Source organism: Rhinoraja longicauda, chromosome 4, assembly GCF_053455715.1.
Source record: "Rhinoraja longicauda isolate Sanriku21f chromosome 4, sRhiLon1.1, whole genome shotgun sequence".
NCBI classification, from domain to species: domain Eukaryota; kingdom Metazoa; phylum Chordata; class Chondrichthyes; order Rajiformes; family Arhynchobatidae; genus Rhinoraja; species Rhinoraja longicauda.
Window position 1 is genome coordinate 82,856,454 of NC_135956.1, and position 72,089 is coordinate 82,928,542.

General features: G+C 41.7%; 1 protein-coding gene across 1 annotated transcript; it reads left to right on the plus strand.

Moving 5' to 3' along the window:
- Window positions 1–5,632: 5,632 nt before the first annotated feature.
- On the plus strand, window positions 5,633–44,829 carry stmn2b (stathmin 2b). The gene is made up of 5 exons (XM_078398196.1): window positions 5,633–6,042; window positions 26,855–26,950; window positions 28,611–28,789; window positions 34,678–34,869; window positions 43,991–44,829. Exons 1-5 carry the CDS (start codon window positions 6,024–6,026, stop codon window positions 44,048–44,050), a joined length of 546 nt encoding a protein of 181 aa, XP_078254322.1. The 5' UTR covers window positions 5,633–6,023; the 3' UTR covers window positions 44,051–44,829.
- The last annotated feature ends 27,260 nt before the right edge of the window (window positions 44,830–72,089 follow it).

Consider the following 72,089-nt stretch of genomic DNA (forward strand, 5'->3'; position numbering starts at 1 on the left):
CCCTGAATCCTGGAACTCGCTAACTAACCAGAATCTATCCTCACCAAAATGTTTGGCCCAATTCAAGAAGAGAGCTCACCGTCACTTTGACAAGGTCAACTTGGTGGCGCATCTGTAAGGTTGCTGCCTTACAGCGCCAGAGACTCGGGTTCGATCCTGACTACGGGTGCTGTCTGTATGGAGTTTGTACGTTCTCCCCGTGACCGCGAGGGTTTTCCCTGGGTGCTCCAGTTCCCTCCCACACTCCAAAGACACACAGGTTTGGAGGTTCATTTGGTTTTGGTAAAAATTATGAATTGTCTCTAGTGTGTAGGATAGTGCTAGTGTACGGGATCACTGGTCAGCACAGACTCAGTGGGCCGAAGGGCCTATTTCCACACTGTATCTCTAAACTAAACTAGTGAGGCAATATATTCTGGACTTGCCAAATAGATCCTTATTTGCAAAAGGAAACGAGTGGTAGGAAATCCATCAAGTTAATCCATCCTGACCTTTCTAAAAAATAACAGGAAAAAATAAGAAATATGGGCCTTCCAAAGATGGTGGAAGAGTGAACATGGATGTATACATTCCATCAAATCACGCTCATAGATCTTCCTACCAACTGCACAGGAATAGGGTTGGCTGCAGTCTGACAATATGTTGATAAGTTCTCCACTTTTAAAATCCAGAAAGTATGATTCAGGAGTGTCATAAAGTGGGAGCAATCAGGGGGGAAATAGAATAACTTACTCCAAACAAAGGTAAATAGCAAATTAAAATTAAGTGCTGATGCAATACATTTTCCCTCATTGGAATCTGTATATGGAGTCAGTTTATCTACCTATTAATTTCCAGATTTTGCTCCGCCCCCACCTCTTTTCTATCGTTCTCCCTCCTTCTACAATCAGCCTGACTCGAAATGTCACCTATCCATTCCTTGCGCTAATGCTGCCTGACCTGCTGAGTTACTCCAGCAATTTGTGTTTTACGCAAAAATTCCAACATCTTATGTCTCCGTATTTTGTTGAGCGTGGTCAAAATGAGATTTTTTTGCAATGCACAGAAATAATTCCCAGCCAATTTCATAGCTCTACCTCTGAGTAACATAAGCAAAGTAAATATTGCCCAGGAATTAATCACATTAAAAATAGAGCACAACCCAGCCGAGAGTAATAGGTAGGAAATCTGACAGCACAAAGGGAGTGTACGATAGATGCTAATGTGCAGTGTAAGAAAACTAATGTAATCCATGTGATAATGGAAGGACTTTGGCAAAAGGAGATTTTTTTTCTGAAGATGACGAAATCAATTCCAATGGATAAGTGCTCTTTACAAATGAGCAATCACTTATCAGACCAGGCATATGGTTTTGAATACACAGCAATTTGTAGCTTTATTGTCATCTCACAGACAAAGAATCATTGCTTTAATTTAATGGAAATGATTAATTGTGGAAAAATACTGAAATATGAAGCTGCATGATTTGGTACAATTCAATCAAATTCAAATGGGTTAAACTAAATAACAGAAGCTACCTAAACTCCAGCATTTTGTGAATAAACATACAATGGTTTGTATACATGTTTGTCATGTCGTTATTGTGTTCTGCATTCACAGGCTATGTGGTTTATTATTTATTAACAATCAATAGAGATTTTTTTTAAAACAAGCACCTGTTTCAAATGGCAATGCAGAATGTACTTTTGTCGCAAGGAAGAGGGAGCAGTAAATATAGATATCCACAAATTAATCCATGGAGTTTGATCATTGTAATGTGGGAAAAGATGGGAGCCTGGGCCATCTAATAACACCAGATATTCACTGAGATGCTACAGGTAATTGGCCCTTTGGCCGACTGTTTCCATAATGACCAACATGTACCTATCTATACTAATCTCATCTTCCAGAACTTGGTCTGTAGCCTGCGATGACTTGGAGATTAAATTGCTCATCCAGATGCTTCTTATTATGGTGCGAGTATCTGCCTCCATCACCTTCTCAGTGCATTCCTGATTATAATCACGCTCTGGATGAAAATAATCTTCCTTGGATCTCCTCTACACCTCTTACTGCTCACGTCTGTGTCTCTCATTATTTCCCCCTATTGATAGTGATATTTCAGGAATCACTAGAGTCAGGAGTCATCCCAGCAGAGCTGGTCCTCACCTTTAACAAATTCTCCTTTGACTCCTCTCACTTGCTCCAAGTCCAAGGAGCAGCTATGGGCACCTGCATGGGCCCTAGCTATGCCTGCCTCTTTATTGGGTATGTTGAACAATTCCTATTCCAGGTGTACACTGGCCCTATCCCTGAACTTACATTGACAATTGCATTGGTGCTACCTCCTGCACCCATGCAGAACTCATGGGCTTCCTCAACTTCACCACCAATTTCCAACCTGCACTGAAGGAGTCTGAAGGAGGGTCTCGACCCGAAACGTCACCCATTCCTTCTCTCCAGAGATGCTGCCTGTCCCGCTGAGTTACTCCAGCATTTTGTGTCAACCTCCTCGTAAATCTTCTTGCTCTTCATGTGAACTTCCCACCAGTTTCATTCAGCGTCTTATCACTAAATGCAACCAATGTTATTTAACAATGAAATTACCTCAGGTACTGCACACTTAGATAATTTTTTTGTTCAATTTAAAGACATTTTTAAAATGATATTGTTTGTATCTGAAATGAATTGTCCATCAGTACAGATAAAATGTAACACACAAGAATCAATCTGTGAACAAGTTTGTCAAAAGAAAGTAAAACGATCATATGTGTTCAAGTCATGTAACAAACTTGTTCACCAATACCTTAATGTTGCAGTTTTCATTATCATGGAATACATTCAAGGTGTCACCTCTCTGCATCTGTAACCTCTCCAAACCTTTACATCTTCAGAAAACCCAAGTCCCTTCACTTCTGGCCTGTTCTGAATCCTTGACTTGGTTCTCCCTTTATTGGTAGCTTCGGTTGGCCTTGAGTTTTACAAATCCCTCATTAAACCAGCTCCACACCTTCCTTTAACACTATTCAAAAACCACCTCAAGGTTTCATTCACTGCTCCTACCATATTTAACTCGGTTAATGTTTATCTATCTGTACCACTTTGAATTCCTCTGGGATGTAACTCTGTATTTGATGAGATACAGAAATACAGTTGTTGCTGGTGACATCCACCATTTTTGCAGGACAGAATTTTACAGCATTCCTTTCTGTTGATTGGTGGCCCTAATTGCCATTATTTGCCAAATCATTAGAATTTGTTGTGAGCAGCCATCGATAATATTTGTGTATTAATTCTATTTGTACACTTAAAATGGGATGTAATTTATTTAAGGTCCAGTTATACATAAAAATGAGAGTGCATCTTGACTTGAATCAAACCAGCCATGCATAATGCATGTGATGGAATGGAATGGAATCAATACCTCACACAGCAAATATTGAGAATACATGTTGTTACCATGCTTTATATCGGAGATTTAATATCAGAACACTTCACAATCAAGTTAACAGTTCTACAGTTGTCCATTTAGGATGAAAAACTCTAGTGAAATCTGTATCAAACATTTTCCAATAGACAGCACATTCAAACATGAATGGTGCCCTTTCATGTCTTGGTGTTTGACATTTTGCTTAAAATGTAAAAACAATGCATACATTTCCTGCTAGATCAAAAGCTAATTCCACATAATGTTTTCTTTCCACAAAGTAGGTAGCAGATTTGGCAAGTAAAGTGCACCAAGATATAATTATTTTGGTGGTGGCAATTCATAGGTTTAACCTATTTAGATAAATCACAAATATTTGATCAACTAATCATATGAATCACATTAACAACCACGTGAAATTTGCTCCACTTGACAATTTAAGCATCATTTCAAGATTTAATTTCTTTATGTATGCCGTGAGGAAATCGTTATTCGAAAAGAATGTTAAATAAATATTGGCAATTTCAAAGTTTATGGATTCAATATGATGCAGATTATCTTGTGCCATGTAATGCTTCCAATAGCTCAGGGAGCTAAAATACCAGCATCCCATGATTTAATACCATTGTGTGCACTTAATGTATTATTCCCACATAGGGGTTTTTTCCGCTGTTGTATGATGCACTTTTACAGATTAGTTCAGCTTTTCATTTAACATTGCTCCAATTTTCATGGCCATGACTAAGCCGTAAGCCTACTTTTTGCTGTGGCAGGCAGGAAATACGTTCTTCAACCAGAACTCTTATACCGGATCATAAATCCTATTGCCCAGATTCACAGACACAACAGGGACACATACAACACTTACCACTCCCAGCTGTATAGAATCAAGACTGCAATCACACTACTCCACCCAGAAACTGCAGCAATGCAGCTTAAAAACCCAATTTTAAATCTAGCATTTCATACTGTATATACTAGAGTTGTGGTTCATTCCTTAGATTTGTTGGGGTTTTTTGTGTGAAACATATGTTACTTATCAATAAATAGTGGTCACTTAATATTTAATACCAATATACCAACCCATAAAAAAAACCATATTTTAGTACATCAGCAAGCTGGAATAAACTAACAATTCCACCTTTAGTACAGATAGCACTAAGGCATCAAATGCTGCAAAGATGAAAATACCAGGTTTATTTTCTTCTTTAAATTAAGGGAGGTCGATAAAGAAATAAATGCACCCCAACATGAAAATCCTTTGGGATAGCGTGGATTTCAGAAAATACTGATGGAATTTCTACAAACCCAGTTCAGTTTCATGCAGACTGGACTGGAAGGATGACATTAACTGTTTTTACCCTGTGTCAGCTGCAATGGAGGAGACTCTGTGGGCACGGAATAATCATGTCCACTGTGGAAATAAAAGGCAGCTTTTACGACGACAGCAGAACAAATGGCTGATGACGATAATAGTGGTGATGGTGAGAGTGGCTACCCAGAGAACACACTCTGAAACCCAGGGTCAAATAAATACATTATGCGCGCTGCTTATAATTCGGTTCGGTTTTGATCAAATGGAAGGAGATGATTGTTTTATTGCAATTAGTCTGTTTAAAAAAAAAGCTCAAATGAAAAACTCGGTCGAGCTTTTTCGCCCTCTTTGCTCCATTAATTGAAGTAGGGTGGATTCTGTGAAACAAGCGAACTGAAACTAAGAAAACTCTCTCCAGACACAGATACCAATCACTAGAGGATATCGGAGCTCAGAATTTGCCAGGAATGTCTATTTGCCACCTGCCAACACCCACATGAGACTTCCCTGCTCGTTTCTCTGCGCCTCCAGTCTGCTGACACCACAAATGATTAAAAAAAAGTAAATTAGCTGAACGAACGCCTTGTTTAGAGAGCATTTGCCAACACCTTTCAATTAACCTGCGAAAGGAGCGTGTCTTTGGTGTAAATAAGTAGCACGTAGCAACTGTCGCTCTGTTCACAGTGTATTATTGAAATCCAAAATGGTTCTTTTGAGTTGAATTTAAGGCTGCATTTAATACTTGCGAGGGCGTGTCTGCAACACCCTTCCCCTGTCGTGCAAGAATAAGAATGTCGCAGCAAAGGTATTGAACGTGTCCCGACTACTTGCCCGCAACCGCACTTCAGCACCGCGGACAGCACTTTACAAATTACACTGGGCGAGGGCGTGGTGCGAATTTTCAGATATTATGAAATCCGCTGCTTCCAAAATATTCATTGTTGATGTCAAATATTGAGCATCTTGGCACGGGAATGTGCCACTGGCAAAATAGGGAGGGGGGGTGAGCCAATATCGATTTGGATTTCAAACAGCCTACTTGCACTTTGTACTTTAGCTTCATTGGCGGATCAATATTTAATGCCTGGAGATCCAGCGAATGCACCAGTCATTTCAAGGGAGCTTTTCAGCCAATCTGCTTCGCTTGGCAGGTGATTATTATTCATAGAAGGCTGCCTGCATTCTTTCCCTTCCTGAGATCCCACTGCTGACTCAGTGCCTTATTCAGTCGTCTCTCTCTCCCCGTCGCCGTTGCAGGACCTTTTTCTCTTGCAGCCTCTCTGAGTATTTGCATCCTACACCATGTCTAAAACAGCAATCGGTAAGAAATCCTTACTTTTGTACTGACTGTACCGTGATTTTACTCACCAGAAAATGTAGTGTATTCAAAGATAATGTAGTGTATTCAAAGATAATGATTTGGCTTTTGTTTTACATATGGGTGTGCGATTTGTGTGTTGTACATAATATTTATTTTTTTCCATAATGCTGGGCTTTTTCTTTAAAGGTATATAATTTAATAGATCGACTAATGATTAACTGTAACGTGTAAAAGCAAGGGTTTTTTCTCTCTAAAATTTGCGGTCCAATGTTGGAAATCGTTCAAAATTACCCAGCCCAGAAATGGGAGTAGCACTTTGAAAATTATTGAAATTAGTTGTATTCTCTGCGATCAGTAATAGTCCGTGTAGGCGTGAATGAAATAATCTTTGTCGCACAAAATATAATGCGTTTTAAAAACGCGATCGGATGAGAGACAGTGGTTTTGACAAAAGAGGGTAACCTTGTACAGTCTTTCTTTTATGTAATTGTCTTCTTTCTTTAAAGAGCAGTGTTAGTCCGACAATCTTTACAGAATAAAAGTGCATTTGCAGTGGTGTGCTTGTTACGTTTTCTTTGACTGGGACACTGCACAATGCAGGCAGACCCCACCCATGTAGCATGCACCCATTTCAGCATGCACGCACACTCAGAAATCCAACAGCTTTTGTGTTACCTGGCGGAAATTGCCGGCAAAACAAAAAGGAAAATGATAGTTTTGTAATAGACATCTACCGTAGAAGATAGGAAATTCTACCAACCTCGAGAACTGCCTTTTAAGTGTAAAGTTAACCGTAAATGAACGTGTTCGCAGAATTACAGCAGCCCAGCATTTAATGAATGGGACACTATTAAGACAATGGTCAAACAAATAATTGCATTGCCAAAACCTCTTATTTATAAATGAGCCAATTCCAGGAACGAACAGGGAGAAAGCTGAAGCGAGACACTATGTTAGGAATCAACCAGCTGCTAATTATAATTCTACAATGTCCCCATTATTTAAGGCGACCATCTGGGATTTTCAATGATAGGAGCACATCTTTGCTATTAGTCCTTTCTTTGGGCGCAGATGTCGCCATCAGTGCATGTTCAGTCAATGTGGACCAAAGAATAGAGGAAATCTGTGTGTAAATGAAGTAGACAGAGAGCAGCGCAGAACAAGGTGGGAAGGGTGTGGTGCTCATTCGAAGCTGCATGCACATGTACACTGAGACTAAACTCTGGGAGAGCAGCCAGCCCTGCAGTGCTTACAACAGTGATCCCTCCCCACTGCACCAATCTGGTAATCAGTATTGATAATTTGTAGTTGGTGAGAGGCTGATCGCCCCAGACAGCCCCATTAAAAAATGCTGTTACCATGGAAAGGTCTTTGATTGATTGAAGTGGCAAACGGCAGATTCAGTTCAGGATGGATATGCTGGGATTAGTAGTTCAAAAGGGCCACTGATGGGGAATCAAAGTTCAAATCAGCAGATACCACAGAATGAATGGCCAAAGCACGCTCCAGTTGGTGTCTGGGAGGGGAAAAAAGGGACATAATTATAGAACCACTTTGTATATTTACATCATTAATATTGTGTATTAATTATATCATTACTACAAACACATTTTCACTGGAACTAAAGCTTCCCCCCACATCCCTGGATGCAATATCATTGTCTCAGTTGGCATTCAATTGCTTCAATTTTTTTCAACAAATATTTTACTGACTCTTTTATTAATGATGCTTTTATTTGCATTCTGAGGAACTATAGAAATCAGTTAATTCTTCATGTTGTATTAACATATTTTGTAACATGCCATTCTGCAGTTTATCCTCACAATAAATGTATAAATCCAGAATGTACAATGTTACACTCCCATCAGATTCATAAATTCATCTCTCGAACGAATTAATTCTCGAAGTGGATCAGAAATGTATGTCTTGTTAATTAACTATACACTGAGTGCAATTGTTGCACAAAAGCTCAAATGGATGATTTACAGCCACGGCTTCCCTTCCCCAATCCCCTGCATGTCATCGATTATCTGGAGACCAAAGTGGTCTGGGTCATTGACTCCTCAAGAACCACTGCCCCTGTTATTCCATGACCAGCCACATTCAAGTCGGCACACCCTACGTCTACCTAGTGCTCGTTCTTTTGTATTGGCTGGGGGGAGGGGGTAACAACATTTCTCCTGCTCTTTGAAAAAAAAAAATCCAAATAGATTACAGGGTTTGTTTTACTGAAATGCATTTTATTCCCGGTTGGACATTAGTCATTGGACTGATTGTAAATCAAATTGTTTTAGGAGAAAAAAATTCTCATTGATTATTTTACATTTGGTCATTTCTTTTCAAATCAGTGTTACTTGAGAAGAAGTCATTGCATGCAAGTATATGATTTCAATCGGTTCTCAGTTCATAGTTCAATCCTTATCTCCCATATTCCTTTCTCCAGTTCCACTACTTAAGATACCATGAAAATTGGAATCAATGTTAAGATAATTAATTTAAATAGTCACATGTTATCAATATTGAGGATGCGTCTGATTCTATCTTTTTGGCCTTCGATTCAAATACAATATTGGATGATTTATTATGATTCAATAAATGAAAGAGAAATTGCCTGGGCTCCAGTTCAGAATATTATCCGATCAATGCCTTTCAGTACTGCAACGTTAACATACAGTAGAATATGACTGAATGCACTTTTGTAGTGAGGTTTCAGTATATTATATCTATATCTATATATTATATGCACATTAGCTGTCTTTAATCTTAAGATTTCAGGGCCATACAGCTTCTACAGTTGTATTATTTATGCTATTTTGTCCTATCGTGTTAGTATGTTTCAAAACATGGGTGTATATATGTACATGTGTGCATAAGCTGCTAATTGTGTTCATGCCAACATACCTCCATTGAGATCAACTCTTAACTGCCTTTTGACCTGCAAGGCAAAGAATTGCTTAAAAATGCCATCAGCGATTCAAGGAAAAAGCCTTGTCACTGTATTCCAGGACGGATAAAACATTAAGCACTGAAGTGATGTCCTTTGCTAATGGTTCAGGGAATCGATTAAAGGACGTGCATGCTCTGCTTTTATTCAGCAGACCTTCGCAGGCAATTGTTTGTGACTAATCCCATAATTGCTCAAGTGACCTTGCCTCTGTTGTTATTCTTTTTGCCACAAACTCCAGTGCTACAGCATCCATGAAAGTGATATTTCGAATTGTCCTCCAGTGACATGCATTTTTAAGATGAAATGCAGAGTGATATTTGGTATCACACAACATTGGATATTGAAGAATATTCCGTTCCCAAGTGAAATTTAATGTCCTTTCAGATAATAACTCTATCACTAATTTTACTAAAAACAAAATTAAAATGGTAACGGTAGCGAAAATTGTGAGAGACAGGAAAACAATGATAAAATGTTTCATTCTAATAAAAATAAAGTAGTAATTATATTTAATTAAAAAAATAACCATAATGCAATTGCTGGAAATACTCAACAAGTCAGGTAGCGTCTGTGGATGGTAAAACAAATCTGCTTAATGAACTTTCAAGGGATCTGGAGCCTTTAGTTCATCAGAATGTTGCAATGTTCACCATAGTTGCCCTCACACAGGAACATTGTGGTAATAAGGTGGATAGGGTGTCTGAAGCAGTAGGTAGATTCTACCGTGTTATGAGAGCAGAGAGAATAGCTGTAAGAGATTTGCAAATAAGGACAAGGGGAAAGAAAAGAGACCTGGGTCACTTGTCCAAAATATTGAGTGCAGCAGTGGCTGTGAGTTGATTCATTTATTCCACATTTAGTTTAATTAGCTGCGGCATATTTCATTTTAAGACGTTATGTAGCAATAATCAATTTGATACTAACTTGGGTTATATTTGCATCATATTACCAAGAGGTTCAACTGCCCAATGTGCCATTTGGAATGTTTATCCATTAAAGTGATGGCGGTTCAATGCATTCCTGTCAGCATGGTGGGCAAGTGTATGACACATATTGGTACAATTTCATGGTGACCAGCAAAATTTAACCTTGTCTGCGATGTAATGACGCATCTGAGCATTAAAATTCAATCTCCTGCAGAATGTTTCCATCAAGTTTGGAAATAAATGACCAGGGCATTTGTTTTTTTTTTAAATTTTGTTTATAAATAGAGGGCAGTCACTGACCAAAAGTCAAGGATTGTGCAAGGGCCACAGAGGTTTTTGCCCTCCAGTTGACATGGGAAGACAGGGACACAAGATATTTGGATGCGTTGAAACCTTCACAGGCTGTGTCTGGTCAGAGTTGGCAACATTGTTAAGTTCACCAATTGGAAAATATATGTTTGAGTGCAATAGGACAGATGTGGGCCTGAGTTGAGTTCCTTTCACTGCTTCACACTGTCTGACCTTACATTGTCACTTAAGATGCTAACCGATCTCGGACATGAAATCTGGATCTTGGTTATAATTTGAATTCGCTGTCTTCAGATGGCTAGGATAGCATTGCAGATAAGACTAGGAAGAGAATAACTAAGAATTTTTAATTTTTTTAAATTATAGATTTTGCCATACTCTCGCTATTTTTTTTAATTTGCCTGCTCGTAATGAAACAAAACAATGCGCGTAAGATTGTGGAGCACTATGATACCTCCCAGTGTTGATAAATCATGGTGCTGAGCCCCAGCTTTCCAGGACTTGGTCTTGCACCTGAGGTTTCCAATATTCACTAATCACAGTTCGTATGGGTTTCCCAGGAGTCGGATCAACTGGACTTTCCTGAGTCAGCAGATTCAGAGTGGTGCAGCGAGTGCTAAACACAGCACATTTCTCCCCTCACTCTCCACTTCAAATTAACATTGCAAAACACACAACATGGAAGATTACTTCATCGACAAGATTTTCCAAAGTCTTTTGTCAGTTCAAAATCTGTTCTTGATATGTAAAGCTAGGGTTCTAAATCCTCAACATTTCAAACTTCAAAATGGGGAAATTCGAGGAACAGAGGATGCAGTACAAAGTTTCTCTGAATGCTGTTAATATCAACAGTTTCTATATGCAAGTTGTATTGTGGAATTCATTGTGAAGTAATAGTTAGTTAATGTAGTATTTTCCTACAAAGAAGAGAGTATGAAATTATGCATTCAGTCTTTGGCTCATAGTTGTATTTTGTTCTCGTCGTCCAGTGGTTTAATGAGGGTGGGAATGAAGGAATCTATCAATGGCAAAGGTTATTGAAGAACCCATCAATTAACGTTTTCCAAATAATATGTGCTGCAAAGGGGAAGCATAATTATAATGCAGGTTCTGTTGGTTGTCCAATCCAAGGATGTCATCCAGGGATGTTTTCTGAAGCTGCCATTGTCCAGCTTCATACTGGGCAAGCAATTGCTCTCCACCCAGCAGTTGGTAAGCCTCTCCATCCTGGAGTGTCAGCGTTCTCCATCGTGCTCCTGCTATCTCCTTCCATTATGAAACTGCCATCTTTCTCTGGCACAGGGATGCCACCATTCTCCATCCTAAAGATGCCAACTCTTTCCATCAGAGGTTGTCATCGTTCTCCTCTCTGAGGATGGCATTTTGAAGGGGGGCCATACATTTCCATCCTCGACATGCTCTCTCCCTCCATCTTGTGATTCCGTCCCCCTCACATCGTCATTAGATCATGGCAGATCTATCTCTCCCTCCTAACCCCATTTTCCTGCCTTCTCCCCATAACCCCCGATTCCCCGATTCCCCATAACCTCTCCATTCTAAGGGTGCAAACACTTTCCCTTCAGATGTTGAGATGTCTCGACATTCTCAGTGTACCATCACTAACACACAAAGTGTAAAGAAAGCATATCAGCAGATAATCGCATTGAGGATCCAATGATTTTAATACCAATGATAACATACCCATAATAACATTTACATTGAAATGCTCAAAAGAAAGGTTTTTTTTTTTCACTGCTTTGTACTTAAATAATAAGTGGTTTATCATTATTTTCTAAATGAATCATCAGTTTTACTTAGGTAATTGTGGCTAACATGTTCTATTCATAAATATCATCAATAGCAAATGTTTGTTTTTATCATACTTGTTAAGGGAGTGATGTATGGCAGGACACAGGGCCTGTTTATTGAGTGCTGTCGCGTTTCCAATATTTCACCATTAGAGGCAGATTAGGAATTAGTTTGGCATTTTGTTTGAAGGGCAACATCTATGACAATGCACTTTCCAATTGAAGTGTACTCTAGATTAGATTATCAGGACCTGGACTAAAGTATTGAACCCGTGACGTGGTGGATAGCAGGAACGTAGATGTTGTTCATCAATTACAGCTTGATGTTCAGCACCTTCACCTCTTCCAACTCATTGTCAAATTTGGGGAGCTGGGTCTCGGCTACTCCACATGCAACTAGAACCTTGATTTCGTCATTGGCAGATCTCAGTCTGTATGGATTGATGCCTCCCCCCTCTCCGACCATCAGCACAGGGCACCTCAGGGCTCTGTGCTCAATCATCTGTTCTATTCGCTCCATAATCTTGACCATGTAGCCAGGCACAGTTCCAATGTCATCTTTAAATTTGCAGTAATATCACTGTTGGAAGAATAACGGGTAACAATGACTCGGAGCACAGGAGGGAGATCAAGAATCTGGTTGAGTGGTGCCAGAATAACGATCTTGTTTTCAAGGCTCACAAGTCAAGCAGCTGATTGTTGAATTCATGAAGGGAAAGCTGAGCAACCATGCGCTTGTCTTCATTGGTGGGTGCCGTGGAGAGAGTCAACAGCTTCAAGTTCCTGGGCATAAACGTCTCTGATTGATGATAAGTCCTAGGCCCAACACATCAATGCCTCCCCTCCCTCAGAAGCTTGAAAAAATTCAATGTGATGCCAAATATTCTATCAAACTTCTACAAGTGTAAGGTAGTACTGATTGTATCACAGCCAGGTTTAGACATTCGAACACTCAAGAACAAAGGAAGCTGCAGAAAGCAGCAGGCGTTGCCTGGTCCATGATCGATACTGACCTCCCCACTATTGATGAAATTGAAGGCCTCAAGGCAGCTAATATCATTAAAAACCCATACCACCCTGGCCACACTTTCATCTGGCTGCTACCCTTGGGAGGAAGATACAAGAGCCTGATAACCATCACCTCCAGGTGCAAGAAGAGCTTCTTCCGATCAACCATCAGATACTTAACCAAACCTGCACAATGCTAACCACAACCCCACCGGAACTGCACAACCATATCGAACCATTATAGACATAGCACTACTATGGTTGCTATGTGCACTTTGATTTTTGCACTACGGTGGTCTAGATTACTTGGAACACTTGATCATTTATTGTTGGTATTACATCTAACTTGCCGGTAAAACTGCAGCTAGTAAGAATCTCATTGTTCCGGTTCATATTTGATGCAAAGGACAAGTGAACACTTTTGACAGAGTAACTTTTAAAACATAAAATGCTCTGCCTAAATAATAAACTGCAGTGTTTGACATAAAGCAACGTGAATAGGGTAAGATGGTCTTGTTTGAATAATTAATAATCACCCTTTCTGGAAATATAGCTTGTTTTATTTAGTTTAGATATACAGTGTGGAAACAGGTCCTTCGGCCCACCGATTCCGTGCCGTCCAGCGATCACCCATGCACTAGTATTATCTTACACTCTAGGGACAATTTACAGAAGCCAATTAACCTACAAACGTGCACGTCTTTAGAATGTGGGAGGAGACTGGAAAACCTGGAGAAAGCCCATGCAATCACAGGGAGAATGTACGAACTCCATGCGGACAGCACACGTAGCCAGGAGTGTGCTGTAAGGCAGCAACTCTACGGCTGAGCCCTACTGAATGCAGTTATTTTATACAACATCTACATCCTGAAAAACAGAACCAATCTTTCACTATTCAATGGCATTTCAAAATCTGATTTAATGTGAGTTCATTAGGAGAAAGAAACACCGTTGCATTCATTCTACTAAATCTAATAGAACTGCCAGACAGGATGGAGTTTAATTCAATCATCTGTAAAATTGACACGGAGCCCATCATGCAGCAGTATCCCATGCCCACTGATTGAAAAGCAGCCTGCATACCAACAATTTTACCACAGTCATGGAAAAGATTTCTGCCTCCAGCCAAAACTGAACATAATGAGGTAAGGGGAGGGATAATACCTTGCATGGCTACCACCAGGTAAAACTAACCCATGCTGCTTAATGTTAGCTTGATCATTTTTGATCAGGAGGTGTGTATGAGTGGAGAAGGTGATGGCATTTTAGATGCTGCAATGGATGACTTAGCAGTAGCGATGCAAAGTAGAAGTGTTCTGAAAACCACATGCATCTAAGCTCCTGAAAACACGTACTCGCAAGCCATCAGGAACAGATGGCTGTGCAGGTCATTATTTCGAATCATTTTCAAGGACATAGAAACATAGAAAATAGGTGCAGGAGTAGGCCATTCGGCCCTTCGAGCCTGCACCGCCATTCAATATGATCATGGCTGATCATCCAGCTCAGTATCCTGTACCTGCCTTCTCTCCATCCCCCCTGATCCCTTTAGCCACAAGGGCCACATCTAACTCCCTCTTAAATATAGCCAATGAACTGGCCTCAACTACCTTCTGTGGCAGAGAATTCCACAGATTCACCACTCTCTGCAGATGCAGTGGAGTGAGAGGGTCATTGACCTGACATAAATTGTCAACGTCAGTACAAGTATATTGACATGTTGTATTCCACCATCTGCAATGTTAGCCAATGGTCAATTCACCAAACAACACTACTCCCTTCCCAAGCAAGTCTATTAGTCAGGACTCTTACATTATATATCTAATATTCCTGCAATCCATCACACTCTCATATACTTGCCACTGTTATAGAGTTTTACGGCATGGCAATGAACTCTTTGGCCCAACTTGCCTACACCGACCAATGTGCCCCATCTGCACTACTCCCACCTACCTGCACTGCTGAAAACCTCAGACCCACATTTCAGAGTTGTTGCTACTGCCAACCGTGCAGCAGTGACAGCCCAAAGTGCATGCCAAACACTGCAACAGCTGCCTCCCTCTTTCAGGAGAGCATAGAGCACAACAAGTCGGTGTACAGTGGTCCTAACTACCAGAAGTAGTCAATGCACCCAAAGAAGGACATGACCATTTGCCAAGACTGGCGTCTGGTGGCAAGGATAGAATCGGCAACAGTTATGATGCCCATATACCAAATTTTCCTTCATGCATCACACAGATTCTGCATGCCATCATCTGTAATCTTTGGTACTTGAGCCACTGAGTTACTCCTGCAATTCTTGTCATTTTGTGTAAATTAACATCTGCAATTCCTTGCCTCCACATCGTGACCTGACTGCTGCACTCTGCAAGACTTGTGAGCTCACACTCTCGCCCAATGTATCGCCCAGCTCAAATATGAAAGCATGCCTGTGGCATTGTGAATCTCTAGGATCAGTCACAGCACAAAAAAACAACAAACGCTTAATATTGAAGCCATTTTCCTATTGAGTGTGTCAGTGTAAAATGTCGAGAATTCTTGCAGGTAGCAACTGATATATAACAAATTGAAATTCATATTATGTTTTACCTAACCTTCGATAGATGGACATGAAAAGCCCTTTGTCTTCATTTAAAAAGTGGCAGTGTCAGTTTTCTGACATTATGCTATTACTGTATATTGAATTTGCAGAAGAAAGAATGTATTATTTAGTAACGACCTCAGCCACGCCATCATTTGACAGAAGCTGAGTTGACTCATTGCTTTAATTTCATTTCATTTGAATTTTAAAGGAAATATATTCTATATTGCACATAACCTTCAACCTACCATATTGACATTTTAATCATTGAGAAATTATTTTCTAAAATTGTAGGTTGATAAATGCCCATCAACATGATGCAGTTTATAATTTATTTTTTATATCAGCATATCACAATATGGGATGCAAATCTTTAGCATCAAATGTCTTCTATTGATTGGCAAATCAAATGTTTCCTTGAAGGACTTGTACTAAATAATTTACCAAGAGTATGCTATAGTCTTATTCACTGTTAAATATCTTTCATTTTGAATGTCAAAAATTGAATATCACTTTTGCGAAACAATTCATAGATGATTGAAATGGACAGAATTTTGCACAATGTTTCCAAAATCTGTTTTTTTTTATTTGAACAGAATAAGTAACATTGCATGAAGTCATATTACAAAGTCCTTCCATTACACTCCACTCAGTCTTTAAAGAAATCTATTGTGTTAAAAGCTTTTCCTAAGAACATAAACAACTAACCTGCCTGGTATGCTCATAAAATGGTGGCATGTTTTCAGCCTAATGAAGCTTTAGGTGAAACCAAAAGCTTGACTTAGTGAATTCTTGCAGCGTTCAGATCATTCATGAAACAAATAAATTTAAGTTGTCAAAAGCTCACTGCAGAAAGATTGGAGCAGACAGCAAGAAATTACAGTTTATTCATCCCAAAAAGACCCTAACAACATTTGTATGCCACTTGGAAAATAAATTAAGTTGTGCTTTATCCAATTAATTAGTCATTTACTTTTTACTTCCAGTGAGATGATCAGAAATTATTTCAAAACACATACAGTAGTTTTCTGAAACATGACCCCTGCTGGTATTCTGGTAAACCATGTACATCCCTCATGCCAAGTTTATATGGCTTCACATGTACAAGAATTAATTGCATGGTGTCTTTAAAATGAGCTGACTTTACTGTAACTGCCGAACATAGTTCTTTTTCTGTTCACTAATCTTTATCGGGAAATGGATCAAACACTTTCTGAAATAAAATTAAATAGATTTAGAATTTCAAACTAATGAGTCAATTTTCCAGCCTATCTCTACAATTTTGATAACATTTCTTAGATCAATTATATCTATGGAATATACCATGTGCGTCTCGGAAATTGAGTAACTAAGTTAATTGCTCACGTTAAGCAGTAGACAATGTGTAAGAACCCTCTATTTCATTGACTCTTAATATCTCTGTCATTTCCTTTTCTGCTTGGTGGTTTCAGATTTTTTATTACGAGAGGCAAATCACAAGAAGCAAATATTGACTCTTTCAATTTTCCCTCCAATTGCATGGCAGCAGAAATGGTAATGGTGCTCTATTAAGTGTGCAAACACACACACACACACACATGGAACATTATCAAACTACAGCCAACATATTGAAGTACGGATTTAGATGCAATAAAAAAGACACTTTACATATCCTGAAGGGAAGCAGTCGCTGAGAGAGTTAGTGAGGGATATGTTAACTCAGCTGCATGCATAGCATCTGTGGTCACAGATCTGTGAAATGCTGTGACAATCTTCCCTTTCAGCTTTCTCTTTCTCCTTCAACTGGATTGAAGCAAGGAATTCAATCATGATGGAAGACATTTTCAAATATCCAGAAGGATTTGAAACGGAATCAGAAACAAATTGTGTGCAACATTAGAACAGATCCAAGAAAGAAAAACTAAGTCACAATTAAACTTGTTTCTTTCAATACATTTTTGGTAATGCATTTTTTTTGATGGAGTGCCGAGTTAGGTTAATGAAGATAAGTTATTACTTTTTAGATTTTTAGATTTAGAGATACAGCGCAGAAACAGGCCTTTCGGCCCACCGGGTCCGCGCCGCCCAGCGATCCCCGCACACTAACACTATCCTACACCCACTAGGGACAATTTTTACATTTGCACAGCCAATTAACCTACATACCTGTACGTCTTTGGAGTGTGGGAGGAAACCGAAGATCTCAGAGAAAACCCACGCAGGTCACGGGGAGAACGTACAAACTCCATACAGATGGCGCCCGTAGTCAGGATCGAACCTGAGTCTCCGGCGCTGCATTCGCTGTAAGGCAGCAACTCTACCGCTGCGCCACCGTGCCGCCCCTTGTGCTTGTGAGTCTGAAGTTCAATTCAGTATACATCACAGCTGAGATCTGAGGATAAGTATAGATGGCAGATTAAGTTCTTAGCCAATGGATAAAGAGATGATGGTCGGAGTTGTTTATTAACTACAACTATGATAGCCATGTTTCTGAACTCGTGTTGCTCAAGAGTGTTAATCCTACCTTCAAAGAACCTGCTCCCATACATATCCACCATCTGTAATTTCAATATTCAATTATTTAATTGTAGTCGTAAATGTCACAAGTATAGGTATGTACAAGTATAGTGAACAATAAAAATCCAAGATTGACACCAGCAGATTACAGGGATTGAATTGAATCCATTACAACTGATCATCAATCATTTATTTTGGCAAATCATCCAACTGAAAACTTTGCATTTAGCTCCTGGTACCAAATCTACCAGGGCATTCTTAAAATAAAACACTTTTCCTGAAATTCAAGATATCCAATACCCATCTCTTAACTATGAAGTTTGAATTAGTTGGACTAGTGATTTTTCTTGCACATTATTTATTTTTTCATAAAAAAATTGTCAAATTTAAGTCTTTTACAAGTTCAAATTCAATAAAAAAGAAAAGGGGGAATGGGAGTGAATTTGGAGAAATACATCAAAGGAGAAGAAAGCAAGATTGAGTGAAAAAGAAAGGAAAAGGACGACCAATAGGGGAGCAAAATCAATGACCAAAGAAGCTGCTGCAATTTGTAACTCATTACTCACAACAATTGCTGCATATTTTGCACTTATCAATAAAGATACAGGTCCACCACCGATTTTCCAGCACCGTTAGTTCCAGAGCCTTTCTGGATTATCTGTTTTGCTGGACCAACACAGGTCACGGCTTCCGAGAGGAGTCTAACAGTACCAGAATGGTCCTGCTAGGCCACCCAGGGGCCAAGATACCAGCCCATAGTCTCGGCCTTGGAGGTTGGCTATGGGAACGGATCTGCCGGCTCCGGCTGGGCCGGAGTTCCAAAGCCCTGGCCGCAAGGAGGGGAAGTTCGACCCATCGATCAGCATGGAAGTGCCCATGAGGTCGAGATTGGCCGCCTTACCCAGCCTAGGCCCCACATTTTCAGGGAGACGTCTGGGGGGGGGGGGGGGGGGGAGTGGGATTGGGATTTCAATGCATGAAATCCATTGTTATTTTCTCAAGAAATTCTGGACCTTTATCAGACAATACACAGAAAAAGCAAGTCAATTTGTAGATTGTGTAAAACAAAGTGACCACTGTGTAACATTAGTCTTAGGAGTGTTAACAACACTGCATGTGGGCTTCCTTCAATAAAGGCTGAGCTTTAGCCAAAGCACTGAATCATTTCACATGGACCTCAACTAATTAGGAAGCAGCAGATAATACATTGTAATAATTACGAGGCGATTAATCATATAATACAATATTCTAAATGTACAGGCCTTTTAGTCTATTCAGAGTTTTCAAGTCTCTGAGGTCTCTTCACAGGCGATTAAAACAGCTATCAAAAACTGTTATGAGGATTTTCTGAACTATAATGTATAAGATGTCAATGCGATATTTAAGTAACAGCTAAATTTAATTGACGTGTGTTTTAGTGGTTTGGCACCAGACTTTTCAAGAATGAAATGTATTTTTATTTCTCATTAGACTACGGATTTAAATCATGTAGATTATACTGCTGGGAGAGCCAAGCTTTGATAGGTGAATCTTTCCCTCCTGCAAATCAGCAGAAAACAGAATACTTTTAAATATTTAATTTGCAGCTCAATGACATGGCAAGAGGTGGAAACACCTGCTCAAGAATTTATTTGAAGAAATTCACTGAAAAGTGAATAACACTTTCATGAATAAAATGATCAGAAATCGCTGGACAGCTTCTTTTGGGCCGGGTTACATCTGTCAGTTTTATAATATGATTAAACTCCTTGTTAATATTGAATTTCTATATAATAATGTAGCATTTCAATGACTTGCATCCTTCTTTCCCTGCAGTGTGGTTTATTCATTTTTTGTTAATTAGCCAAAATGAAATTGCATTTCTAGACTCCATAATTGCAAATATTTTCTGCTGAACCTACCTGGCAGATCCCATGAAAATAACTCCACCACTGAACAGCAGAGCATTCCTCGTGCTTTGAAATTCCTCCAATGATTAATGATAATCATTAAAAATTATGGTTTATGTATGAAAATCCTTCACAAATTGTTGTTCTCCTGATGTTGCATTGTTGAAAAGCAAAGTTCAACTACTCAAACATTAAAGCTTGTCTGTGGTTTTAAATTTCTGAAACATGCTGACAGGCAAGCATTATCCATATATTTTGCTTGAAAGGTATCCCTCCCACTGGCTTTACATTTCGCTCTTCTCTCCTTATCTGACATCCTTTTGCCTCCTTTAGCTTTTGTCACTTACTCCACCCATCTGCCAACGAACTCCCCCTTACCTGTATCCACCTATCACTTGCCAGGCTTTGTCCTGCCCCCACCTCTTTCCCCAGCTTTCTCCCCTCTACTACAATCGGTCCGAAGAAGGATCCCAACCCAAAATGTCACCTGTGCATTCCTTCCCCAGATGCTGCCTAACCCACTAAATTACTCCAGCACCATGTCTTTTGGGCATGTTGGGTATCATGCTTACTCTATGCATTTTGAGCTTAAATAACAACCTGTCATGCAAAGCTTAATACAAGTTTTTCTATTGAATAAAGTCTGAAACTATGTTGACTGCCAATAACTTTTCCCCTTCGGCCTAATTGGATTTGAATACAAATTCTGTACATGAACAAAACCAGGTACTGTTCATTATCTTGTGAGCATTAGGATTTCAGTCCCCTCCAGATGTTCCTGCTCTTTTATCCAGAGTTGGCACAGTTGGTGACTATTAACTACGTCCTCCGAATGTAAATCAGCAGGTGAGAAGTGCCAGGTTTTGCTAGTTGCTGAATGTACACCTTTGATTTCAATGGAACAAAATGTCCAGGACGAGTGAAACTGGTGAGCAAGACTCTTACACATATTGACTACTGGCAAGCAAAATTATTTTCCTACCAAATATCATCCACTATATCATTAATTTTGTAGTTAGCAGTTATGCAGGCTAGATCCAGAGCAAGCAAGCAAGATCATGAGGGACCCCTGCCACCCCAGTAACGGACTGTTCCAGATGCTACGGTCAGGCAAACGCCTCCGCTGTCACGCTGTGAAAACGGAGAGGATGAGACGGAGCTTCTTCCCACAGGCCATCAGGACTGTCAACTTTGATAACCCCAGAGACTAAATTTTTGTCGACACTTTTGGTGCTATGTTTAGTAACTTATTAACTTTATTTATTGTAACTGTAATTATTTTTGTGCACAACCCGCAGGCATTGCCACTTTCATTTCACTGCACATCGAGTATGTGTATGTGACAAATAAATTTGACTTGACTTGACTTGACTTGATCCTTGAAGTTATCAATTTATCTGATTTGTGATTTTTTGCATTTTGCAAATGGAAATCTATGAACATTGAAGAATTTCCTATAACTTGTATTATCTTTCATCTACCAGCCTTCTACTTTATTCTTCACCTTAACAATAACCAATGAAGATTACCTCTTCATGCCCCAGATTTATCTCAGTTTATTCATCTTGCATTTTTTTTCTTTCTTGAATATACTGTCATCAAAAGTTAACCTTTAAAGTTCATACAAAATTCGCAATCCCTGTGATATTGAGACTTATTTTAGACTGCAAATGGAAGACAAAAGCATTCTATATCCTCGGGAATTTAGGTCCATGTTTGTAGACAATACATTACTGCTGTCTCAGAGACATCCACTGTTTTTCCCCAACATAGCAACAGAATAGCTTCAGAATAGGGTGTCCAAATATCAACATGTCCAATTACCTAAATGAAACTCATTCACTTTATGTAAACGTCACAATTTAAAATATAATGTTCCCAAAATTCTGCACTCGCATAAATAAATAAATGTCATGCTATTCTCACAGTCTTATAAGATCTGCATGTAACCCCAGACAATATAGCATTCTTTGTTTTGTAATAACCAACTTCAAAAGAGCCTTTCTCCAGATGGCACATACCATAAGAATGGTCTTATAAGTACTGATTAAATTGAGGAAAGCAGCAAAATAGCCAGTTGCAAGCTCTGCTCTCAACATCTTATCAGTGTGGATTAAAACCCCTTTGAGAATATAGAATTGACATGGGTGCCATAAGTTAATGTACACTGTTTTTGTATTTGCTTGGTCTAGTTATATGAACAGAGATGATGATTAGAAATAAGAACAGAAAATGCTGGAAATTTTCAGTAGATTCAGCAACAACTGGATGTAACAGAAGCAAACGTAATCTTTCAGGTGGATAACATCTCATCAGATAAAGGGTGGCTCTGTGAATTTATGCAAACATATTTACTGACACTTGTAGTTGTTCTATGTCTGTATAAAACCTGAGAGCCTTCAAGGTACAACAGATTCCCCGTTGTGGGACGAATAAAGGATTATTATTATTATTATCACTCACCCTCCTGCCCCATCGATTCTATCTCCGCTTCATACTGCTTCAAGCCAATATAATCAAGTGGCCCGCTCATTCCCTCTTCTCTCCTTCTCCATCAGACAGATGGCACAAAAGTTTGAAAGCATGTACCACCAAAATCGGGAAACAGCTTCTTCCCGGCTGTGTCAGACTAATCGATGGTCCTTCCATAAGCTCAGGTTGAAATCCCGGTCCCTCAACCTACCCCATCCAGCCCTTGATAGACACAAAGTGCTGGAGCATCTCAGTGGGTCAGGCAGTATCTCTGGAGAAACAAGATGGATGACATTTTGGGTCGGTATAAACCAGCATCTGCAGTTCCTTTCCCCTCACCCAGCCCATTAATTTTTCTTTTATCTGTACTTTCCCTGCAGCTGTAATGCTATAACTTTGTAACACTATATTCTGTACACTGGTATTTTTCTTTTTGCGCTACCTGTTGGACTTGTGTATGGCTTGATGGTACTTATTTATGGAATCATTTGACTGGATAGCATGCAAGCAACAATTTTACACTGTTTCTCAGCACATGTCACAAATAGTAAAACAAGACCAATACCAATAAAAGAGGGTCCTACCTTCACCTGACCTCCTAAGATATGGCAACCAGGCTCCACAGTCCTCCTGCCACTCATTCAGAACCCATAGTTCCTTATGGACTCATGGAGAGGAAAATCAGGTCGACAAATGGTTCATTATCAAGAATGTCACCTGCATCAGCATTTCAACTAAGTGCTCCAACCTCTCACTTCTGTAGTCTGAGGGTCCCACCTGCTTCAAAGGGGTGTCTATGCAACCACTGCCCAAGAAGTGCATGGTAACCTGCCTCCGAGACAGGTATACAATATATGTACATTGAGTAACACGTACATTCACTGTAATGAGGTGCTTTGAGAGGTTGATTATGGCATAAGTCAGCTCCTGCTTCAGATTCACCTCAAATAACCTATTGCCACAACAGATCAACAGCAAATGCTATCTCACTGGCTGTCTGCTCCAAACCATCTGGATAACAGGAGAACTTGCATCGAGCTACTGTTCATCAACTTCAGATCAGTGTTCGAGATCATCACCCCCTCCAAACTCATCAACAAGAGAGTAGTGCGTTCGGCAGAACGCACCATGGGAACTACACTCGTCCCCCTGCAGGACCTATACATCAGGAGGTGCAGATCCAGAGCAAGCAAGATCATGAGGGACCCCTGCCACCCCAGTAACGGACTGTTCCAGATGCTACGATCAGGCAAACGCCTCCGCTGTCACGCTGTGAAAACGGAGAGGATGAGACGGAGCTTCTTCCCACAGGCCATCAGGACTGTCAACTTTTATAACCCCAGAGACTAAATTTTTGTCGACACTTTTTGTGCTATGTTTAGTAACTTATTAACTTTATTTATATGCTGTAACTGTAATTCTTTTTGTGCACAACCCGCAGGCATTGCCACTTTCATTTCACTGCACATCGAGTATGTGTATGTGACAAATAAATTTGACTTGACTTGACTTGAAGACCTCACTTTTGAATACTTGACTTCCTCATCAGCAATCCTCAATCAATGCGGGTAGGTAACGATATCTCCTCCTCGCTGGCCATCAACACAGGTGGACCTCAGGGCTGTGTGCTTTGACCCCCCTACTCTATTCTCTTTACACCACGACTGGGTGATTAAGGACAGATTCAATGGCCACTACAAATGTGCGGACAACACCGCCGTGGTGGGCCGATGGGTGGTGATGAGTCAAGGGTGCAGGAGAATGGTGCCATAACTACAACCTCCCGCTCAACCTCAACTGAACCATGGAACCAAACATTGACTTCAAAAAGAGGAAGACGGAAGACCACGTGCTGGTTTTCATTGGTAGGTCAGCAGTGGAGAGAGTGAACAGCTTCAACTTCCTGGCTGTTAACGTCTCGGATGACCTGTCCTCATCCCAGCACATTGATATATTCACAAAGACAGCATTGCCAGCGCCACCACAACCTCGGAGCTTAAGGAGATCTGACTTGTCACCAAATACTCCAGCAGACTTCCACAAATGCATTGTGGAAAGTATCTTTTTTTTTTTTTTTTAATTTTTTTATTAAAAGTACGGTAAATTACAATAATACAACAGATATATCTTAATACATTTTTTATACCGCTTCATTTTTTTGAGCTTTAAGAAAAAGATAGAAGTAAAGAAGTAAGGAAAGAAAGTGCGCAAGAGTCGTGAAGTGCAAGAGAGTGTTGGGAAAAGAAAGCCCCTTGGAAAAGAAGTTAGAGAAGGAAGTAAAGTAAGAAAGTAGACCCTAGAAAAGAAAGAAAGAAAAAAAGAAAAAAAAAAAAAAAAAAAAGGGGTAGAAACAATCGCTCTATTATAACATTAAACTCCGCAGGAAGGGGACTACCAACCAAGTCTGTTTTGTTGTTTTACCTCCCGTTACCAGGTCCTGATACCATTTATTTATTTATTTCTTTGTAAAATTACTATTGCACCTCATGCTTGTAATAGGTCCAAAAACGTAGACCACGTCTTTTGGAATTGGTCTGCTTTACCTGCTAAGAGGAATCTCATCTCTTCCAAATGTAGTAAGGAGATCTGACTTGTCACCAAATACTCCAGCAGACTTCCACAAATGCATTGTGGAAAGTATCTTGACCGGTTGTATCATGTCCTAGTGTGGCACTTCCAGTGCACAGGAATGTGAAAGGCTGCACACAATGATGGACTCAGCACCGTTCATCACAAGCACAGCCTTCCTCCCCATTGAAAGCATCTACATGAGGCGTTGCCTCGAGAAGGCAGCATCTCTCATCATGGATTCCCGCCATCCATGCCAAATCATGGAATTCTCACAAATACAATCAGGTAAAAGGTACAAATACCTGAAGTCCCACACCAGCAGGATCAGGAACAGTTAGTTTCCAACAACTATTGAGTTCTTGAACCAACCTGTACAATACCTAATCCTAACTTGGCAACAGAACACTGTAGACGATCTCTTTCACTACCATGGTCTTGTTTTTTAATTGTACCTTGCACTAATGCCTTGTTGTTTCCCAGTTTATTTTTATTTTTATTGAATTGTAGATTTAGATAGTATGGAATATATGCATAATTCAGGATTTTTGCGTTGTCTGAATTTATGTACCTGTGATGCTGCTGCCAGCAACATTTTCATTGTCCCTGTACCTCACTGTACTCTTGCATATGACAATAAACTCGACTTGATTTAGTGATCGGACCCAGCCGGCATTGGAACTGCAGTACCAGTGTGTGGCAGCAGGCTGTGCTGTTGCCTTGAAAAGCCAGCAAGGCAAGGCCATATTAAATATGGGAAATAGTAAAGAAAGACACAAAAAAGCTGGAGTAACTCAACGGGTCAGAAATCATCTCTGGAGAAAAGGAATAGGTGACGTTTCGGGTCGAGACCCTTCTTCAGACTAGGAATAAATAGTAAACTGATTTGAAGGAAGGATGGTATCACATACTTCCTGATGGCAGTGCTCTTTCTTGATATTACCTCGTGCATTCATATCATATCATATCATATATATACAGCCGGAAACAGGCCTTTTCGGCCCTCCATGTCCGTGCCGCCCAGTGATCCCCGCACATTAACACATTATTTTGAAGTTTTATTTTGGTGTAAACTTGAAGCTTTGGGCGTATTGAACTATTTTGCCAAAACAAAATTAAATAAATATAAGCATGAAATCTAAACTCTTTTGCTAAACACAGCAAATACCCACTTTGAAATCTATATACTAAAGCTCTCGTTTGTTTGTTTGTTCCTGAACTACAGCTAAAACGGTACATGATAGCGCGACAATTTTAGGCCCACCTTCCGCACCATTGACCCTTTGGTGCTAATGGAAGAAGTTTAATTGAAATTGGTGTTATGTTTTTAAAGTTATTCACATTTTAAAGTTTAAATCTATCTCTTAGGGAGGGAGGGGGAGGGATGGAGGAGGGACGATAAGGGGGATTTGAGGGGGGTGGAGTGGGAGGAGGGGAGGGCAAAGGGGGGAGGGGGGAGGGTGGAGGAAGGGAGGGTGGGGGAGGGAGGAGAGGGGGGAGGAGGAGGGGGGAGGGGGAAGGGGAGGAGGGGGAAGAGGGAGGGGGGAGGGGAGGAGTGGGTGCTGCACCAATGCAGGAGAGGTTTGGGCCCAACGGGTCCACTTGGTCTAGTAATATATAAATTCCAGGCTGTTCCTTTTGCAATGTCCAATTCTACTTTATGTAAATCTGATTAACAATTTTGCTTTGGCCTGCTGTTTCTCACTGAGACACATCTGTAATTCTTGAATAGCAATCCATATAACATTCTGTAATTTATCTGAAAGCTAATTGCAATAAGCTATTGACTGTGTTTTATTTTATTTCAGCCTACAAGGAGAAAATGAAGGAGCTCTCAATGCTCTCTCTGATATGTTCCTGCTTTTACTCTGAACCACATGCTGCGGCATTCTATAACTATGATGGTGAGTCAATCATTTGCATTTGCAATCATTGCATCTTGACCACAGTAAAGATTTAATGTACAAGCTTCACACAACAATTCTATAAAGATGACACATCCCAGAACACTTCATTGTAGCGGCATTTCAAATGGAGCCATTCTGGATTCATTTAAGAATTTACACTTCAAGTAATTCACTCCCAAGCAAGCAACTGTGTAATCTCTCACTTAATTGGAGGGTGAAATCAACCAAATTGTGTTTTGTGGGATTCCGGCAAACATTAAATTAAATCAAAACTGTTTATTCTTAGAGTTATTAAGTTCCCGTTTTCTTATTCTATGAAATACACATCTTTTGAGATGAATATATTTGGGATTGGGTTTCAAGCCACACCTCTATGTGAATGCCATTGCTGTGTAAGAGCCAAGATTTTATTTTAAACGACAAATTAAGGCCTGCAAATGCATTAGGAACACTGATTTGCACCAGAGAATGTCAGCCCAGAAGAGGTGCTGTAAAGGACCATCTACACTGAATGCACATCATGGATTCTGCAAGGCTGGGAACAGAGACTAACTTCAGCATGGCAGCTCAGCCACTGTGCTGATGCCATCCTCTCGATGAATTGTCAGAGTCTTTTCAGTTGGATGATTTGAAGAGTGCATTTTAGTGAATGGGCAAGGTGGTTGAGTTGACTACGAACTGCAGAGAAATCAAAGGGAAAATCAGAACGACCACTTGTTTTATCAAAGAATCAACCGAGAAAGGCAAGAACCTTTCATCCAAAGCTATTCGAGTCTGGAATGCAGTCTTTTCAGAACTACTCTTTGAATCCATTGCTCTTTTTCAATGTACAGCTGCAGTGTCGCATAAAGGTCCAGGTTAGAGGAAGTCATAGATTTGCAACTGAAATCAATAGAATTCCACAATCACTTAAAACAAGAAAGATAAACTTTGCTTCACCCGAGTTTGCTACTCACTGACTAACACAGTGTGATGTGCATGTTGAGGCCTTAGTATTTTCTTCCCACTAGACAACACAAGAGGCCAATCCCTCTTCTCCAAGATTCACCAGATTCAGGGGTCAGTTTCTGCCCAACTGTTATCAGGCATTTGAACCATCCTACCAACAACTAGAGAGTAATCCTGAGCTACTATCTATCTCATTGGAGACCATTGGACTATCTTCAAAGGTATTTATTCACAAAATGTTGGAGTAACTTAGCAGGTAAGGTAGCATCTCAGGAGAGAAGGAATGGGTGACGTTTCGGGTCGAGACCCTTCTTCAGTCTGAAACGTCGCCCATTCCTTCTCTCCTGAGATGCTGCCTGACCTGCTGAGTTACTCCAGCAGTTTGTGAATAAATACCTTCGATTTGTACCAGCATCTGCAGTTATTTTCTTATATTGGACTATCTTCGATCAGACTTTACTGGACTTTATCTTGCACTAAATGTTATTCACGTTATTCCCTTTATCGTGTATCTATACGCTGTGGATTGCTCATTTGTAACCATGTGTTGTCTTTCCACTGACTGGCTCGCGCACAAGAACAGCTTTTCACCGTACCTTGGTACATGTGACGGTAACATAAGCTCAACCTCAAACCCAGTGCAGTGATTTGATGTAAATTGGTTCTGTGGTGAAATGCATGAACTTACCTGCGATGCGTTGTTCTCCAGACATGGAAGTGAAGCAGATCAACAAGCGTGCCTCAGGTCAGTCCTTTGAGGTGATTTTAAAGCCGCCTTCTCCGGAAACAGCTCCAGCACTGGACCGAACTTTGTCATCTCCAAAGAAGAAGGATCTCTCTCTGGGTGAGATCCAGAAGAAGCTGGAGGATGCCGAGAGCAGGAGGAAGGTAGAAAATATGTTTTGGATTATGCAGACAATAATTTGATTAGCGATAAACCAAATTAAGAGGATGGACACAAAAAACTGGAGTCACTCAGTTCTGACAGGCAGCATCTCTGGAGGGAAGGAATGGCATTCCTTCTCTCCAGAGATGCTGCCTGTCAGAACTGAGTTACTCCAGTTTTTTGTGTCGACAGTTTAAACCAGCATCTGCACAACCAAATGAAGAGGTTCTCTAGAGGTTCCCTGAGATACAGAGTCAATTAAGTTGGAAATCAGCATCTGGTTGAAGAGGAGTTACTTAGTCTTCACCAGCTGACAGTGAAAATGATCTGTGCGAGTTTAAAATATCAGCTGAGGGCAGGATGAAAGAAGGTTCTCACGGCTGTAAATTCACCAGCCCGCACAAGCCATGATCCCACGTGCAGACTATTGGGGCTGGTAGCAGGAGGGCAGAGAAACGGGCATCAGAAGTCTGCAACCATCTCCTGGCTGTCCTGCTGCCCACAGTGTAGAAAGGAGTTTGAAATACTCCTAGAAAACTCAAATTTCTGATTATATCTAATATTATGTCATTTTAAAGTTTAACTTAACAATATCAGCGACGCAGTAATCACAAAAGAAGCATGTTTCTAATATAAGACCAGCTGGGCTTTGGAAGATAAAGTAAACGCAAGGAACTACAGATGTTGACTTACAAAAGTTGAGGGGTGATCTTATAGTGATGTAAAAAGATCATCAGTGGAATAGACAAGGTGGATGCACAGTCTTTTACCCATAGGTAAATAGACAATAGACAATAGGTGCAGGAGGAGGCCATTCGGCCTTTCGAGCCAGCACCGCCATTCAATGTGATCATGGCTGATCATTCTCAATCAGTACCCCGTTCCTGCCTTCTCCCCATACCCCCTGACTCCGCTATCCTTAAGAACTCTATCCAGCTCTCTCTTGAATGCATTCAGAGAATTGGCCTCCACTGCCTTCTGAGGCAGAGAATTCCACAGATTCACAACTCTCTGACTGAAAAAGCTTTTCCTCATCTCAGTTCTAAATGGCCTACCCCTTATTCTTAAACTGTGGGCCCTTGTTCTGGACTCCCCCAACATTGGGAACATGTTTCCTGCCTCTAACGTGTCCAACCCCTTAATAATCTTATACGTTTCGATAAGATCTCCTCTCATCCTTCTAAATTCCAGTGTAAACAAGCCTAAGAATCAGGAATCAGAGGACATAGGTTTAAGGTGAGAGGAAATTGAACCCGAGGGGCAACTTTTTCACTCGGAGGGTGGTGGGTATATTGAAGAAGTGTCCCAACCCGAAACATCATCGATCCACGTTTTCCAGAGATGCTGCCTGAGTACTGTGTTACTCCAGCATTTTGTGTCTTTCCTTGGCCAGAGTTTACGACTACATGATTATTTGATTTGCGCTGCATAATTCAAAAATCTATATTCCAAGCACTTGGATAAATAATGCCCCAGCAGTACATTAATGTAATTACTTTATTAGGTTAGTTTTCCAATTAAATTAAATTTATTGTAATTGTTAAGCAGGTCTTAACAACTGCTTTCATCATGATTATCTTTCATGAATACATGCAAATGGATGCATATTAGGTATTTGGATTATTGCATTATTATGCAAATGATAATTGGTATTTCATAACTTTGCACAATGTGCCACAATTTGTCAGTCTGGTCCTTTAGGGATCAACGCTGATCGGCTGAAAGAAAGTAGCCAACACAACAACATTACTCACTTATGAAAACTTGTATTTATTGCAGCAGTGTCACTCACTGCAAAGTAAATGTAAAGCATCTGCTGCTCTAGATGTCAACTTATTTACATCGGCGAAACCAAGCGCAGGCTCGGCGATCGCTTCGCTCAACACCTACGCTCGGTCCGCATTGACCAAACTGATCTCCCGGTGGCCGAGCACTTCAACTCCCCCTCCCATTCCCAGTCTGACCTTTCTGTCATGGGCCTCCTCCAGTGCCATAGTGAGGCCCACCGGAAATTGGAGGAACAGCACCTCATATTTGGCCTGGGCAGCTTGCAGCCCAGTGGTATGAACATCGACTTCTCCAACTTTAGATAGTTCCTCTGTCCCTCTCTTCCCCTCCTCCTTCCCAGATCTCCCTCTATCTTCCTGTCTCCACCTATATCCTTCCTTTGTCCCGCCCCCCTGACATCAGTCTGAAGAAGGGTCTCGACCCGAAACGTCACCCATTCCTTTTCTCCTGAGATGCTGCCTGACCTGCTGAGTTACTCCAGCATTTTGTGAGTAAATGATTTATATCAGTTGTGTACAATATATTTTTTTGCTGAGAGGATCAAAATAATAATCCAAGACACTTCTGAGGGCTCGTCTTGTAAAATTATGTGAAGGGTGCTCACCATTGCCATATCAACCATGCTCTGATTCTGCTCTCGAGGGGACCAGTGGCAGAATATTAACTTCCTGCAGTTTTAATATTTTATATTATTGTTTTTAATAGGTTTGAAATATCTTTATCCTTGTGAGCATTTAGAGTCATGGAGTCATAAAGTCATACAGTGTGGAAACAGATCCTTCGGCTCAACTTGCCCGTACTGGCCAACATGTCCCATCTACACTGGTCCCACTTATCTGCATTTGGCTGATATCCCTCTCAACCTGTCCTATCCACGTACCTATCTAATATCTAATCTCAGAAGGCAGTGGAGGCCAATTATCTAAATGCACTCAAGAGAGAGCTAGATAGAGCTCTTGAAGATAGCGGAGTCAGGGGGTATGGAGAGAAGGCAGGAACGGGGTACTGATTGAGAATGATCAGCCATGATCACATTGAATGGTGGTGCTGGCTCAAAGGGCCGAATGGCCTACTCCTGCACCTATTGTCTATTGTCTAATTGGTTCTAAAATGTTGGGATAGTCCCTCCCTCAACCACCTCCTCCGTCAGCTTGTTCCATACACCCACCACCCTTTGTGTGAAAAAGTTACCCCTCAGATTTGTATAAAATCTTTCTCCCTTCACCTTAAATTTACATTTACAAACATTTCCAGCATCTTTTGACAGTTGGTAAGCCTGAAATGGTTTGCTATCAAATCATACCTGAAGGTGGGGCTTCCCATTTATAGCAGGTAATTGCATTGGGCCTTGCTGATCAGAGGTCATTCAGAATCCATTGGGGAATGGTATGTGCAGATTGCTCAAGGTGGACCAGACTGAAACATCATATGTACCCACAGGCCTATATTACACATCACTGGTTTTGACTGGGCATAGAGCCCCATTGGTACGTCATGAGTTGTTGGTAAGGATACAGTACAAAACATTACCACATGCGTTATTTATAAGAAAGCAATATTTCTCACCACAGTTCGCAGCAATCAATTGCCCGTGATAATGCATACTATTTCTCACTGCAACATATATGTTATTTATGGATCCCTGATTAGAAGAAATGTACAAAACAATATTACTGCAAAACTTACATCACCAACAACTAATAATGAACTGCAAGACCATATATTTGGTTTTATTATAAAATACTACATTTGCAGATACATTTTTATTTAAAGTGCTTAAGTGTTAAGCATCTATTAAACAGAAACTGTTTACCAGCTCAAGGGGTTTGCCACCAACTAACGTAAAAACTGGTTTATCATTTTCCAACATTCCTCTCGCCTTACTTGTAGGGAGCTGTCTTACTTAATCATGTTTATCCCATACATGACATACATGGCTATATTTTAGATTTTTTTTTTAGATTTAGATTTAGAGATACAGCGCAGAAACAGGCCCTTCGGCCCACCGGGTCCGCGCCGCCCAGCGATCCCCGCACACTAACACTATCCTACACACACTAGGGACAATTTTTTCTTTTTTTTTAACATATTACCCAGTCAATTAACCTACATACCTGTACGTCTTTGGAGTGTGGGAGGAAACCGAAGATCTCGGAGAAAACCCACGCAGGTCACGGGGAGAACGTACAAACTCCGTACAGACGGCGCCCGTAGTCAGGATCGAACCTGAGTCTCCGGCGCTGCATTCGCTGTAAGGCAGCAACTCTACCGCTGCGCCACCGTTAAACTCACACTCTCCAATACAAACTCCATACCACCACTATCCACTAAGACACTTCCTTCTTCTAGAGGTCCCATACTTATCTTGACGACACGTACTATACCTTTAGAGATATTCAGTCCCCTTACAAGTTATTCTCTCAGTTTTAACGATCTCCACATTTGCTGATTTTGTTTGATAAATACTCTCTCCAATTAGATTTGGTGGGCATCTGGGCCATGAACGATTTGGGCTAAATGGCCCATTTCCATGCTGTTGACTCTATGACCCTATTCATCAGCCTTTTCACAACACCACAGGCCAACCTTATTAGAATATCCTTGATCACCACTTGTTCATTTCCCCAGTTTAAATAGTTCCTATTAGTGTTACCTTAATAATTCCCTTCTATTTAATTTGGGCAACATCCTTTTTTTAAATTCCAATCTAATTTGATTTTAATCAACTCTTGAATGTTCCTTTCTTCACAGAAAGTCCAATTATGTCAAGACAATGGCTTTCTGTGATAAATTGATGCATTTTGATCTTTAAAAAATATTGTGTTCTGTTTCCTTTGTAAAATGAAGATGCAATTTCTCTGGTGTATATTTTGGTGAAAATAATGGTGGGGTTTTTCATGAATGTATGAAAAGGATGGAGCCAAAATAGAGGTGTATTTGTTCACATCACCAATTATTGTTTTTCTTTTAATCCTTTTCTTTTGTTTTCTGCATCGATGTTGATAAATGTGAACTGCACTTTTGTGACAGTCTTACCCTAACTAATAACACTTGTTTTCTTATTTATGCAATGTAATTCCTATCATCAGAAACATGATATCTAATTCAGTGACCCATATACATAGAAAATCACTTGATAATTTAAAAATAAAATAGAACTGAATATAGAATACTTTTTAGGATCATTTCCAACATAGATATGCAAGCCTTTTAGCCAGAATAGGGGAATCAAGCACCATAGGACATAGGTTTAAGGTGAGATGGGAGAGATTTAAAAGGAACCTGAGGGGTAATATTTTCACTGAGGGTGGTGGGTACATGGAACAAGCTGCCAGAGGAGATAGCTGAGGCAGGTTCTATAACAGTATTTAAAAGATACATGGACAGATACATGAATAGGAGAGGTTTAGCGAGACGTGGGCAAATTGTGGATATTATTAAGGCAGAGGTTGACAGATTCTTGATTATCATCATATCATATACATACAGCCGGAAACAGGCCTTTTTCGGCCCTCCAAGTCCGTGCCGCCCAGTGATCCCCGTACATTAACATTATCCTACACCCACTAGGGACAATTTTTACATTTACCCAGCCAATTAACCTACATACCTGTACGTCTTTGGAGTGTGGGAGGAAACCGAAGATCTCGGAGTAAACCCACGCAGGTCACGGGGAGAACGTACAAACTCCTTACAGTGCAGCACCCGTAGTCAGGATCGAACCTGAGTCTCCGGCGCTGCATTCGCTGTAAAGCAGCAACTCTACCGCTGCGCTACCGTGCCGCTACCGTGCCGATTAGTAAGGGTGTCAGGGGTTATGGGGCGAAGACAGGAGAATGGGGTTGAGAGCGAGAGATAGATCAGCCATGGTTGAATGGCGAAGTAGAATTGATGGGGCAAATGGCCTAATTCTGTTGCTAGAACTTATGAAATTTATCCAGCTCAGATGGGGTATCTTGGTCGGCATGGGCGAGTTGGGTCAAAGGGTCAATTTCCGTGCTGCATGACTCTACAACCCTCATGCACACACGCACGTGCATATGCACACACGCATTCACATATTACATATATAAATGTTGCATATCTTTCCTGTTAATTGCAGTCTCAGGAGGCCCAGATTCTGAAGCAGCTTGCAGAGAAGAGGGATCATGAGCGAGAGGTCTTGCACAAGGCCTTGGAAGAGAACAACAATTTCAGCAGGATTGCAGAGGAAAAACTGATCATCAAGATGGAGTTGAACAAGGAAAATCGCGAGGCTCACTTAGCTGCCCTTATGGAACGTCTCCGCGAGAGGGTGAGTAGAAAAGTACTTGATCATTGCCATTTGTCTTGTAATGTGTTGTCCTCAGTTCCATCGCCTCAATGGAGAGGGAACAATGGAAGGCTCCAGGTTGGTTTTTAACGTAGTGTGATCATTTGTACCGAAGATAGACACAAAGTGCTAGAGTAACTCAGCGGGACGGACAGCATCTCTGGAGAGAAGGAATGGGTGACGTTTCGGGCGGGCACCCTTCCTCGGTCTGAAGAAGGGTCTCAACCCGAAGCTCGGTCTGAAGAAGGGTTTCGACCCGAAACGTCGCTCAGTCTGAAGAAGATGTCTTGACCCGAAACATCACCCATTCCTTCTGTCCAGAGATACTGCTTGTCCCGCTGAGTTACTCCAGCATTTATATCTATCCTTGGTGTAAACCAGCATCTGCAGCTCCTTCCTACACAAGTCAAGTCAAGTCAACTTTTATTTGTCACATGCACATACACGATGTGCAGTGAAATGAAAGTGGCAATGCCTGCGGATTGTGCACAAAAAAAGAATTACAGTTACAGCATATAAATAAAGTTAATACAGAAAGACAAAATTTAGTCCCTGGAGTTATAAAAGTTAACAGTCCTGATGATCACACGTGATCATTTGAACAATTGGTCAACAATCATATTACTGCCAAGGTGGAGAAGTTGAAAATCATTGCAATCCCATTTGGGATGTACCTCCCATATCTCTGCCTTGCTGTAATCCTCTTCATATAGAAACTGAAATATTTTACAATGATTTTAAAATGCTTCCCATCCTTTGAAAATAGGTGCAATACTTTCAATAATCTAATCAGTAAAGGCCCCAATTCTGTAGCTCAATGGATTGTGGCATGCTTAAACCATTCCCAGTTTCCCACATAGATTGAATGCTGCCACATCTTCCCACTCATCATCTGGCTCACACCCCCCACGGCACATCTTTGACTATTCATTTGAAAGAACCTTGGCTAAGTAGAGTAACTCTCTGGTTCAACGTTCAGAGGTCAAGTTTAAGAAATCTTCTATATCGTCTTACTGGGCAGGATCACATGGATGGGCATGGAGTAGTCATGCCCTTCTGAACTGAGAAACCAGAAAGGAAAAAAAACACTGAGCTGTTACAAGGATTTGGTTGGAATCACGACTTCTCGCCTTGCTTGTGGAACAGTAAAGCCTGTATTCAAGGTTGCAGATATAATATTTAAAAACTGTAATTTATTGTAATCTATAGAATAGTGGTCTTAATCTATTTGAGAGGAATGGGAAAATGACTGTTTTAAAAGGAATGAAGGTTATGCCATAACTGTTCAAAGATTAAATCACAGCTGGAGATTTGCGAGCAGTTCTAGGCGACACTCCTTAGGAAAGATATGGTCTTTCTTTGATATTTGGTCTAGATGGGCATGTCGTGTAAATTTGGATTACGAGTTACGTTGCTGGGAGAGATTACATAACCAGTGTGTTGCACTGCCCAGAATTTAAAATGTTATGGGTTGATAGGATGGACTTTTTCAAGGGGAATCACTATGGTAGATAAAGAAAGACTCGCAGCAGATTTGGAAGCCCAGCATTGCAGTGCAAGCATTTCACGTACAGTAGTAATCGGATTTATTTTTGCTAATGGAAATTGGTGCTAGGCTGATCTTTACTTTAGTTTAGTTTACTTTAGAGATACAGCATGGAAACAGGCCCTTCGGCTCACCGAGTCCATGCCAACCATGATCACCCCATACACTAGTACTATCCTACACACTAGGGACACTTTACAATTTACAGAAGCCAATTACAAACCTGTACATCTCTGGAGTGCGGGAGTAAGCCAGAACACCCGGAGAAAACCCACGCAGTCACAGGGAGAACATACAAACTTCATACAGAAAACACCCGTAGTCAGGATCGAACCCGGGTCTCTGACACTGTAGGGTAGCAACTCTACAGCTGTGCCATGCGCCACCCTTTTATTTTTTAAATCGTTAATTTTAAACTTGAGAATTTATGGTATTTATGGTATTAAAGACGATGGGACAATAGGTAAATGGAGTTAGATAATAAACCAACCAAGAATGCTTAATAGCTGGCAAGGCTAACTGGTCCATTTCTGTTCCTATCACCTGATGATAATACTGTACCTATGCCATGTATATCAATAAGATCCCAACTTTCCAAAATGTTGATCCCTTTCAATATTTGCCAATATTGTAGTTAAGCAAATTTAATAAACATTCAACTAGAAGAAACAGATAAATCCAGCAAATTATTACAAGACATACTTCAACCTCATTGCTATGAATTAATGAACTGCAATGTTCATTAGTTTATAGCAATGAGGTTCAACTATGTCTTTTACTTGAACCTCATTGCTATAAACTAATGAACATTGCAGTTCATTAACTGCAAATAAGATAATTATTTCATAACGTCGTAGTTGTGTAAGCTATTCACAAAGTACACAGATGGAAGATCGTCCAAGGGGTTAGCTTTGGAATTCCATCCATAGGTGTGTTTAATTGAGGGAGTTAGTTTAAATAGCACAATAACTCGCCCCCAGTGTAGGTAAGTGGCAAGAGCACCAGGGGACTATTAATGAACACGTGCGGATAAATAGTCTGCAGGGAAATAAGACAAGGAACATAGTCACATGATTGCCTTGAAAGCTGCCATAGATTTGATGGGCCAAAAGGCCTGCTTTTATGTTGTGATTAGAATTTGAGATTTTTTTTTTTTTTAAATGAGAGGGTTTATAGACAATAGACAATAGGTGCAGGAGGAGGCCATTCGGCCCTTCGAGCCAGCACCGCCATTCAATGTGATCATGGCTGATCATTCTCAATCAGTACCCTGTTCCTGCCTTCTCCCCATACCCCCTGACTCCGCTATCCTTAAGAGCTCTATCCAGCTCTCTCTTGAATGCATTCAGAGAATTGGCCTCCACTGCCTTCTGAGGCAGAGAATTCCACAGATTCACAACTCTCTGACTGAAAAAGTTTTTCCTCATCTCAGTTCTAAATGGCCTACCCCTTATTCTTAAACTGTGGCCCCTTGTTCTGGACTCCCCCAACATTGGGAACATGTTTCCTGCCTCTAACGTGTCCAACCCCTTAATAATCTTATACGTTTCGATAAGATCTCCTCTCATCCTTCTAAATTCCGGTGTATACAAGCCTAGTCGCTCCAACCTTTCAACATATGATAGTCCCACCATTCCAGGAATTAACCTAGTCCAACAGTTTATCAAACTCTAAGGACGTGCCTAGATTTCATAAGGTCATAAGTGATTGCAGTAGAATTAGGCCATTCGGCTCATCGTCTACTCCACCATTCAATCATGGCTGATCTATCTCTCGCTCCTAACCCCATTCTCCTGCCTTCTCCCCATAACCTCTGACACCATTTCAAAAAGCAATTGGCTTTTATGGCCAGTATGTAAAGAATACCCCCGTTGTCTGTTCACCACAGACCATCAGCATCTCTGGCACGGCACTTCAGGAGGTGTCGGGAGAGGAGGGGAAAACACAACACACAAACCTTCCCAAAACCAAACCTTCTCCATGAAAGTAGAATGTGAATGTGAAGCAGCCAAAAAGAGGCCAAGCCTTTTTACGATGCCAGCTCCCTTTTCTTACTGTCCATATTAAATTGAGGAACACGTTTTTTGATTTAATGCAACAGCTTGGATCAGAGGCAGGTGATGTTGGGAACAAATTGTTGGATATCTATATGAACCATAAATGGTAATGAGGGATGGACAATAAATGGCAGCTTTGCCAACAATGCCCATGTTTAGAAAAAATGACAATTATCATAATTGATGCTTTTTTAATAATGACTCATAAAATGTTGTCAACCAAGACTGCTGACAACGGACATTGGTCTCTCGATAGCTCATTGCTCAGCCGCACGGCCGATCTTAGTCAGTTCACCACACAACCCCAGAATGACACGGGGAATGTTTGGTCCAAAATTGATTCTATTACCATTATCTACAACTTGGATCATGGAGGTTTGTCTCTTGAAATGAACTGTTTTGATCTTTTGATGAAGGTAAGATAAATGCATCGTAAAATATTTCCCTTCGATAGCTATATTCCTTCCCCTTTCACATTTTTCTGCAAAAACATTTCATGTCTGTTAGAGATTAAACCTGAACAATTCTTCAAAAGCGACTGGCAGCTGATCAGATAATCTCTCACCCCAAAGAACTTTTATTCTTCAACACATTTCTAATTTTCTCCTTTAATCCGCTTGGAGGTGGTGACCGTAATATATGATAAGTTTTAATCTGCAATTTGTGAGGGAGAAGGTTAAATCAGAAGTGTCAGTGTTGCAGTTGAACAAAGGGGACTATGAAGGCATGAGAGAGGAGCTGGCCAAGGTCAACTGGAAAAGGATTCCCAGCAGGATTGACAGTGGAACTGCAATGGCAGGAATTTCTGGGCATAATCCAGAAGATGCAGGATCATTTCATTCCAAAGAGGAAGAAAGATTCTAAGGGGAGCAAGAGGCAACCGTGGCTGACAAGGGAAGTTAGGGATGGAATAAAACTAAAAGAAAAGATGTATAACATAGCAAAGAATAGCGGGAAGCCAGAGGATTGGGAAACTTGCAAAGGACAACAGAGGGTAACAGAAAGGGCAATACGGGCTGAAAAGATGAAGTACGAGTGTAAGCTGGCCAAGAATATAAAGAAGGATACTAAAAGCTTCTTTAGGTATGTTAAGATTAAAAGATTAGTAAAGACAAATGTGGATCCCTTGAAGGCAGAAACAAGTGAAATTATTATGGGGAACAAGAAAATGGCAGAAGAGTTGAACAGGTACTTTGTTTGGTTCTGTCTTCACTAAGGAAGACACAGTCTCCCAAATGTACTAGTGGACAGAGGATCCAGGGAGACAGAGGAACTGAAAGAGATTTGCATTAGGCGAGAAATAGTATTGGGTAGATTGATGGGACTGAAGGCAGATAAATCCCCAGGGCCTGATGATCTGCATCCCAGGGTACTCAAGGAGGTGGCTTCAGAAATTGTGGACACATTGGTGATCATTTTTCAATGTTCTATAGATTCAGGATCAGTTCCTGTGAATTGGAGGGTAGCTAATGTTATCCCAATTTTCAAGAAAGGAGTGAGAGAGAACACGGGGAATTATAGACCTGACATCAGTGGTGGGGAAGATGCTGGAGTCAATTATTAAATAAGTAATAACGGCACATTTGGATAGCAGTAAAGGATTGGTCCAAGTCAGCATGGATTTATGAAGGGGAAATCCTGCTTGACTAATCTTCTGGAATTTTTTGAGGATGTGACAAGTAAAATGGATGAAAGAGAGCCAGTGAATGTAGTGTATCTGGACTTTCAGAAAGCCTTTAAGGTCCCACACAGGAGATTAGTGGGCAAAATTAGAGCACATGGTATTGGGGGTAGGGTATTGACATGGATAGAGAATTGGTTGGCAGACAGGAAACAAAGGGTAAGAATAAACGGGTCCTTTTCAGAATGGCAGGCAGTGGAGAGTGGAGTGCCGCAAGGCTCGGTGCTGGGACCGCAACTATTTACAATATATATTAATGATTTGGATGATGGAATTAAAAGTAACACGAGCAAATTTGCAGATGACACAAAGCTGGGAGCAGTGTGAACTGTGAGGAGGATGTTAGGAGGTTGCAGGGTGACTTGGACAGGTTGAGTGAGTGGGCGGATGCATGGCAGATGCAGTATAATGTAGATAAATGTGAGGTTATCCACTTTGGCGGCAAAAACAAGGAGGCAGATTATTACCTCAATGGTGTCAGATTAGGAAAAAGGGAAGTGCAACGAGACCTGGGTGTCCTTGTACACCAGTCACTGAAAGTAAATATGCGGGTACAGCAGGCAGTGAAGAAAGCTAATGGTATGTTGGCCTTCATAACAAGAGGAGTTGAGTATACGAGTAAAGAGGTCCTTCTGCAGTTGTACAGGGCCCTGGTGAGACCACATCTGGAGTATTGTGTGCAGTTTTCGTCTCCTAATTTGAGGAAGGACATCCTTGTTATTGAGGCAGTGCAGCGTAGGTTCACGAGGTTAATCCCCGGGATGGCGAGACCGTCATATGTGGAAAGATAGGAAAGACTGGGCTTGTATTCACTGGGATTTAGAAGGATGAGAGGGGATCTTATAGAAACGTATATAGGAACGGGGTACTGATTGAGAGTGATCAGCCATGATCGCATTGAATGGCGGTGCTGGTTCGAAGGGCTGAATGGCCTACTCCTGCACCTATTGTCTATTGTCTATTGTCTATTGTCTATTGTCTATTGACTGGACAAGCTAGATGCAGGAAAAATGTTCCCAATGTTGGGGGAGTCCAGAACCAGGGGCCACAGTCTAAGAATAATGGAGAGGCCCTTTAGAACAGAGATGAGGAAAAACTTTTTTAGTCAGAGAGTTGTGAATCTGTGGAATTCTCTGCCTCAGAAGGCAGTGGAGGCCAATTCTCTGAATACATTCAAGAGAGAGCTAGATAGAGCTCTTAAGGATAGCGGAGTCAGGGGGTATGGGGAGAAAGCAGGAACGGGGTACTGATTGAGAATGATCAGCCATGATCACATTGAATGGCGGTGCTGGCTCGAAGGGCCGAATGGCCTACTCCTGCACCTATTGTCTATTGTCATGTGTCCGTACACTGTAAATGGCTCGATTGTAATCGTGTGTTGTCTTTCAGCTGACTGGGTAGCACGCAACAAAAGCATTTCACTGTACCTTGGTACACGTGACAATAAACTAAACTGCAACAATGTAGCACAGTAACCAAATAGCCCATCTGTTGCCAAACCACGGGCAGCAACCGCTAAATATAATTGATGCTTGTGCTCACCCGTGCGTTTGAAGCAGGAACTCAGCTGTAAATACAGCTCAACAGGAAATACAGGGGCAAGAAATCAGCACGCTGAGATCATTGAGGGCGTGGGGTGAGGATACTGTCCCAGAGATTGAACTTCCTATGGGTCAGCTGTGGGCCAAGATATTTTGGAATTCCAGTAGAACAATCCATGTCCTTTTGGGTCCAACAGAAATAAAAATTAGATGTCTGGAATTTGGAGCCTGGGTCATCTGTAAATGGTACCAAAGACCAGAGCAGGCATAATGTGACTACCATGCTTTCGGGGTCAAAGTTAGACAGCAGGGAAACGGGCCCATTGGGCCAACTCATCCAATCTTCAAGTCGACACAAAAAGCTAGAGTAACTCAGCGGGACAGGCAGCATCTCTGGAGAGAAGGAATGAGTGACGTTTCGGGTTGAGACCCTTCTTCAGACTGACGTTTCGGGTCGAGACCCTTCTTCATTTAATCTTAAGTTTTGGCCCTAAAATCAGGCAACTGTTTTCCCAGTTAACGTGGATCTCTGAGCTGCACATTTTAGCAGTCTCTTGGAGGACAGTTCCTCACATGTTTCGTCTGAAAATGAAGATAGGTAAGACTTGTGTGTAAAATGGCTGCCTGAGATGACACAGCCTGGGTCTCCTTCTCAGCTATTTGTTTTGCTTCACTAGCAAGAATTCATGGGGATGTTATTGACTTGGAAGAGACAAAACTTGCAGGCATCTTTCCGAAGAGTAGAAATAAAGATTAGGAGAGATGAAAAACAGGCAGTGTTTCACCCTTCGTTCCTGAACATCAGGGCGTTTCTCCAATTTGTTTTCTAAGATATCACTCACTGAAAGTACAGTTTGACCTACAGTGCCATCTGGAGGCATATCAGGAATTGCAGCTAATCACAGACAAAGCAAGATTCTGCACACACTGGAAATCTGAAATAAAATGTCTGTGCAGTGAGAAGGTTTCAGATCACTGGCCTGAAATGGTAACTCTGTTTAACTCTTTCCACTCATGCTGCCTGACCTGTTGAGTATTTCCAGCAAATTCCATTTTATTTCAAGTTTCCATCACTACCAATAATTTGTTTTAAAAGTTGCAAAGTGGCAAAAGATTAAAGTGGCACAGTGAGATTAGGACGTCGCAGTTGGTAGAGCTTCTGCCTCATAGTGCCAGAAACCCAGGTTCAATTCTGATCTTGGGTGCTGTCTGTGTGGAGTTTGCACACTCTCCCTGTGACTGCTTGGGTCTCCTCCGGATGCACTGGTTTCCTCCCAAGTCCCAAAGACAAGAGGGATTGTAGGTTGATTTTCCTCTGTAAATTGCCCCAACTATGCAGGGAGTGGATGAGAGTGTAGAACTAGTGTGAATAGGTGACCGATGGTCAGCATGGGCCCGATGGGTCAAGGAACCTGTTTCCCCAGTCGTATGTTGAAAGACTGGAGCGGCTATGCTTGTATACACTGGAATTTAGAAGGATGAGAGGGGATCTTATCAAAACATATAAGATTATTAAGGGGTTGGACACGTTAGAGGCAGGAAACATGTTCCCAATGTTGGGGGAGTCCAGAACCAGGGGCCACAGTTTAAGAATAAGGGGTGGGCCATTTAGAACGGAGATGAGGAAAAACCTTTTCAGTCAGAGAGTTGTGAATCTGTGGAATTCTCTGCCTCAGAAGGCAGTGGAGGCCAATTCTCTGAATGCATTCAAGAGAGAGCTAGATAGAGCTCTTAAGGATGGCGGAGTCAGGGGGTATGGGGAGAAGGCAGGAACGGGGTACTGATTGAGAATGATCAGCCATGATCACATTGAATGGTGGTGCTGGCTCGAAGGGCTGAATGGCCTTCTCCTGCACCTATTGTCTATTGTCTATCTCTAAACTAAACTAAACTAATTTAACCAAGGGCCCCGGTTTTGACAGAGTGAAAAGGCATGCTGTGACCTACTGACTATTGTAAACCAGTAACAACATTAATCCTGCTGGCAATTAAACTGTTAACGTAAACAGATACTTCTTCAGTCTGAAGAAGGGTCTCGACCCGAAACGTCACCCATTCCTTCTCTCCCAAGATGCTGCCTGACCTGCTGAGTTACTCCAGCATTTTGTGAATAAAAACCTTCGATTTGTACCAGCATCTGCAGTTATCTTCTTATACTACTTACCCAAGGCTGAAATCGCTCATTGAAATTGTTTTATCAATTCATTCTTTGCCTCTGATGATTTTTTCTTGTTAAGCAAGTATATATTTTGTAAATGCGTCTCGTTTATCTTCACAGGAGAGGCATGCCACAGAGGTCCGCAGGAACAAGGAACTGCGGAATGAGATCTCTGGCTGAAAGCTGCAGCCCGATGCATTTCACATCCTGAATCCAGCCTTCTGCCCATATATTCATGGATAGTGATACATTAGTATGGGAGTCATGAGACATGGTTTAATGAAAAATCAGTAAATCAATTACTATAATCAAAATTCTAGTTTAAAAATCACACGCAGAAAAAAAATAAAATGTGAACCAATCAATTTGCAAAAGGATTTGTTTGATGTGGAAACACAACTTGGGTCTTGTTTTGTAATTACCCACTCTTTTTTGTTAATGATCGGAGTACGCATAATACAAGCAGTTTCATACTTTACTGCGTCCTGCCTCACATCTGTTATGTTGCCTCCTTCCACTGATTTGACATTGCTAGATTGGCTCTTTGGAAGCTCTGTGCTCATCAGTCTATGGAGAGGGAACCTGAGGAATATTCAAGGTCAGATAGTCAATGGTGCTAGTGACTTCTGCCTCAATGTCAACCCCAGAACTGTCAGTTCTCTTTTCCACAACACACACTGGCCTTGACCTTTCACTCTCAAGCAACATGGTCTGTTTTTTCTTCTCTTTGTTCAAAACCCCCTTGATCTGTGAGCGGGGCTTTGTACTGGTCTTTTCGAGGGAGGGGGGGAATTGTGCCAAGTAAGGCCACCGAGCACCCAAGACCTGCAAACTTTGTTCCAGCTGTTAAAAGTTATAACCTAGAAGGATGCTGCCTGCTTATTCTAATCTTCATTAGTGGTATTTTCATGTATGTCATTGTGAGCAAGCTGTGATAATAAAGAATGGAGTTCTGTGAACTGTAAAATGTTCAGCCTGTTCATTGCTTTATTCTCCTGCACACAGACTCTCTTCGTAAAACACTGACAGCCATTTAAATCATTTCAAAGCAATCTGCTTTGTTCAACAACTGTCAGTAAGTCACCTCTTGATAGCTTAGCTAGCAGATAAGATGGGCACCAGTAACAGGAATATGCCTTGTAAACACTAGGGCCTAGTCCATCATTCACTCAGTGCACGCGATCTTTAGTTCAGCTCTTTTTACCTGCTCTTTGATCCATATGGTAGTGCTACATGGTTCAGTGCTTTCGAGTGCATTATCCTGAGTACTGATTCTCCTCAGAAAACAGCGACAGGCACTTAATCATTTTGCAGCATTTTATACTTTGCGCATTGGCAAGGCATCCCTCGAGACCTAAGCTGCAGGATGATTTGCGTACCAGTGCTTTGGAATAGCCCACATTACTTCTAATTTTGGGCTCAAAAGTAGACAAAGAAGAAAAATGTTGAAAGCATTAAGCATTTCCATTAGCCTCTTTTTTTTTTTTAAAGAGTAAAAATCGGTAACGTTTCGGGTTTTAACACTTTATCCAGTGTTAACGAAGGCGCAGACCTGGAACTATAACAATCCACAGCTCTAACCATGGAGAGTTATACCCACTCTCCATTGCTGAGCCCGGAATAGCAATGTGCTGCCCACTGGGTTAAGGATGACTGGTGGTCTCGGAGGTTGATCAGCCTGGCAACTCAAATATGGGTTCATAGATTAGTGACTGCTTGGATGATACATGAAAAGCCAACTCCTTCAGGTTTGGAAGAGAGAAAAAATTGGAAAATTTTTGATTTATTTTTTAAAGTGTTGATATAACAAACAAAATGCAATTAGACAGAAAAAAAAATGGACTGAGGCTCCTTCATTTAGCTTCATCTCCCTGGCATTTGTGACCTGATTTTATTTTTACTTTCATCCAATATCACACAATCTACCTATTCAATGCTTCTAACCTATCTTTGATACACATGCACTTTCTGTCTGGTAATCTTCAGGTACAATTCAGCGTGGTCTTGCTGCGACTGATTCAAAATAAAACAGCTGCACATCAGAAGGTGAGATTGTGGGGAAGGGTGAAAGAGGGGCAGCCGACCTAGAAATCAAAAGGCAGTGAATTTTTTTTTTAATTTTTCCAGTAACTGTTTTTGAAAGTTAACTCTAATTATCAATTTCCTTTCAGATGAATTCCAATGTAGTTCAGAATAAACTGAGGACTTCACTCAGTTCCCCCAGTCCCAGCTCTTTCCCCTCCCAGTCCAACTATGATGAAGGTCGATGTACCATGATTATTCTGGGCTAGTTTCGCCTCCCAAACCTCCGCTATGATCCCGTGTAAATCCAGCCTGTGATTACTAGGCAGACACAAGAAATTGCAGATGCTGAAATCTTGAGCAGGATTCTGTCTCAGAAGGCAGTGGAGGCCAATTCACTGGATGTTTTCGAGAGAGCGAGAGAGTTGTATATAGATCTTAGGGCTAACGAAATCAAGGGACATGGGGAGAAAGCAGGAATGGGGTACAGATTGTGGATGATCAGCCATGATCATATTGAATGGTGGTGCTGGCTCGAAGGGCCGAATGGCCTACTCCGGCACCTATTTTCTATGTTTTGATGTTTCTAAATTCTGGAGGAACTCAGCAGAACAGGCAGCTTGTGAGGAGTGCATAGACTGAAGATATTTCGGGTCAGACTCCGAACAAGGTTCCCAAGAAGAAATGCTTCTGTCCATTTCCCCCCACAGTTGCTGCCTGGCCCTTTGAGGTCCTCTTGCACTTTGTATTTTACTCTGCATTCTGGCCTTAAAAGCCAGCTGATGCTCTGCCTGCTGGTCCCTGAAGTGGCTCTACAATAACACATTACAATCGCTCCACTCTTTTAAACCTCTACTATTCCCTTTCTCATGTATCTGTACACCCCTCTTCGGATCGTTCACCTTGTTGTGGTGAAGAGGCTTGCGTGCCCCCATGATTCCGAGAGTGATGCCGTCGGAAGCACTAGCTTCTGGTAGGGCCACCCATGGCGGTAAGGTCGAGGATGAGGGTCCAGACTAAGAACGATCCAACGTTCAAGACCTCAACGGTGGACCAGGCGGATTAAGTTATCTTGAACTCAAAGGCTGTGAAGGCGGATGAAGGCTGCAACAGATCTATCAGCTCCAATCATCTTGGTTCCCTTGCCATTGGAATTAGTTGATTGATTTGTGAAGGAGCGTGTGCTTCTTGGAGTGCAACATCAAGTACACGTTAAACAAACACGCACAGGCGTCTTTGTTCTGACATCGGAACATAGATCATCATCCTCGACCTCGGGGGATAGCCACGACGATCTGCACACCATGCATAGCTCGATTGTAATCATGTATAGGCTTTCCACTGTCTGGATAGCACGCAACTGTACCTAGGTGCATGTGACAATAAGCTAAACTAAACTAAACTAAACTTTAAAAATACAAGAATTAAATCAATTGCCTCATAGTAACAAACAATATTAAGTACACTTAAGTCTGAAGATAAACCCCAATATGAAATGTCACCAGTCCATTCCACTCCTCAGATTCTGCTCGATCCATGAGGTCCTCCAGCAATTTATTTTTGCTCAAGGTTTCAGTATCCGCCATTTTTTTGTGTCCTCGTGACATAAAAGGATGTTGTTATGAAACAATGGGTGCTGATAAATCACGGTATAAATTGTCATGAGATCCACAAGTAACACGAAAGAATCACTTGGTTACAGATTCTTCTATTGCATCTACGCCTCTGAGATTAGTTGTAGAAATTTGCCAGCGGAAGTACACATCAAATCATTTAGAAACACCTAGGTTCAAGAATAGATACCCAAACTTATCAAAATGAGGAAAGTGGCAGTTTTGCTTCTTCTCCAAAAATAACACAGGATATGCACTGAGTCTGCCATTTTCTATTAATAGGGCATTGTTGCCAGTGTGTAGTACTTTGTTCACATTGTACTGTGGCAAGTTTCTAGAGTCAGCGTTCTAGCTCAAGCACACGATTTATCAGCAAGTTCATTGTGTGCTTGCAAGTCAAGATAAATTTCCTATAACTGTCAATGAGCCAGTTTGCCTTGTAAAATCCATCACTGAATATTTCCTTCACCACCCTTCAAAAATTTCCAAAACATATTTTCCCTGAAATGTATGTCTATCCACTTTGTGATGGCCCTGGTATAAATCACTCCAGTACTCGATGTGGAGGAAGGAACGGCATCTAGATGCTGGTTTAAACCGAAGATAGACACAAAAAGCTGGAGTAACCCAATCTCTGGGGAAAAGGAATAGGCGGTGTTTTGGGTCTGAAGAAGGGTCTCGACCTGAAACGTCACCTATTCCTTTTCTCCAGAGATGCTGTATGACCCGTTGAGTTACTCCAGCTTTTTGCGTCTTACTCCAGTACTAGAGGCAGTTTGGTAATTGTGATAATAGACAATAGACAATAGGTGCAGGAGTAGGCCATTTGGCCCTTCGAGCCAGCACCGCCATTCAATGTGATCATGGCTGATCATTCTCAATCAGTACCCCGTTCCTGCTTTCTCCCCATACCCCCTGACTCTGCTATCCTTAAGAGCTCTATCTAGCTCTCTCTTGAATGTATTCAGAGAATTGGCCTCCACTGCCCTCTGAGGCAGAGAATTCCACAGATTTACAATTCTCTGACTGAAAAAGTTTTTCCTCATCTCTGTTCTAAATGGCCTACCCCTTATTCTTAAACTGTGTCCCCTGGTTCTGGACTCCCCCAACATTGGGAACATGTTTCCTGCCTCTAATGTGTCCAACCCCTTAATAATCTTATACGTTTCGATAAGATCCCCTCTCATCCTTCTAAATTCCAGTTTATACAAGCCTAGTCACTCCAGTCTTTCAACATATGACAGTCCCGCCAATCCGGGAATTAACCTAGTAAACCTACGCTGCACGCCCTGCACGCGTGATGTAAGTAAAGTAAAGGGGGAGATGTGATGTAATTAAAGTAAAGGGGGAGATGTGATGTATATGTAATATAAATGCCAGTGCCCCCTTGAGGCCAAGAGCAGAAGCGGGCCAATGGCCTTGTGCCTTGTGACTGAGGTCAGGTGACCTTCTAGGGCCAATGGGCTTGTGCCTTGTGACTGAGGTCAGGTGACCTTCTAGAAATTTCCTGGTGAAGGATCAGTAATAAAATCTTCTTACAAGATGTCGGGCGTGTATTCATTGTGCTAGCCACAACAGGGTCTTACAGAGGACATTACAGTAATCAAATGTTGGTTAAATGTTCGTTTCTCTGAAGGGAGGGCCCCAGTGCTGGGGGGTGGATCTTTCAGCACCAAGTGGCACAATGGCGTAACCAGTAGATCTGCTGCCTCACAGCGCCAGAGACCCGGGTTTGATCCTGACTTTGGGTGCTGTCTGTGTGGAGTTTGCACGTTCTCCCTGTGACCATGTTGAGTATTCCCTGGTAGTTTCTTTCCACATCCCACACATGTGCGGGTTGGCTGCAATTAGCCGCAGTAAATTGCCCCTGGGGTACAGGCAGTGGATAAGAGCCATGTGCATCACAACAATTTGCAAGGCAAGTTTGTGAAGTGGTGTTCGTGTCAATTCTTCCCAAGGAATATCGGGCTAGATGTGACCAGGCGCACCACGCTCAACATCTGGACTTGTACGCTTCAAGGTAAAAGAACATCAATTCAGCACTTTCTTGGAATCCACCACCATGGTGGTTAAAAACCTAATGGGCAACTTGGAGAGGTGAAATGCCTAAAGGGAGAAGTTGAGGTTTCCAACCCTGATACAAAACACAAAGAGAGCTTTGGGGATGACAATAAGAAAACCAGAAGGTGAGAACATCGGGTCATGCTACAACTGACCAACGTTGAGAACAAGGCAGAAAACACATCATTACTTATGATGGAGTTTGATATACAACTGTGCAAACACCTAAACCATCTGTTTATCACGGAGGAGCCGACAGTCCCATGGTTTACGGAAATGTGCAAAGGGAGATACTACAACACCTAATGTCACTTGCAGGATAATGGAATCTTGATCCATTCAATAGTCACCCACAGTATCAGTGAGTAAATTCACAGCTTGCTCACGTGTTTGTGTCTCGATTCTGAGTTTGTAAACTGATCTCTTTCAATTAGTTAACGGGAAGGAATCATTGCAATCATTCTTAAGCTCGGGCAGAGTATAGACAATAGACAATAGACAATAGACAATAGGTGCAGGAGGAGGCCAATCGGCCCTTCGAGCCAGCATCGCCATTCAATGTGATCATGGCTGATCATTCTCAATCAGCACCCCGTTCCCGCTTTCTCCCCGTACCCCCTGACTCCGCTATCCTTAAGAGCTCTATCCAGCTCTCTCTTGAATGCATTCAGAGAATTGGCCTCCACTGCCTTCTGAGGCAGAGAATTCCACAGATTCACAACTCTCTGACTGAAAAAGTTTTTCCTCATCTCAGTTCTAAATGGCCTACCCCTTATTCTTAAACTGTGGCCCCTTGTTCTGGACTCCCCCAACATTGGGAACATGTTTCCTGCCTCTAACGACATTCAACGACATTGAATGAACACATTCCACCACTAAAGAGTAAGGCAAGAGTTAAAGCTGTACCCAAACTCTACCCAAATCTTCAGTGCAAAAATCATTACAAACTTCTTCCTCTCCATCAAGTCAAGTCAAGTCAAGTCAAACTTATTTGTCACATACACATACTCGATGTGCAGTGAAATGAAAGTGGCAATGCCTGTGGGTTGTGCATCACTTACAATCTATGAATATCTTATTGTGCGATACAGATCACCCTTTGTACATTTTAAAATGACACAAATCCAAGTAGGTTTAACAGCTGACTGATTTTGTACAGGTCAGTTGTTAAATCCTACTCGACACATTGAAGCTGGTTTGTGGTAGGCATCGATCACTTGTGTACTGTTTGTCTCTTTATCTGCTGAATCTGACACTGTCCAACACACAAGTCAGATTCACGAGCTGTGCCTCATGACTGATGGTAGATCTGGCAGAAGATATCAGCCTTTTATAGTGCCAAGGAGAACAGAGGCTTCTAAGTGCAACAGAGACTTTTGGTAATCAATTATTGGTCGAAAGTAAGATGGCACCAAAAATAATTGAATACTAAAAAAAACACATTCTACAACCAGCTATTATTTATGTCAGTATTTCACAGTATTTCATCTGTGCTGATTAAATCATTGTCACAAAGACATAGAATGGAGAACGAGAATCGAGAAAGGACCATAGTGCCTCTAACACTAGAAGGAAGGTGAGTGCGGAATTCTCCATTTAGAACGGAGATGAGGAAAAAACTTCTTTCACTCAGAGAGTTGTGAAGCTGTGGAACTCTCTGCCTCAGAAGGCAGTGGAGGCCAATTCCCTGAATGCTTTCAACAGAGAGTTAGATAGAGCTCTTAATGATAGCGGAGTCAAAGGATATGGGGAGAAGGCAGGAACGGGGTGCTGATTGTGGATGATCAGCCATGATCACGGTGAATGGCGGTGCTGGCTCGAAGGGCCGAATGGCCTCCTCCTCTTGTCTATTGTCTATTGAAGGTAGCAGCTGAGAATGACCAGCATTTAGACTTCTCTGTACCAATGAGTAAAACACTGGAACCAAATTGAACGAACTTCCGAGGAAAAATGAGTTACTATCCTGCAGAGATATTGAGAGAGTGTGAATTAATCCCCAGTGGGGACGGGTGAGTTAGCTCCCAGTTCTAAATACAAATGAAATGCCCTCCTGAAATCATGAAGATTTCTTGCAACTAACTATCATGCGCTGGAGAGACATCGGAGAGTGTGGCTGGCCGTTGGGAGAGCGCGGAGGGCCGTCGGAGAGGGAGGAGGGCTCTCAGAGAGAGAGAATGGCCACAGAGAACAAAGGGGTGACCCAGCGAAGGATCACCGAGAATGAACGGTGGACCCGGCAGGGGGAGGGCTGCCATGTGCAGCGACAGGCAGTAGATAGGACTATTCAGTAAACATTCGTGACAGTCGGTGCCAAAATGTGGCAGCACTAATCTACTGCCTAGGCTGAGGTCTGCTATATAAATTTTACCGGGTTGCATGCAAAACAAAGCATTTCACTGTACTTAGGTGCATGTGACAATAAAGTATCGTTGAATCCTTGAATGTACATCAGGAGAAGTGAACCAAAGGCCATTTGCTGAGATGCTTTGCTGCACCAAGACGCATGTCACAAGAAACATTGAAACATAGAAACATAGAAAATAGGTGAAGGGGTAGGCCATTCGGCACTTCGAGCCAGCACCACCATTCAATATGATCATGGCTGATCAACCAAAATCAGTACCCCGTATTCCCATATCCCTTGATTCCGTGAGCCCTAAAAGCTATATCTAATTCTCTCTTAAAAAACATCCAGTGAATTGGCCTCCACTGTCTTCTGTGGCAGAGAATCCCACAGATTCACAACTCTCTGGGTGAAAAAGTTTTTCCTCATCTCAGTCCTAAATGGCCTATCCCTTATTCTTAAACTCTGACCCCTGGTTCTGGACTCCCCCAACATCAGGAACATTTTTCCTGCATCTAGCCTGTCCAATCGCTTAAGAATTTTATATTTTTCCATAAGATCCCTTCTCATCCTTCTAAATTCCAGTGAATTTATATATGCCCAGTCGATCCATTCTTTCATTTTATGTCAGTACTGCCATCCCTGGAATAAACCTGGTGAACCTACGCTGCACTCCCTCAATAGCAAGAATGTTATTTCTCAAATTGGGAGACCAAAATTGCACACAATACTCCAGAAGTGGTCTCACCAAAGTCCTGTACAACTGCAGAAGGATCTCTTTGCTCCTATACTCAAATCCTCTCGCTATGAAGGCCAACATGCCATTTACTTTCTTCAGGCTGTACCTGCATGCTTACTTTCAGTGACTGATGTACAAGAACACACAGGTATTTATTCACAAAATGCTGGAGTAACTCAGCAGGTCAGGCAGCATCTCAGGAGAGAAGGAATGGGTGACGTTTCGGGTCGAGACCCTTCTTCAGACTGAAGACCTCAGTCTGAAGAAGGGTCTCGACCCGAAACGCCACCCATTCCTTCTCTCCTGAGATGCTGCCTGACCTGCTGAGTTACTCCAGCATTTTGTGAATAAATACCTTCGATTTGTACAAGCATCTGCAGTTATTTTCTTATACAAGAACACCCAGGTCTCGTTGCACCTCCCCTTTTCCTAATCTGACACCATTCAGTTAATAATCTGCCTTCATGTTCGTGCCGCCAAAGTGGATAACCTCACATTTACCCTCATTGTACTGCATCTGCCATGCATCTGCCCACTCACCCAACCTATCCAAGTCACCCTGCAGCCTCACAGCATCCTCCTCGCAGCTCACCCTGCCACCCAGCTTTGTGTCGTCTGCAAACATGGAGATGTTACATTTAATTCCTTTGTCTAAATCGTTAATATATATTGTAAATAACTGGGACCCCAATACTGAGCCTTGCGGCACCCCACTAGTCACTGCAGTGATCACAAGCAGTGATCTATGCAGAAAATTGGTGGCCGATCATGTAGATTAGTTGTCCTCCTGAAGACTGAGAGCAGTTTATCACATTATTTAATAAATACAATAAATTCCATGGTATGTTATGTTTCTGTAAAGATCTCAAATTATTTGTTACGGGGCCATTCCAAATGAAACCTTCCATTCACTTTGTTTCAAACTCATATAATGACTGAATCAAATCCCAAAACTCGTTTACAAAAATAACTTGTTGTCAAATCCATAACTCAACCATTAATGAAGATTGTCGATTTTTAGAAATTTCGTCTCTTAAGGATTTGACCATAGAAAAAAATAGCAATAAGCATACAATACAATACAATACAATATATCTTTATTGTCATTGTACCCAGGGGTACAACGAGATTGGGAATGCGCCTCCCATACGATGCAATAATTTAGGTAATTTAGACAGCAGCAACCCAACGAAACGAAACAGTTGTAACAGTTTTGGACAGGGTAAAGTGCAAGTTGATCTATGCGTTGTGGCCATCCGGCTCAGCAGGACCGGTTCATAGCAGCTATGGCCCTGGGGATGAAGCTGTTCCTGAGTCTGGAGGTGCGGGCATAGAAGGCCTTGTATCGTCTGCCCGATGGAAGGAGTTCGAACAGACTGTTGCAGGGGTGTGAAGAGTCTTTGTGGATGCTGGTGGCTTTTCTGAGGCATCGTGTGTTGTAGATGCCCTCCAAGTCTGGTAGCTGTGTTCCGATGGCCCTCTGAGCTCTATGGACTACCCGCTGTAGAGCTTTCCTTTCTGCCTCCGTGCAGCTGAGGTACCACACAGGGATGCCATGCGTTAGGATGCTCTCTATGGTGCTATGATGCTCTATGATGCTCTCTATGGTGACAATGTAGCTATTGATATAGGCTGGGAAATGCATGCACTGCCAGAATTATTTAGGTTGAACAACCTGGAGTTCTGTTGTGTTGCAAGGAATGCAAAAGGCCAGGACTTCAAGTGGACAATCACCCCTTTCACTCAGTCCCTTCAAAAGAGGATGAACCCCAAAGCCTGGGGAATGTCAAAGAAAGATAGCACCAACAGCTTTGACTGGTATTTAGGCAGCATGTTGACAAAAAAGAACTGGCAATCCTGGTCCCTCCTTTGACAAAGTACAGAACAGCACAGTGGCACAGCAGTGGGGTTGCTGCCTTACAGCGCTTTCAGCTCAAAACACCCGGGTTCGATCCTGACTACGGGTGCTGTCCATATGGAGTTTGTACGCTCTCCCGCGACCAAGTGGGTTTTCTCCAAGATCTTATGTTTCCACTCCAAAGACATATAGGTAAATTGGCTTGGTATAAATGTAAATTGTACCTAGCGTGTGTAGGATACTGTTGGTGTGCGTGGATCGCTGTTTCCATGCTGTATCTCTAAACGAAACTAAAAAAAGAAGGCCTCGTTTTCAGCTCCAGTCTATGTTGGGTCTATGTTGTAAAGTGTGACTTTGCTTCTACTCGGTGAGATTCTTGATGGAACCCAATGGACCGGACATTCATAAATATATTTTTGACTCCAAATATTATCTAACTGGTTTATGCCAACAATTACATAGATGCTAACAGCCCTCTGAGTTTTGGAAAGGAGATGAGGAGGAATTTCATTATTCAGAGGGTGGTGAATCTGTGGAATTCATTGCCATGGACGGCTGTGGAGGTTAAGTCATTGGGGATTTTTAAAACAGAGATTGACAGATTCTTGATTAGTCTGGGTGTCAGGGGTTATGGGGAGAAGGCAGGAGAATGAGGTTGAGAGATAGATCAGCCATGATTGAATGACGGAGTAGACTTGATGGGTCGAATGGCCTAATTCTGCTCCTATCACTTATGACTTTACCTGCATTCAAAAAAAGCCAATTTGATTTTACTTTGTTATATTCACCACCAGTGACTTGGACGAACTTGAGATTGCTCGAGACAAAATACCTCAGGACAGCCTGGGTTATTCTTTTCATTCTGGTAATTGCACATCACCATGGTAAATGAGTTTGTGACTAATCATGGTCATGTCTCCAATAATAAGTCTATACAAAGGCTGGACTTGAAATGAGAATCCTTCGGTGATGGAAAACTCTGTAAAACTTGGTTGAAACGAGAAGATAGATGCAAAATGTCGGAGTAACTCAGCGGGACAAGCAGCATCTCTGGAGAAAACCCATTCCTTCTCTCCAGAGAGGCAGCCTGTCCCGCTGAGTTACTCCATCATTTTGTGTCTATCTTCGGTTTAAACCAGCATCTGCAGTTCCTTCCCACACATCTGGTTGAAAGTGGTCTTCCTTTGCCCCGGGGGTGATACTTGCTTCATTTTATTTCAGGTTTTAAAATTTTCGTTCTCCTCCCCATCCACCAGGGGTTGCTAGGTGGGGTTGCTAGGTGGGGATGCTAGGGGGGGTCGCTAGGTGGATTTGCTAGGGGGGGTTGCTAGGGGGGTTGCTAGTTGGGGTTGCTAGGTGGGGTTGCTAGGTGGGGTTGCTAGGTGGGGTTGCTAGGGGGAGTTGATAGGTGGGGTTGCAAGGGGGGGTTGATAGATGGGGTTGCTAGGTGGGGTTGCTAGGGGGGGTTGATAGGTGGGGTTGCTAGGGGGGGTTGATAGGTGGGGTTGCTAGGTGGGGATGCTAGGGGGGGTTGCTAGGTGGGGTTGACAGGCAGTGGATCACGTGAGTCCAGCCTGCTTGACCTGAGCTTTACCAGTGGGTGTTCTGCAGCCTCCCACATCTAATTGTCGCCCAAACCTGGCTGATGCATCCACACTGAAGGGTGGAGGGCTGTGTGACCAAGGCCTCGACCAGTGGACCCTGAGGCTTTGACCCGGATCCACTCTGATGACAATTTAAAAACAGTTCAAGTGCAATTAAATAACATTAAAATAATTTAAGAATTAAAAATGTTACGGTACATTTTGTTAAATCATCTTTAAATGCTAACATTAATTATAATCTTTAACATTAAGTAAAATGAAAAAATTAACCTTTTAATTGTTTCATTCAAAGTCGGTGACCCCTCTCGTTTGAATGGGGCTGCACGGCAGATGCCAGCCATCACTGGAAGAAAGGAGTGCATCTGACCTCTCTGCTCAGCATGTCAGGGCTCAGTACGGGAGAAAGAAGCCAGAGATGTTGGCATCTAACCTCCAGCTGGAGTGATGCAAGGAGCGAGCGTGGAAATCAGGAGCATGTTGACCGGGCGCTGCTGCATGTTCTCGATCATTGTCGGCCGGGAACGTGCAGCCAATGCATGTTTGGCATGCATTAGAACTCAGCAGGTCAGCACGATGCAGGAGTGACAACCTTTGAGTTTAGTTAAGTTTAGAGATAGAGTGCGGAAACAGGCCCTTCGGCCCACCGAGTCTGCGCTGACCAGCGGTCCCCGCACACTAACACTATCCTGCACACACTAGGGACAATTTTACATTGATATCAAGCCAATTAACCTACAAACCTGTATGTCTTTAGAGCGTGGGAGGAAACTGAAGATCTCGGAGAAAACACACGCAGGTCACGGGGAGAACGTACAAACTCCATACATACAGCGCCCGTAGTCAGAATCGAACCCGGGTCTCTGGCGCAGTAAGACTAGTTGCTCCGCCACTACGCCACCATGCCGCCCGAGTTCTTGGCATCCAAATGGAATTTGGACTGTTGACATATTTGGTAACGTAGAATTATGACTTTTGAACATCTTTGTTAAAAAGTTTTATTTATGTTAAATCCCAAATTTTGATTACATGTTCTCCCTCTCTTTTATGTTAGTATTTCTGGCATGGCTGCTTCCACAACTTCTTGAAAGCTGCAAGAATGGGTTGGGGCAGCATTTTCAGTAGCGCCTGAAAATGATAGCCTTAAGAGAAGTTTTAGTGAGATACAGCATGGAAATAGGTCTTCCAGCCTGTCCTCACTGACCATTGATCACACGTTGACAGTGATTCTATACTATCCCACTTTTACATCCACTCCCTACGCACAAAGGGCAATTTACAGAGGTCAATTAACCTATAATTCTGCATGTCTCTGGGATGTAGAAGGAAACCAGAGCACTTGAAGGAAACCCATGCAGTCACACAGAGAATGTTTTAAACTTTAGACTTTAGAGATACAGCGCGGAAACAGGCCCTTCATCTCACCGAGTTCACGCCTACCATCAATCACCCTGTACACTTGCACTATCCTACACACGAGGAACAATTTACGATTTACAGACGCCAATTAACCTACAAATCTGTACGTCTTTGGCGTGTGGGAGGACACCAAAGCACCCGGAGAAAACCCACACGGTCACAGGGGTTTCTTGTCTGTGTAATTTTTTTTTTTAGATTTAGAGATACAGCACGGAAACAGGCCCTTTGGCCCACCGGATCCGCGCCGCCCAGCGATCCCCGCACACTAACACTATCCTACACACACTAGGGACAATTTTTACATTTTACCCAGCCAAGTAACCTACAAACCTGTACGTCTTTGGAGTGTGGGAGGAAACCGAAGATCTCGGAGAAAACCCACGCAGGTCACGGGGAGAACGTACAAACTCCGTACAGACGGCGCCCGTAGTTAGGATCGAACCTGAGTCTCCGGCGCTGCATTCGCTGTAAGGCAGCAACTCTACCGCTGCGCCACCGTGCCACCCTGTAATGTGTTGTTAACGGTGAGGCTATGAGATGTACCCAGATGGAATAAACAAAAAAAGAACCAAAATGATCTGCCAGAAATGGTAAGTCGTGATACAAGCAGAAAAATAAGAATGACTTAATTTTATCTTTATCGTCCCAAGTCCTCTGGTACCACCCCTGCTGCCCATACAAACAGATGTTGTAATCAGTTAAATCAAATGTTATTCTGGTTCAGTGGTTATGTCGAAATCAACACGCACTGTGACTACTTCAATATCATTCTAAGCAAATATAGATGTAGAACAGACTGGGATGCCCAATTTGACAAAAATTGCACTTCCATGCTGTTCATGTGGCCTCTCAACCACCAATCTCATGCCAGGAACATGGGGCCGGATGTCATCTGGGCCGCGATGTGTCTCTTACAAACAAAGAGCTTGACACTGATTTCTGACACAAATGTCACCTCGTAGCTCTTGTTTCGCTGCTGAAATTCCTTCAACGTTGAAAGACAGAATTATGATTGCTTGTCCTAAAAAGGAATTTCGGTCTTGTTCTTGAGGTAACATTGCCTCTGGATCGGGGAATAGTAGTTGGTAGCGATGGATACTGTTTAGTTTAGTTTAGTTTAGTTTAGTTTAGAGATACAGCGCGGAAACAGGCCCTTTCAGCCCACCGGGTCCGCGCCGCCCAGCGATCCCCGCACACTAACACTATCCTACACCCACTAGGGACAATTTTTACATTTACCAAGCCAATTAACCTACATACCTGTAAGTCTTTGGAGTGTGGGAGGAAACCGAAGATCTTGGAGGAAACCCACACAGGTCACGGGGAGAATGTACAAACTCCATACAGACAACACCCGTAGTTGGGATCGAACCCGGATCACCAGCGCTGCATTCGCTGCAAGGCAGAAAACCTACCACTGCGCCAGTGTGTGGTGTGGTAGCAGAATTTGCAGACACTTGTAGAATCTGACAGGGACCACGACGAGAACGCTCCTGGAGTCAGATTGGAGCACTGGGACAATGCAGTCTGTGACTCTTGATCGATCTCTGACCCACAAAGCACATATCACCAAGCTTAAAGGAAAAGTCAGTTCCAGAAATGCTCTTCTTAGCAAGCTGAGTACCTCAAAATGGTGATCAAATTCTAAAACCATTCGATCAACAGCTCCGGCACTCTGCTTCTCCACTGCTGAGTTTGCCTGCGCAGTATGGGAGCGTCCAGCTCATACAAGGAAGAGTGATCCTGCACTAAACACAAGCTGTCGATGCATCAGTGGATGCATGAAACCTACCAAGACTGACAACATCTACCTACTCTCTGGCATTGCACCTCCTGGAATCAGAAGAGCTGTAGCCAGTCAAAAAGAACGCCTCAGACAATCAGAGGATGAAAGACACCCCCTACATGACCACCCTTTGCTACCTCAGCTTTTTGAAATCATGCAGAAGTTTCCTCCCTTCTGTCCATCCCCTGGACTGCAGTGCATCGTCCAGAAGGTTCAAACTCTGGAAAGAGAGACTAGAGAAATCTCCAGAAGACATTCACACGGCAATCGATCCCTCTGAGAAACTCCCACCAGGTCCCGACCAACCGTGGATAACCTGGCGCAGTCTCAACAGACTGCAGACAGGCATGGGGAGGAGCAAATGGAACATGGTGAAGTGGGGATACACTGAAGATGAGGCAGACTGTGAGTGTGGAAGGGGCCTCCAGGGCGGCACGGTAGCGCAGCGGTAGAGTTGCTGCTTTACAGCGAATGCAGCGCCGGAGACTCAGGTTCGATCCTGACTACGGGTGCTGCACTGTAAGGAGTTTGTACGTTCTCCCCGTGACCTGCGTGGGTTTTCTCCGAGATCTTCGGTTTCCTCCCACACTCCAAAGACGTACAGGTATGTAGGTTAATTGGCTGGGTAAATGTAAAAATTGTCCCTAGTGGGTGTAGGATAGTGTTAATGTGCGGGGATCGCTGGGCGGCACGGACTTGAAGGGCCGAAAAGGCCTGTTTCCGGCTGTATATATATGATATGATATGATATGATCTCCTGAGCTGTGACATGCTGCATGACACACGCACTGTAAAGGATCTTGCAGAGGCCAACGACGTGACACTAAAATTTGCCCGCTATTAGTATTGGCAAACAGTTGTGCGATGACACGAATTTAAAAAAATAAAATAAGTGGTTATGTCTTTGCTGAAGAATTTTTTAACCGGTTAGGGATTAGTTTATCCATTCATCTTTGGAGTTAATCCAAAAACCGGTTAGGGATTAGTTTATTCATTCATCTTTGGGGTTAATCCAAAGATGTTGCTGGAGGTTGTAATTCAAACTTTCAATGTGGGCACTTAACCTTGCGATCTAGTCCAGCAGCTTAGTTTGACATTGATGAAGAGATCTACAGTTTGAGGTCCAACTTTTAGATGTGATGTTTAGCTCAATGCTTGACCTCCTTCGTGGGTTTGGGAACAGCACCATCCTGGACCGTAAGAAATCGCAGCGAATTGTGGACAAAGCCCGGGCCATCACACAAACCAACTTCCCTTCTATTATAAGAAAATAACTGCAGATGCTGGTACAAATCAAAGGTATTTATTCACAAAATGCTGGAGTAACTCAGCAGCATCTCGGGAGAGAAGGAATGGGTGACGTTTCGGGTCGAGACCCTTCTTCAGACTGATGTCAGGGGGGCGGGACAAAGGAAGGATATAGGTGGAGACAGGAAGATAGAGGGAGACCTTCTATTGCTCTTCATGCATGCTGCAAGTGCCTGCAATAAGACTAACCCTTAATCACAGTATCTTTTACCAGAGACCGGTGGGATGCAGCCATGTTTTCTTGTCTAGACTGAAAGGCAGCAATGGTACTACAATGGGCCATTAAATTCAAGTTAAAAGCAGGCGCCATGAATTCAAAAGGGACGAGATAATAGCCTGAAAGAGGAATACCCAAGAATACGGAGAGGGTGGGATTAGACTTGGTTGCTTTCCTTACTGTTCTACCCAGAGGTCGTTTGCACTGTAGGTATCTTGATGGAAGTGGGGGGGGGGGGGTTCTGCTTCACTATCCCAGGCAAGAGGCACTCAAGTGCAAAGTGTTTGACAAATTAACCAGAGACAGCCAAATAGATCGCTATCCTGGTTTTGTTCTGCACAAAGTCGCGCATGCACACACATACACAATAAAACCCTACCAGCACGGGTTTACTGGTCATCCATCAGGTACCACAATCCGTTTCATTTTCTCACTGTTGTAACACGATGACTTTCTACTCAAGCAAGGTCAGCACAGACCAAAGACTAGACCTCAGATCTCTTTGATTGTGAAAGCACAGAAAAGTACCCAATACCGGGAAGGTTTGCTGTTTGAATATTTAACTCAGGTCCAATCACATTATTAGCATGACACATGCACTGTAAAGGATCTTGCAGAGGTATACACAAACATCAGGTATACCAGAAACTGCTCGGAAAACGAACCCCGCATAGTATAGCAAAATGATAACAATATGGCGAGTCTGGAGGCTTGTACTTTGTTAAAGAAGTTTATTGCGGTAGCAATATTCAATTACAAAGGATAACAACCGAGATCGCAGACGACCATTAACTCAAACTATTCACATCAAAGTCCTCTTCCCACTGACTGGTTTTGGGCGCCAAAACCACCACGTGACCTTGCTGGCCAATCCGAGGGTTCGACTCTCAGGACCAATCCTTATGGTCGCTACAACAATCCCTTTAGAAATTGTCCAAACTCAGTCAGACTTTTCCTAAACGCCAGATTGTCGCGAATCCCCACATCCTAATCATTTCACATTGAACCATGTTTTCAGGTTGTAGTTGCGGCTACCTTTATTCTGATTCAGCGGAAGGGATGCACACGCCTCTATAAAGCTGTTACTCTTACTGTTTTTCATTAATAATGTAAGAGACAAAGTCACCACAAACAGCGATCAACATCATAATCCTATCCCATCAATATTCCCCATTTAGCTCTCATGACTTTCAAATTCAACAAAGAAATTAAACGATATCTCTGCCTGCCTCTTTGCTCCCTCTCACTGCTCTTCTGTTGGGTACCAGGAACTTGCTGATACCCCACGAAGTGCTTCTGTGCCTCAGAAGTGACCTGCAGCTGGTTGCTTCCCAGAAGACTCCAGGTTCAAGAAGACTATGATCACATCAAATACTTCAGCGCAGGACTGAGGGAGTGTTGAGGAGTCATGGAGAGATAGAGTCAGAAATCATGGAAACCTGCGCTCAACTCAGCTAGTCCAAAATGCCCCATCTAACAACGACACATTTTTCAGTTGGGTCCATATCCCTCTAAACCATTCCCATCCGTGTTCCTGTCCAAGTAACTTTTAAATGTTGTTATAATTTATTCCTGGGATGGCAGGACTTTCATATGAAGAAAGACTGGATAGACTCGGCTTGTACTCGCTGGAATTTAGAAGATTGAGGGGGGATCTTATAGAAACTTACAAAATTCTTAAGGGGTTGGACAGGCTAGATGCAGGAAGATTGTTCCCGATGTTGGGGAAGTCCAGAACAAGGGGTCACAGTTTAAGGATAAGGGGGAAGTCTTTTAGGACCGAGATGAGAACTTTTTTTTTCACACAGAGAGTGGTGAATCTGTGGAATTCTCTGCCACAGAAGGTAGTTGAGGCCAGTTCATTGGCTATATTTAAGAGGGAGTTAGATGTGGCCCTTGTGGCTAAAGGGATCAGGGGGTATGGAGAGAAGGCAGGTACGGGATACTGAGTTGGATGATCAGCCATGATCATATTGAATGTCGGTGCAGGCTCGAAGGGCCGAATGGCCTACTCCTGCACCTATTTTTTATGTTTCTAAATGTTGTTATAATACCTGCCTCTTCTACCTCCTCTGGCAGCTCGGCCCATCTACTCGCCATCCTCTGGGTGAAAAAGTTGCAACTTAGGTTCCTATTAAATCCAGCTCCTCTCACCTTAAATCTATGTCCTTTGGTTCTTGATTTCCCTTCCTTGCATAAAAGACTCTGTGCATTCATCCTATCTAGTCCCCTCGTTATTTTATACATCTCTAAAAGACCATCCCCTCAGCGTCCTGCGCTCCAGGGAATAAAGTCCGAGCCTGCCCCGTCCCGCCCTGTAGTCCAGGTCTTTGAATCCTAGCAATATCCTCATAAATCTTCACTGTATTTTACCAATTTAATGACATCCTTCCAATAGCAAACACTCCCAAGAGTGTAAAGCATTCCTCGCGATGGAAGATATTCTCGTGGAGATATTGAAATCATGTTCTTTTAATTAACACACTGACAATTTTATTACACCTTTTTGCAACCTAAACATTTTTTCTTTCTCTCTCCATGGCAGGACTCATATTTCAATAAGTGAAGGGCAAATCTGTGCTGCCGTGTTCCCAGCGTGAAATATCAACTCAGCAGGAAAATAACCTGCACCAAGGCTGGTTTCTGGTGGATTTCCGGGACCATTGGGCACCGCCGGGGGGGGGGGGTAAGAATATTTGTAAGAATATAGAAACATAGAAACATAGAAAAATAGAAAATAGGTGCAGGAGTAGGCCATTCGGCCCTTTGAGCCTGCACCGCCATTCAATATGATCATGGCTGATCATTCAGCTCAGTAGCCTGTACCTGCCTTCTCTCCATACCCCCTGATCCCTTTAGCAAAAAGGGCCACATCTAACTCCCTCTTAAATATAGCCAATGAACTGGATTCAACTACCTTCTGTGGCAGAGAATTCCACAGACTCACCACTCTCTGTGTGAAGAAATGTTTTCTCATCTCGGTCCTAAAAGACTTCCCCCTTATCCTTAAGCTGTGACCCCTGGTTCTGGACTCCCCCAACATCGGGAACAATTTTCCCGCATCTAGCCTCTCCAACCCCTTAAGAATTTTATTTTATTTTTTTTTGAAAAGCATTTGTACAAATAGAAATAAAAAAACACATTTGTTACAAAGTTCTTACATAGCTTCAATTTTTAAATTTTTGAAGAGAGAAAGTAAAAAAAAAAAACTATAAACTTGGGGAGAGAGAATAAGAGGGTTAAAAAAAAGGATCTAACAATAAAAATTAAAGGGAGTAGATCCGGGAGACAATAACCACAGTTGTACATCCAACCCCTAACTCAAGTTTCAACTTTTAATTTAAATTTTTTATTTTAGTCCTGTGCCAAACCCATTTACTTTTCTAAAAATTCTATAAATGGAGACCATATTTTTAAAAATAACTCAGGTTTGTCGATTAAGGCAAACCTTATTTTTTCCAAATGCAGGGTCTCTGTCATTTCCGTAATCCACATTTTAATTGTGGGGGTTATTGGTTTTTTCCAAAATTTAAGTATTCATTTTTTCGCAGTTATTAGACTGTAATCAAGAAAATGTACCTGACTTACTGTAAAATTTGTAGTATGTTCTGATAATCCTAATATAATTAATTTTGGATCCATATCTAATTTTTTATTCATAACTTTAGAAATTATTTTTAAAATCTCCAACCAGAAGTTTTGCATTTTTATACAAGTTACGAAAATATGAGTTAAATTAGCTTCTTGAAATTGACATTTATCACAAATAGGAGAGATACTAGGAAAAATCCTATTTAATTTCGTCTTCGAATAATGTAATCTATGTATTATTTTAAATTGTATTAAGGAATGTCTAGTATTCAATGAACATTGATGTATATGTTGTAAACTTTCATCCCATATATCTTGCATTATAAATTGATTCAATTCGTCCTCCTATGCTCGTCTATAAGATTCTGATGACGGAATGTCAGTGTCAAGGAGAGTATTGTAAATAAAGGATATTAATTTATTTGAATTATAATGTCGATTCAGGCATACATCAAGTGTTTCTGGACCTCTAAACTTATATTCTTGCATGTGTGATTTTACATAATCTCTAAGTTGTAAATATCTAAAATAATTATTAACATGTAATCCGTACTTCTGCTGTAAATCCTGAAAAGAAAGAAAAGTTCCCTTATGATAAAGATCTCCCACCCTTTTAATTCCATAACTTTGCCATTGCCAAAGCCTCTATCTAAGACAGACGGTTTAAAAGAAGGATTATTCGCAATAGGAAGGAAAACAGATAATTTACTCAATTTTAACGTAAGCTTTAATTGTTTCCAGGTACGGATAACACTGTGTATAATGGAATTACCTCCATATGTTTTTTTATTTAAATTTATTGGAGCTAAGAGGATCGCATCTAGCCTCTCCAACCCCTTAAGAATTTTATATGTTTCTATAAGATCCCCCCTCAGTCTTCTAAATTCCAGCGAGTACAAGCCCAGTCTATCCAGTCTTTCCTCATATGCAAGTCCCGCCATCCCAAGGATTAATCTGGTGAACCTTCTCTGTACTCCCTCTAAGGCAAGAACGTCTTTCCTCAGGTTAGGAGACCAAAACTGCACACAATACTCCAGGTGCGGTCTCACCAAGGCCCTGTACAACTGCAGCAGAACCTCCCTGCTCCTAAACTCAAATCCTCTTGCTATGAATGCCAACATACTATTCGCTTTCTTCACTGCCTGCTGCACCTGCATGCTTGCTTTCAATGACTGGTGCACCATGACACCCAGGTCACGTTGCATCTCCCCTTCTCCCAATCGGTCACCATTCAGGTAATACTCTGCTTTCCTGTTCTTGCCGCCAAAGTGGATAACCTCACATTTATCCACATTATATTGCATCTGCCATGCATTTGCCCACTCGCCTAATCTATCCAAGTCACTCTGCAGCCTCCTAGCATCCTCCTCGCAGCTAACACTGCCACCCAGCTTCGTGTCATCCGCAAACTTAGAGATGTTGCATTCAATTCCCTCGTCCAAATCATTAATATACACTGTAAATAACTGGGGTCCCAGCACTGAGCCTTGCGGTACCCCACTAGTCACTGCCTGCCATTCCGAAAAGGACCCGTTTATTCCTACTCTTTGCTTCCTGTCCGCCAACCAATTTTCTATCCACCTCAACACTGAACCCTCAATACCGTGTGCTTTAAGTTTGTACACCAATCTCCTATGTGGGACCTTGTCGAAGGCCTTCTGAAAGTCCAGATATAACACATCGACTGGTTCTCCCTTATCCACTCTACTAGTTACATCCTCGAAAAATTCTATAAGATTCGTCAGACATGATTTGCCTTTGGTAAATCCATGCTGACTTTGTCCGATGATTTCTCCACTTTCCAAATGTAATGCTATCACATCTTTAATAACTGACTCTAGCATTTTCCCCACTACCGATGTTAGGCTAACTGGTCTATAATTCCCCGTTTTCTCTCTCCCTCCCTTTTTAAAAAGTGGGATTACATTAGCTACCCTCCAGTCCTCAGGAACTACTCCAGAATCTAAAGAGTTTTGAAAAATTATCACTAATGCATCCACTATTTCTGAGGCTACTTTCTTAAGCATAACATTATGGTTACCGAGACTGAGGTTACACATAGACCCCGATAACATTGTCAATGAAGCATGTCCAATATTTGATAATGTGCCAGAATCTGCCAAAATACAAACCCTTTATCTATATATCATTTTTGTGATGTAATCCAGTATAAGGGTGAGGATTCTTCTGTAGAGATGGAAACCATCATCATTTGAATCTAAATTTGGAGCAGTTTTAATCAGCTGCTGGATTCTGTGAAACTATCCTGAGATAACCTTAATTAGCTTTAGTGCTACAAACATTGTGCATGAATTAGTTTTGAAAATGACAGCCACTTGCCCAAATTAGTCCTCAGCATGTGGACTATTTTTTCACGATTTCGGTGATGTTTATTCCTTGGCTTGCCTTCAGAACTGAATCCTTGAGGAAGGTAATGCAACATTTCAGGATATTTGCCAGCATGTCCATAATGTTCACAGCTGGAATACAGTTTTATTATCAGACTGAAGAGCTTGTTCATTATTATATGAACGTTAATTTAAATCTAGCGATTAATCCTAAAATCCATTAAATTGTGGAATATATTTTGTACAGGTCAGCCCTGATCAAATTGAATCTCAGATCAGAACTCGAGGAGCTTAACGGCAGGAATTGGGAACAAAAACAGAGACTACTGGGTAGCGCAGCGGTAGAGTTGCTGCTTTACAGCGAATGCAGCGCCGGAGACTCAGGTTCGATCCTGACTACGGGTGCTGCACTGTAAGGAGTTTGTACGTTCTCCCCGTGACCTGCGTGGGTTTTCTCCGAGATCTTCGGTTTCCTCCCACACTCCAAAGACGTACAGGTATGTAGGTTAATTGGCTGGGTAAATGTAAAAATTGTCCCTAGTGGGTGTAGGATAGTGTTAATGTACGGGGATCACTGGGCGGCACAGACTTGGAGGGCCGAAAAGGCCTGTTTCCGGCTGTATATATATGATATGATATGATAGACATAAAAAGTTGTAATTGCTTAGCGGGTCAGACAGCATCTCTGGAGAAAAGGAATAGGTGACTCTGTGCTTTTTGTGTCTATCTTTTGTAATATTTAGAAGTTTGCTGATTTCAAAAAGGGCTGCAGTATTGTGATCCCTGAGGAGGACACAAAGACAATTCAACCAAGTTAAGTGAATGGATAAATGCAGTTTAACATGGATAAATATGAAGTTATCTACTTTGTTTAGAAGAGGAGAAAGGTAGGGTATTATTTGAATGGTGACAGATTGGAAAATGGTGATATACAAAGAGATCTGTTATTCTTGTGCAACGGTCACTGAAAGAAAATAGCAGGTATAGGAAGCAGTTAAGAAGGAAAATAGTCTTCATTACAAGTAGTTTTGAGAGTAGGAACGAGGATGTCTTTATAATTATCGAGGGCCTTGGTGAGACAACATCTGGAGTCCTGTGTTCAGTTTTGGCTCGGCAAGGCCAGCAGCATCGTCAAAAGCGAGTCTCACCCTTAACCTCACCCTCACTCCCTCTTCTACCCTCTCTCATCAGGCAAGAGGTACAGAAGTGTGAAAATGCACATCTCCAAATTCAGGGACAGTTTCTTCCCAGCTGTTATCAGGCAACTGAACCATCCTATCACCAACCAGAGAGCGGTCCTGAGCTACCATCTATCTCATTGGAGACCTTCAGACTACCTTTAATCAGGCTTTTTTAGACTTTATCTTGCTCTAAACATTATTGCCTTTATCCTGTATCTGATTTCTCTAATTTCAAGTGACCCCGGCATTCCCTCTCTCTCCATCCCTCCCCCACCCAAGTCGCACCAGCTTCTCGTTTTCACCCAACAGCTGACAATGGCCCCGTTTCCTTTATCATCGTTACTCTTTTGCATATCTTGCATTCATTGTTCTTTATCTCTCTACCTTATCGTCTATATATCTCATTTCCCTTTCCCCTGACTAGTCTGAAGAAGGGTCTCCACCCAAAACATCACCCATTCCTTCTCTCCAGAGATGCTGCCTGTCCCGCTGAGTTACTAGGTTAATTCCCGGATTGGCGGGACTGTCATATGTTGAAAGACTGGAGTGACTAGGCTTGTATACACTGGAATTTAGAAGGATGAGAGGGGATCTTATCGAAACGTATAAGATTATTAAGGGGTTGGACACGTTAGAGGCAGGAAACATGTTCCCAATGGTGGGGGAGTCCAGAACAAGGGTCCACAGTTTAAGAATAAGGGGTAGGCCATTTAGAACTGAGATGAGGAAAAACCTTTTCAATCAGAGAGTTGTGAATCTGTGGAATTCTCTGCCTCAGAGGGCAGTGGAGGCCAATTCTCTGAATGCATTCAAGAGGGAGCTGGATAAAGCTCTTAAGGATAGCGGAGTCAGGAGGTATGAGGAGAAGGCAGGAACGGGATACTGATTGAGAATGATCAGCCATGATCACATTGAATGGCGGTGCTGGCTCGAAGGGCCGAATGGCCTCCTCCTGCACCTACTGTCTATTGTTTTGTGTCGAAAAGATGTATCTTTCTAAGTGGGGCTCAGTGTCCACACTCACTGCTGAGACAAAGAATTTGCCAGCATTTATTTTACTCTATTTCCATAAGGGTCACTCGCTGGTTGAAAGCACCCACACCTTGACAGGTTACGTTTCTGTGACTACAGGGCTTTCCTTAGTTTACATTAGTTTATTGTCACGTGTACCGAGGCACAGGTGTAATCTGGTCATAAGAAGGGAGACCCACCCACAAAATGACTGTGATCAAGCCAATTTGCCAAACGTTGAAAGTTTCAAGTCTTATCAATATCAATTAAAGTCAAATAAACACTAAAATTGTTCATTATTAGCTTTTAAACATTCTTATGATATCTTAAAATGCCTGTTAAATCATTTAAAAATGTACATGAAACAGAAAATGTTAACGGGATAAAAACAGAAAATGCTGAAAACTCTGAGCAGATCAGGTAGCATGTGAAAAAAGAGTCTTCAACTTGAATCAGTACCGATGTTTCGCTCTATTATTTTCAACCCTGACAGATTCTAGCTGAGGTGAGTTAAAGAGTGATGTTGTTAGGCATACAAAACAGGTTCACAAATGTGCAGCTTGTTCCCACTTTATACCCCTGCCCTTCCCTGTTTGAGATAGGGGAGGTTGCATTGAATATTCCTGGTTCATTTCCACGTTTGTAGTATCCAGCCAGCACTGTTGCTGCTGGTTTATGCTGCTCAAGATCTGAAGCAGAGGACACCAGTGGAAATAGCCAGCAATCACCCAACATGCAACCTGGAGCAGCAAGGGTGACCCACCACTGGAAGAACACTGCGGCAGGATATGGCAGACCGTATGGCTCTAGGACACAGCTCTGGAGGTCAAGAGGAGGACAAATGTCGCCTTCCCACAGGGGAGCAGCAATGGGAAGATGCTACAAAGTAAGGGAGCCAAAGGTTCTGGCTCCAAAGCAAAGGTAGCTTCCTGCAAGGGGTCAAGATCTGTGATGATATTTTCATCTCTATTTCCATTCTCACCAATGTACCACCAGCTTCATAATAATAATATGCCTTTATTGTCATTGTACACAAGGTACAACGAAATTAGAAATGCTACAACTGATAACAGTGCGACAGTGCAGAGACAATTGCACAGACATACGAACCAACACAACAAATGCCAGTTTCATATAAAAACCGATTTAAAATCCTAATAAATAATGAGTGGGTTAAACACTTAAAAATTCTTAAAAGAAAGTTTCTTTTTTGAAAATGATAGTAGCCGAATCATGTGCTTCTGTTCACTGTTCTTATTGCCCAGGGAAAGAAACTGTTCTTGAGTCGATTTGTCCTGGCCCTTAGGCTCCTATAGCGCCTCCCAGAGGGCAGGAGAACAAACAATTCGTGTCCCGGGTGAGTGCTGTCCTTGATTATGACTCTGGCCCTGTTCAGACAGCGCGAGCTGGTGATGTTCTTCAGAGGGGGTAGTGGACAGCCGATGATTTTCTCTGCTGTCCTGATGACCTTTTGGAGGGCCTTCTGGTCTGCAGCCAAGCAGCCAGCATACCACACAGTGGTGCAGTATGCCAGTACGCTCTCGATGGTGGAGCGGTAGAAGGTCACCAGCAGATTCTCCTTCAGTCTGTTTTTCCGAAGTAATCTTAGGAAATGCAGTCTCTGCTGTGACTTTTTCACTACCGCCTTGGTATTTGCAGTCCAGGTGAGGTCCTGGGAGATGGTGGTCCCTAGGAACTTGAAGGTGGAGACCCTCTCCACTTCCTCCCCATTTATTCATGCACTGCTCCATACAATACAACTAAATAGCCTTCCGTTCGCTAAATATATTTATATATATTAAGTGAAACCGAAAAGTTCCACTCAACGCCACTTCCTCACATCCTTAATACTTTTTTTTTTTTTTAATTTTTTATATTTTTTATTTTTGAAAAGCATATGTACAAATAGAAATAAAAAAACACATTTGTTACAAAGTTCTTACATAGCTTCAATTTTTAAATTTTTGGAGAGAGAAAGTAAAAATAAAAAAAAACAAAAAAACTATAAACTTGGGGAGAGTAAAAGGGTTAAAAAAACGGATCTAACAATAAAAATTAAAGGGAGTAGATCCGGGAGACAATAACCACAGTTGTACATCCAACCCCTAACTCAAGTTTCAACTTTTAATTTAAATTTTTTATTTTAGTCCTGTGCCAAACACATTTACTTTTCTAAAAATTCAATAAATGGAGACCATATTTTTAAAAATAGCTCAGGTTTGTCGATTAAGGCAAACCTTATTTTTTCCAAATGCAGGGTCTCTGTCATTTCCGTAGTCCACATTTTAATTGTGGGGGTTATTGGTTTTTTCCAAAATTTAAGTATTAATTTTTTCGCAGTTATTAGACTGTAATCAAGAAAATGTACCTGACTTACTGTAAAATTTGTAGTATGTTCTGATAATCCTAATATAATTAATTTTGGATCCATATCTAACTTTTTATTAATAACTTTAGAAACTATTTTAAAAATCTCCAACCAGAAGTTTTGCATTTTTATACAAGTTACGAAAATATGAGTTAAATTAGCTTCTTGAAATTGACATTTATCACAAATAGGAGAGATACTAGGAAAAATCCTATTTAATTTCGTCTTCGAATAATGTAATCTATGTATTATTTTAAATTGTATTAAGGAGTGTCTAGTATTCAATGAACATTGATGTATATGTTGTAAACTTTCATCCCAGATATCTTGCATTATAAGTTGATTCAATTCGTCCTCCCATGCTCGTCTATAAGATTCTGATGACGGAATGTCAGTGTCAAGGAGAGTATTGTAAATAAAGGATATTAATTTATTTGAATTATAATGTCGATTCAGGCATACATCAAGTGTTTCTGGACCTCTAAACTTATATTCTTGCATGTGTGATTTTACATAATCTCTAAGTTGTAAATATCTAAAATAATTATTAACATGTAATCCGTACTTCTGCTGTAAATCCTGAAAAGAAAGAAAAGTTCCCTTATGATAAAGATCTCCCACCCTTTTAATTCCATAACTTTTCCATTGAGCAAAGCCACTATCTAAGACAGACGGTTTAAAAGAAGGATTATTCGCAATAGGAAGGAAAACAGATAATTTACTCAATTTTAACGTAAGCTTTAATTGTTTCC

Excerpts from the sequence above, each read along its gene's own strand:
- stmn2b (XM_078398196.1), top strand. Across the intron at positions 26,951-28,610 it reads GGCATTCTATAACTATGATG|ACATGGAAGTGAAGCAGATC; the intron begins GTGAGTCAATCA and ends GTTGTTCTCCAG. Across the intron at positions 34,870-43,990 it reads TGGAACGTCTCCGCGAGAGG|GAGAGGCATGCCACAGAGGT; the intron begins GTGAGTAGAAAA and ends TTATCTTCACAG.